Source organism: Amphiprion ocellaris, chromosome 21 (assembly GCF_022539595.1).
Source record: "Amphiprion ocellaris isolate individual 3 ecotype Okinawa chromosome 21, ASM2253959v1, whole genome shotgun sequence".
In the NCBI taxonomy this organism is placed as follows: Eukaryota; Metazoa; Chordata; class Actinopteri; family Pomacentridae; genus Amphiprion; species Amphiprion ocellaris.
The window spans coordinates 22,871,952-22,944,040 of record NC_072786.1 but is presented as its reverse complement, the minus strand read 5'-3'; the positions used below and the strand labels follow the sequence as shown (position 1 = coordinate 22,944,040).

The window sequence follows — 72,089 nt, the reverse complement described above, 5'->3', positions numbered from 1 at the left end:
ATTGATAAGTACATGAATATAATGACAAATAGAATAGATAATAGAAGATATGTAGAATAGTAACTGTATGTTGACAAAACACTGGTGAAAACACGTTCAACGTTTTTGTCTGTGATTATGCAATTTATCTCTTATTTAATAAACATCTTATGAAAAATTACAGAACCAGTGATGCTTTTTCTGTTAATGTCACTAAAGTCATATAATTTTACAAACCTATTTTAACAGCATGTAAAAGGGTTTTACATAACAAATGTCTGGTTATTCACAGTTACAGGTTTTTAATATTGTGTTATAGTTCATATTTTATTGTCTAGTTCAGTGGGGGTGTGATCTAAAATGGGGTTTCATTTTGTCAAAGACTAGTTGTGCCACAAAACAGGCAACAGGAAACAAAGATGCAAAATAAATCCTTACTGGAAGTTCAGTAATTATTACTTGTTTAGTCAGAATGATTCAGCTGTTGTCTGACTGACAGTTTCTTTTCCCAAAATCCCCTTAGCTGCCTTTTGCCTTTTGTCTTTTGTCTAGATATTTAAAAATTGTGGGGTTACGGTTAACCCTAAAACTGATAAACAAGCTAATTTAGTGTTTCGCTACAGTCATCAGGGAGGAATGTTAAAAACCCAGTCAGGCTGGTGATGGTGGTTTGATTAGAAATGACTGTGACCTGATTACACAACAGTTGTGAAACTGACTTTTTAACTTTCACATTGTCTTAACTGATACTAGTTCAGTAACCATGGTGTTATTTTAAGAGGATAACTGGATAAACTATCAGGTTATAATATTATATGGTGATTTAATGAGCTGTCTGCATGGTTTATGGTGTTTAAGTGTTAATTTATCGTATTTGATGATTGATAGGGTACTTAAGAGCACTTGGAAAATCTGTAAAATACTGCTTAACATAGTGTGGTGAATTCATTTATAGAGTAACTTACAATGTCCTGACTGATTTCTTCAGCTGAACAACAAATATCTTCAGAAAAAATTTGATTAAGCACTCAGAAATGAACGTCTCATATGAGTGTACTTACTGCTTATTTGAACACATTTTTTAGATTCAATTATGAAAATCCGAGGCTACAGCAGAACATGACATAAATCCAAAATGTGGCAATATAAGTAAAATTTTGCTCATAATCCAATTTAAACAATACTTAAAGATATTAGCATTATTATACCTTAATTCATCATCCTTTTCTTTGCAAATGTAGCTGCCAAAACACATAAAGACAGTAAGTCCACTTGAATGGCAACTATACAACAGGTGGTCACATTTGCTAAAATAATGTTGGTGGCAGCTGATTAGCAGGCTTTAGGGGATTTTTATAGTTTTATATTTACAGTATTGTGATATGGAAGGACTTCATTTGCTGGGAAAAGACATGCACAAGAATACAAGAATGTAGTTTTGCCACTTCCTGGAAAATAACAAGAACAGAGATTCAGCTACAGAGAGATCATTTTACCATATACACATATACATATACATACATATATATAATATATATACATATATTATATGTTGCCTTTAAAAAAAATTTTTTTTCCATTGATTTTAATATTTGTTTTCTTCCAGTATTCTTTATGCTGTTTGTTCCTCTTGGATTGTTTTATGTTAAATTGTTAAAAGACTGTTAAATGACGCAGTGCAAGGTGCAGCATTTCCTTTACTTTGACTGGAAATACTAGTGACGTGAACTGTTCTGTCAGCTGGTAATTCCCTGAGTCAAACCTGATCTGCAGGGCGTCCTCCTCTAAACGTTACTGATTTCATTTTATGACCACAGCCATGTGTAAGTACTGACTAAAATCTTTCTCTAATCTTGGTGTGCAGTGTGTAGAACTATTGTTATTTGAAGACACTTTGTCTGGAAAGTTAGATGAATATATGTGTTCTTTCACTTCTGCGTTAGATGTGAACCGTCTTTCACCATTTGGAAATAAGACTGCGGCGGTCATTGGTCTGATATGTAGAAGCAGTTGTGCTCTGAATTGATCTGTGCAGTTTTTGTGAGGTTTATAATGATTTTAGGTGTTGCTATTTGAAAAAAAAAGTCTTCAGTTTAGTTGTAATAGGTCCGGCTGTTTACAGTCTGTATTTTCTCGTTAAATGAATATTGTGCTCATGTCTTCCTAAGAGTGCACATTTTCTGTAGAAACTGTTGTCCAGAACTATTGGTGGTGTTTTAGTGACTGACAGAGCTGATACTAGAAACAGAATCCTTGAATTTTCTGTTGGAACACTGATTATTTAATAGTAGCTACTTATAGTAAGCTTATACTGACACTGAGGATAAAGACCCCCCGCAAAAAATTTAAAAAATGATACCACAGATAGACCGTATAGCTGTGGAGAAATCCATTATTGTAAGTGTATCAATATTTTTGGTGTGTTTCAAACATGCATTAAAAAAATATGGAAAATTACTGATTTTTTACAATGTACATGATGTTTGCTGAGTAAGTAAATATGTGTTTAAAAAAATGAGTTTAGAAAAAACAATGACTGACATTGTCGCATTAACACTGTGTGATTTTTGTGTCAGAAACACAGATCAAAATGTGAAAACATTAGATAATACATAGATGAGGAGACATTGCCATGAGTGACACTGCTTACAATTTCTATTTTCAGTCAACTAAGATTAAAGAATCTTTTATTTTGAATATTTTGTTGGTTTTTTTGCATTTTTTTCTTACATGTCTGAAATAAAAACATTCATTCATTCATTCATTCATTCATTCATTCATTCATTCATTCATTCATCATTCATTCATTCATTCATTCATTCATTCATCATCCATTCAGGGGGAGATTTAAAAAGAAGGATGATCAGCTCAAGAAAACGAGTCCTGGAGGAGGTGGAAACAGCAGACAAGAAGAAGCAAAGAGGTAGTAAATGTACCTACATATTTTGTAAAGATAATTATTACAGCTAATTTACCATAACAGATGACAAGCATGCAAACTGACTGGCTCTACACATATTTTATGCAACTGAATTACAGTTTATTCCACCTGCAGTTGCCAGCATAGAAAATAGTTAATAGCTGGACAGATACTGAGCAAAAATAGTGTTTATATAAGACATAAAATTATTATCCCATGCAAAGCTTGTCAGTTCTATTCATTATATATTTTTTGAAATATCTATAATATCGATGGCTGAAGTTGCTGGATTTTTAAAAATTAAATTATTTGAAAAAAAATGAATTGAGATCTTGTATTGACATTGTGATTTTCATTTTTTTTTTTAGTTACTGAGCAGCAGAGGCGTCATTATGGACTAATTAATCAGGGAGCCACATGTTATCTCAACAGTGTCCTGCAAGTTCTCTTCATGACCCCTGAGATCTATGGCAGGTATGGAATTCTATAGATGCTTTCATCTCACATCTGACATCAATATTAAGAGAAAGACAGTCATTTAAATGCAAATAACATGTAAAAACAGCAGTCTTTTAGCAGTCCGATTTCTAGCAATGAATTTGAACTTCATCTGACTGATGTTTTTGGACTTAAGAAAAGAGAGAAAAGGGGATTTAAAATAATAATAATAATAATAATAATTAATAATAATAATAATAATAATAATAATTAATTATTATTATTATTATTATTATTATTATTATTATTATTATTATTATTATTACATTTACATTTTATTTACAAAAATATTTTTTTATGTGGACATTATGTACAAATTTGGGCTGTTAATTTTAATACTTTTTTGGTAATTTTAATAAATATTATTTGTAATTTAACAAAACAATAGAAATCTTTAAAACAGGTAAAACATTATATACTGTTTTTCTGCCCTTAATATGCAGAATTTCTGGGTCTGGGAATTTTTTCAAATAACAAATATCTGAGTTGAATACAGTGAAAAGAGTGTAAGTTTTATTTTTTAAAAATATAGATTTTTGATGTATATGTTACTTTGGCCTGTTTTTTTTTTTTTTTTTTAACATGTTTTTATTTTTTTATTTTAAGATTAACGTGTGACTGTGTATTTTTTTCTGTGATTTTTCTAGTTGTTATTCGCAATTTAGTAAAACAGCAAAAATCTGATGAATCAAATAAGAAATTACAGTTAATCATTTTTTTAAAAAAATGTGATGATAACAATAATATAATACAATACTGATCGGCAGTCAATTTGCTCTTTTCCCTAAGGTTGGATCCAAAATCCCTGATCACTGATCAAGAGCTGAGAAAGATCTTTGAAAAACTGCAGGAAACAACATGTGGGACAGAAAACATCACAAAGAGTTTGGAGATTGAGGATGGTATGTTGGCCAGAAAGCACAAACATAAAAATGTTAAAGAGATCAGTGAAATAAAACTTCACATAGTAGCTCCAGATTCATTGAAATGCTGAATTTAAATGTGTGCATTGTTTTTAGTTTATGAACAAGAGGATGCTGCTAAATGCTTGGAGCTGATTTTAGATAAGGTCAGTCCACAGGTCTCTGAGGTGAGCATCTGTTCAGTCTGTGGTCACATCAAGAAATCAGACCAGCAGGAATCTGAATGTTGGGTTCTAAATGATATTTCTGTGTTCAGGTTTTCCAGGGACAGCTGGCATACACGACAAAATGCTTCAAAGGCCACAGCATCAATGAAGAGACTAATCCATTCTGGACTCTTCCACTGTCACTCAGAGATATGCACGATGGAAACTACAGTGTGGTAAGCAGCAGATAATATTATTGTTTTGTTGACCCGTCCATCAAGCCCGACCTCCATCAGAGTCAACATCCTAATTATTATGGTGTATTCAACATGAACATACAGCTTAAATATAAAGTTAAAATAGTATTACATAACAGTTTACCCAACAGTAAAATACTTTAAGTCAGCTACTTTAGTTTTTAGTATTAGGAACAGATTGACCTTAAGTTGCTTGTGTAGAGTCGATGTTGTGAGTTTAGAAAGTCACAGAAATTTGTGTCAGTATTTCCAGCAGCCATGTCTTTGGACTAATACATCCTTATATGTACAGATAATTATATATTTACTAAAACACCGACACACAAACAAGACTTGATTCAATTTTCAAAAATATAGTACATACTAAACAAGAAAAGCACTCAGAGAACATAGTACTCTGGTAAGGCTGTTCATTCCCCCATATGGCATTGTCAGAAATGCAGCATTTTTAAAATAATTATCGATAAGATAACATAGAATGTGGCAATATAACATAGATGTACCCACAATTAAAATGACCTTGTGCTGAGCACAGGCGTCTGTTATGCATGTGTACGTTATGTACAGATACCGAATCGTGTGATCTAAATATGTAGCGGGCGACAGGACTTGATGGGACTCAGAAACACCCCCACAATTGAATCAGTTGTTCCTTGTATCATTTCTGATGGATAAGTCCTGATAAGTCCTCAGCAGTGGATTTGTAGTAGGATCACAATCATGTGATGGTCAGCAGGCACCTGACGTAGTGTTCTCTTGTAGTCATGGTTACAATGACTCCGTGCTGCTATTTCGCAATGATACAGAAATGTTTAACAAATCCGTGGATCCAGACTATAAGCTGCATCACTGCCAAAATCTAATCATTTGGTCCTTGTGTCATTTCTGACCTTCCCTGAAAATTTCATCCGAATCTGTTTTTGAGTAATGTTGTGCACAGATAAACAGACAGACAGACAAGCGTATACCCATCATTACATAACTCCGCTGTGTTCTTTGGCGGAGTGATAACTGTCTTTTGAACATACCTCACTATTAATTTCCCAAATAGTCTAGCTGAGATGATTTTGACATGGTACAGTAAAGTACAGTTGTGTAATCAGCAACAATGCTGCTGTCAAATTCATAAATAGCCGTGTATTCTGGTGTGTAGACTTCTGAGTTGAAGTTCAAACTCCCAAGTATGTGATTCTGAACTTGATGTACTCTGGATTGTCTGTGAAATAAAAGTTTTTCATTTTTAATTTGTTGCAACGTCTGTGTTTCTACAGGAAAGAGGCTTTGAAAAGATTTTCCAGACAAAATTCTACAAGGAAGACAACATGTTGTTCTGCAAGCAATGCAAAAAGAAAACAGAGGCAGCCAGTGTGAGTTTTCAAACACCAGCTGTAGCCTGACCACGTTAAAATCACTGGAACATGTTATGTTTGTTCACTGCACTGTCGGTCGCTCAGATCTGTAGCAATTAATAATGTTTTTTATGGTATACAGGGATGTGAGATGGTGGAATCTCCTCACATTTTGATTCTGCTCCTCAAGAGATTTGTCTTCGATTACAACATCATGTCGGATGTGAAGTCAGACTGCAGTGTGGACGTACCGCAGGAAATAGAAACACAGGCAGGAAGTAGTAGCTTTTAAAGGTGTGCCATGGATGTCTGCGTTGAAAAACTTTTCATGTATCTGCCTCTGTATGTTGTTGTAGGGCAAAAAGTACAAACTATATGGGATTGTGAATCACATGGGCAGTCTGACAGGTGGACATTACACAGCCACAGTCCGGTCCAGAGAAGATAAAACCTGGTATGACTGCGAGGACACTCACGTCCAAAAGGTGAAAAAGATCCGTATTAGATTAATTAGTAAGGCTCATATTTAAAACATGCACCGTTTAAATATCAAGCAGACATTGCTGATAATGTTGATGTTGTTTTTTTTTTGAATGACAGGCCGAAGAACAACCATTTGCAAAAGCCAGGACCTACAAGTAAGTTTGATTTTCTCCTATTTTTCAAGTTGGAATTTACTACTAAGTACATTTAGCTGCAGTTCTGGAGCTTTATAAGTTACATTTTCTTTCTTTATGTTTTTTGGAGCATTTAAACCTTCAAAAAACTCATCTCTGTGCATATTTCTGATTGTTTTTTCAACCAAAGTAAACCACTCCTGACTTATTATGGCAGAGATGTGACTCTACACCTCTTCAAAGTGCAGATTTATGAATCTATGCACTTTTCCCACATTCTTTGCAGCTCAGCACACCAGCTCTCCTCTGCTCAAACACTGTAAAACGTATCTATGTTCCACAATGACTAGAGATGATTTTACACAAAGATCATGTGATCCAAAAGCTCCAGAACAGGGGTGTCAAAAATGTGGCCCGTGGGCCAAAAGGGCCCACCAATCGGTCCAATCCGGCCCATGGGACGACCTTGTAAAGCGTAAAAATTATAGAGAAGACATTAACTGCAAATTGTACATTTTTAAAACTATAAATTTAAGTTAATTTCAAAACCATGACAAGTTGTTTTGATCCCAAAGTAAAATACTAGATTGCTCTTTGTCCTTTTGTCACAATGTGTCTCATTTTTGTAATATTTTGTCTTGTTTTTTTGTCTTTTTTTGTCGTTTGTCTCATGCGTTTGTTGCTTTGTTTCTTGTTTTTGTCATTTTGTGTTTCCTTTTTGTCTCGCTTGCGGTTTTTGTCTTATTTTTCTCATTTTGTGTTTTGCTTTATTCGTTGTTTTGTGTCTCATTTTTGTAATATTTTGTCTTGTTTTTGTCTTTTTTTGTCTGACTTGTCGTTTGTCTCATGTTATTGTCGTTTTGTTTCTCATTTTTGTTGTTTTGTGGTTTTTTGTCTTGCTTGTGTTGTTAGTCTATTTTTTTGTCATTTTTTTCTCGCTTTTGTCATTTTTTCTCTTGTTAGTGTCATTTGTATAATTTTTTTGTCTCATTTTTGTTGTTTGTCTATTTTTTTGTTGCTTTGTAACTTTTTTTGCCTAATTTTTGTACGTTTTTTGTTTTTTTCATGTTGTTTGTCTCCCTTTTTGCCATTTTGTTTCTCACTTTTGTCAATTGCCTCATTTTTGTAATATTTGGTCTTGTTTTTGTTGTTTTTTGTCTTTTTCTGTCTGACTTTTTCCATTTTGATCATAAAGTAAAATACTATATCATTCAGATTTTTAACTTTGCAAGTGTTTACTGTGAGTTGTCAAATTTTAAGCAAATAATAATTAAAAAATCATTTTTGAACAGTTCCAGCACTGCATATCTGCTCATGTACAGAGGTAAGATCACAAAAATACACCAGAATAAATCTGTCTAGCAATGCATGTAACATCAATAAATAATCATGCAACTTTCCCTTCAAAGCCTCCGTGAGTAGAGACGAGGTGAAAGAAGAACAGGAAGAACCCTGCAAGAGTCAGCTAACATCAAGAAGAACCCTCTTCTGATTCTGCTCATCGTTTTAGGTTGTGCACTAATTATAATACTTGTTGTTGTGCTGGCAAGTCTGAACAGAAATTGAGAGAGAGAGGAAGGATGGTTACTGTGCACGGATTCAGAAACAATGGCCTGAATTCTAATCAGTAATTTTCTATTAGGACGACAAAGAAAAAGTTTACATGTGTGCATGGAACTGTGTTTTGTAGACGGCAGTGATTAATGTTATAAATCAACTTTATTTTTTTGTTTGTTTCGTGTTAAAAAATGGCAAAATTGTTTGAATAATCAAGGGATAAAATCAGTTGTACATTGGTGTGATCATGAAGTATTAAAGTTTGATTTAAAAGAGGTGTAATTTCAAATGCAAAAAGATTTACTGCACAAGTGTTTTGTATTCACCGAACAGATGTTTCCTCATAGTAAACAGAAGCCTTGAAAATCTGCTTTGAGCAATATAGTATTTTTCAAAGTTATAACAGCTTTAGTTATTGTGAGAGATTACTTGAATGATGTGTGTATTTCACTTTTTGTGTTCATCTTGGGTGAGGTTCTGTTAAAAATAATTTTTTAAAAAAAACAGCCAATGTCATGTGTTTCTCTGTACAAATCTGGAATTGGCAACATTATATACAGCATCTGATGCTATAGTTTTGTACATCAGATACATTACAGTAAATTACTGACACTTTCTGAAGTCTTTCTTTGTCTGAAGAAGCATATTTTTGCTACTTTTTTTAAATTTGAGAAATCCCAAATAGAAGAAGATTAATAACATCTTAACTAAAACATATTATGAGAAGGACGGGTGGTCTGTTTTATCACATACTGTAGCCTGTGGGTCATATGCTGAAGAGGGACATCAGAGAGGCCAAACACAAATACCAGCAGCCCATTGAGGGCCACTTTAAGACCAGCGACTCACACAGCATGTGGAGAGGCATCAAGGCCATAACTGACTATAAAAGCAGCGCACCACCAACCAGCAGCGACGCCACGCTCCCAGATGCCCTGAATGCATTTTTCGCACATTTCGACACCCCCTCCACCGGTGTACCAGCCTTGCCCATAGCACCAACCAACCAGATGCCCACCCGAGTCCTGCAACAACATCACGTTAGGTCAACACCAATGTTCCCTGTAATTTTTCCTGAGTCTGAGCAAACACACAAACTCCCTGAGCGTCCCTTGGACCACTGTGAGCAACATCAGACGTGTTCACTGTGGTCACACCAGCATCACATCCATTCAAGTTACATGGTTCATTAAAAGAATCTAATTACAGCATTTACATTTCTGTTAAAACACTTTGTCAACAGGAGCCAGTTGAAGGCTGCAGTGATTTTAGTGACACTACAATGTATAAGAGTGAAGTTATTGAATATTTGTCTCTCTTTACTGTTGCAGTGGTTTTGCAAATTGCAGACGGACCCTGTTCACTCCATAGACACCAATGTTATTCCTGTAGCTTGAAAGACAGCTACTTTTGATAAAACTGGGCTTGTAGCACATTGTCTGCCTTGCAACAATGGGAAAGAGGCACCGTTTATGTTTTGACAACCTATATCTAATGAGTTATTGATGCTGGAAGTCCCGAATCTGTGAATATCTTTCCAACTTTACTGAACTTGGGGCCACTACCACCTAAGGAGTGATATATTTAATTTTGAAAAAAGTATTTAGCCATACTTAAAGCTTTAAGTGCTTTATTAACACGGAACTAAAAATTTTGTATTGTTTTATTATCACAGGTTCTGTCTGAAAAGAGGTGGCATCATTTTAAACAGTGAAATCAAACTAATAAAATGTAATGACCAACCAGTGAGCAATACTGGATTCTGCAAAAACATAAACAACTTTTTTTAAAAATCTAAATCTTATCTTAACACAGTTAATGTATGAACTTATTTTTGTGTGTATGCATGTATTTATTGATTTATTTAGTACTGTTAACATATCACAGTTCTGAGTGAATTTTTCTTAAGATAGGCAAAGGCCATTTATTGATTACATATAGGCTCTTAAATGTTTATTAAAAACTAAAAAGCATTAAAAAAAAAACAACTTAGGCATTTATTGAGTCACTAAAATACTGTAGAGTACAGACCACATCAGCATGATTATAAGCATCCTCTGGTAAATGAACAACCAGATACTGATGTCTCTCACCATATGGACTTCAGGAGATGACTGGGGGATGATAAACTGTGACCTACTGGTTGGGTTCTCTCTGTTCTCATGTTTCTTACATGTTTGTCCCCTGACAGCCGGGTCCTAATGTTTTTTGAGCAACACACCATACTATGACGTTTTTACAATGATGGTTCTACTATGGAACCAGTTTGACATGTTCAGGTGTTCTTTGTGTGAAAACTCAGAGATTTCAGGTATCAGAAGGTGGTTTTCAACTTTCTTTGTTAACTTTCTGCTTCAACTTTAAACTAAATTTCCTTCACTAACCCAGCCCTCTGGACTTCCAGTAAGCTGTGTTTCTATTGGCTGTCCAGGTGGCTGTTTGGTTTTATCAGGAACACCTGAGCAGCTTGGTGTTATCAGGAACACCTGAGCAGCTCAGTGTCTTCCTGCTTTGTTTAGCTGCAGCCAAACATTTCCTCTGCTTCTCTTCACCACTGAACTGGGTTTGGCTCCATTGCTTCAGTTTGCTCTTTAGGCGTTAGCTTGCAGCTTCCAGCAGTAAAATAATCTTTAATGTGTTTCTTGGTGTGTTTTAGGGCTTTGTACTGGATAGTTGTCTTGGTAAAGGTGGTTCTTTAGCCACAGTTAGCACATGGTGCAAATGTGTGCAGTGATTAGTGGATTTGGTGCAGCTGTGTCTTTATCTTGGCTGTAGTGAGTCTTTAGAGGTTTTTGGTCAGACACATTCTGTATTCTTGTTTGTGAACCAACGTTGGTTGTCCAGAAGGTAAGAGTTCCTGTCCTGATTCTCTGTTCTCAGAGGTTCTCTGGTAGGCTGCAGGAGACTTTAGCGTTTGGGTTGTGCTAGTTTGGTTTTTGTACGGTTTCATTTGGACGACTATCTTGAGGCCCCTCCATGTGGTTTAGTGAGGTTTTCTGGAACAGTTCTACAAAGCAACCTGCAGCAGAAGAGACTTTGAGAGTTTTTAGGAAGTTCTGGAGACCAGACTTTAGAGCAGCAGAAACATTTGTCAGCAGTTTGAGCAGGAGAAGGTGAGCTTCAGAGTAGAAATGAGACAGAAACCTTCTTGACCCGTGTGGTGAGGTCCTGTACCAAGAGTTTGAGCAGGTTGTGAAGAGTCTGTAGTTCTTTAGTCTGAAAGCACAAGAAGAGTCGACTCATTAAAGGAGAAAACAGGAGATATTGTTGGTTCTTCTGTCGCTCTGCAGTTTCCTTAGACTGAATCAAGTTTATATTTTAAATAATTTCCCATGTGAGCCCAAGAAGACTTCAATAAACTCCCTCCATCCCCTGGACACAACATATTTTATTACCATGTTAAATGTTTTTTTTTTGTGAAATATGTTTTTGAGTTTTAATCATAGTTTTAGCATAGTTTTTTTCTCTTTGCTTGTTTAGTTTTGTAATCTGTGTGAAAGGTGCTAAACAAATAAAGTTTAATTGATAAACTGAATAACTGACTAACTCATGATTGTGACAACAGAAGTATTTTCATTGTGATTTAAGGGTTTGTTTCATTTTTAAAGTTGGGATTAAAATCTTGACAGAAAAAAGATTAAAGAAATAAACTACAGTAAAAAAGCAATTAAATCAAAGGAAAATAACATTTAATATAAAACTTTTAAAAAGAAAATTAAACATTAAATACAATTAAATTATATTAGACAAAATATTTAATTAGATAATTAAATGGAAGATACAAAGCATGTAATTATGAAATTAAACAAAAATATTAAACATTAAAGATGAAATATTTTAGATAATTAAACATTTAAAAAATACAATTAAACAAGAATATTACACATTTAGAACAATACAAAACTTTAATTAGACTATTAAACCTTTAAAAGTCAAAACATTTAATTAAAAAAATTAAATGTTTAATTAGAAAATTAAATCTTAAAGACAATAAAACTTTAAATAGGAATTAAACAGAAAATACAATGAAGCATTAAAAAAGAAAATTAAACATTAAAAGGTGGTAAAACATTTAAAAAGAAAAACCTTAACAAAGATTTAATCGAAAAATTAAACATTGGGAATGAAAAGGAATTTTTTCAAACAAGCCGATAAAACATTTGAAAAAACAACAATTAAACATTAAAAAGACAAAACGTTTCGAAATCAGATCAGACATTAGAACAGAATAAAAGGTGAGAAAAGAGCAAAACTAAACGTTTAAGAAGAATCAAACTAAAGACAAAACATTTGAAAAGACACCAGTTAAACTTTAGAAGATCAAATTAAACAGAAGAAACAATAAAATGATCAAAAGAGCAAAAACAGATAAAGGTCTTCAAGCGTTTTCTAGTCTGAAATGAAAACATCAAGTTGTTTCTTCAAACATTTCCTCTTTCTATGTTCTTGGTTTGATTGTGGACAGATTTACTAAGAACTCATTTCAGAAAACTGATTTCCAGATAAAGTCTACTAGTAGTTGAAGGCATTTATCAAACTAATGTTACCTTCTGATCTCCACAAACTTTACTGTTCAGTGAAGAGAATCAAAGTTTGTTCAGGATTTCTAAAAAACCCATAGGTGAAAGTCTGAGAAGAACTCAGATGGATGGTCTAAATGTGAAATCAAGACTCATGGTCACAAGTTTTAAGGCTTCTATTCACCAGAAAGTTCAAACAAACAGAGAAGTACTGAGAAACTTTTAAGATTTCAGTCCTCAGACTGTCTGAAGGTTCAAACGAACAGAGAACTACTCAGAAACTTAGAAGATATCAGTCCTTGGGCTGTCTGAAAGTTAAATCTAACAGAGAACTACTGTGGGACTTAGAGAATTTCAGCCCTCAGACTGTCTGAAGGTTCAAACTAACAGAGAACTACTCAGGAACTTAGAAGATATCAGTCCTTGGACTGTCTGAAAGTTCAATCTAACAGAGAACTACTGTGGGACTTAGAGAATTTCAGCCCTCAGACTGTGTGAAAGCTCAGGTCCTGAGGACTCAGGAGGTGTGGAGGCTTTGGAAAGTCTTGGAACTCAGGGTTCCACCCTCCAGCACAAAGGCTGAAGTCCAACCTCCTGAGAAAAATGGTCGTCGAGACTCGAGTTAAAAAAAAAAAATCGAAAACGACAAAAAATAGATGATAAATGCGCAAAAAAAAGAAGAATTAGTATCTGAGCGAGTAGCTCAGGAGGATAAGAAGAAGACTACCAACTGGTAGGTCGCAGGTTCGAGACCCGCCACCGGCCTTTTTCTTTCTTTGTCTTTGTCAGGATTTTGATAAAACTTAAGAAGGGTCTGGTCTTGAACCAGCGACCTGCAGCTCCATAGGCAAATCCTTAACTCACTGAGCTACAGATCAGATGAAAAGATATAAATTCGTCGTCCCTTTGACATCGTAGTTACTGAAGTCACCACATGGGTGGAGCTAAGGCGGAGTCTGGGTGGAGTCAGGGCGGAGAGTAGGCGGGGAGGTGGGTGGCGGCGTCCCCCCTCTACTCCCCCACCTCCCACCACCACCCACCACACCTTCCCCCGCCCGACGAGTTCTTCGAGTCTCCACGAGTTCTTCGAGTCTCCACAGGTTTTCCCGAGTTTCTGGAGTTTCCACGAAGTCCGAGGCAGAACAAGCTGTGATGAAGAGGTGTTGAAGTCGGCCAGGATGGACTGACTTTTTACAGCGACTAGAAGGACGACAACTAGAAGAGCCAGGTCTTTAACCACCATCCATAAAATCTATGGAGTCGCTCCAGAGAAATGAAAGAAGGTCAACTTTTATCAACCTCCATCCACATGTTCAACTTCATCTCTTTACTTGGACATTTTTGGCACCAAAAACCTTTAGTCTCACACTTTATTATCATTTATTAGGACTTTAATGGAATCCACCAGCAGATTTACTTTTTGTTGACAAACTTTATTCTTGTCATCGTGGGACTGCAGTATTTAAAACTGTTCCTTCTATTTGACCTCATGTTTATTAGTTTTAGTGGAGAAAGTTATTTTGTCGATTAATCTCTTAAAAACCAAATAATAAATTGGATTAGTCAAGAGGTTTAAATTTCTTACTTTGTCATATTTTAAATATGACAAAAAAATATAAAAATAAAGCGTCTTGAGACAATTTGACCTGTAACTGGCGTTATATAAATAAAATAGAATTTAAATTGTATGTATCTTGTAATGTTGGAGTAATTCAGCCATATATGTTCGAAAACACATTTTCTTTGTCCATTAATCTGTTGATTGTTATCTGCAGTAATTCATTTCTTGTTTTGGTTTATAAAATGTCAAACCCAAATATATTCAGTTTACTGTCATAAAAACCAAAAAGATTTACATTCATGATGCAGGAATCAGGCAGTTTTTCACTTTTTATCTTAGTTTAGTTAGAAAGATAGTTGATAATGTGTGAATTGTTGCAGCTTGTGAGCCGTAGAAGGTTTTAATCTTTGGGGCCGAGTGTCAAAAAACAGTTAGAAACCAACATCAACAAAACACTCAACAAAGATTTGAACATCATTAAAGGGAAATCCAACTTTTGCATGACAATGTCTAATTAAAGGACATTTATTTCCAACGTAAATGTGTGATATTCATCCTCTGGAGCTTTCTCTTCACATCGTCTTCCACCTGGACTGGTTTGGTCTGGAGCATGTGCAACAAACATTTGAAAAACTGCACTTTAATATCAATGAATGACACTGAAGTTTAATCTCTACATAAATGAGACTGAGTCTGGATGTGCTGCTCTGTCATTAACTTCTAAATTTAGGGAAAGTTCAAACAAAAGAGGACAGTTCAGATCAGACTTGAGAATGAGCTTATTTTGAACAAACATCTCAGACTTTCTGAGCTTCAGCACCTCTAGCAAGATAATTTAACAACAAGCAACTCGAGATCCAGAAGTTGGCGAGAGTTAGCTTTAGCTGAGCCAAAGAACATGTGGGACGCTAACCTAGCAAACATTTCAGACTTTGCTCTGTGAATTCTGAGAAATAATTTCCTATTTAATGACAGAGCTGCACATCTTAACTCAGTCTCAGTAAAACAGACTCTAATTCAGTGTCATCCATCCATATTAAAGTGCAGTTACCCAAAATGTTTGTTGCATGAGCTCCAACAAAACCTGTCCAGGTAGAAGGCCACTTTGACAAACAGGAAGTGGAAGATTCCAAGCAGATTTATAGAAGGGGGAACTGGACTGTACTAAGTGTGGTCGAGTATAGAGGGGTGTTTTGTGGGTTTTTAAGGCTGATAATGATTATTAGTGAGACATTTGGAGTAGATATTCGTTTGCAGTAAATTAAAGTATTTAAAACCTTGGAGTTAAACTTAGAAGAACACGAACTCTAACAGAAAACTTTGTTGATACGTTTTTGTTTTGTTTACAGATGTTAAGTTAAAGGAGTTTTATTCATGACGTATAACCAATCAAATCACTCCAGAAGACAGAGCGACCACAGGTAGATAGAGGTTCAGAGCCAAAGTAGCGCCATTTTTAAATGTATTTATTACCGTAAATCAGTAAAAAATAAAATACTGATAATCAGTAAATCAGTCAGCCCACAATTACTACAATTCTACAATGTATGTCTCTTTCCTTTGACTTGTTATTTGTACAATATACGATGTACATGATGTCATTTTTTCATACCAAAGGCTATACTATGATGTTTTCTAAGAAACATATGATGCTACTCTGCTTGTTCTGGCCCTGGGCAGCTGCACTCCTCCTCTGTTGTTTTATGGATTGTACTCAGCTGCATGCCTTCGTCCACCCGTCCTCCGTTGACTCGTCCTGCCTGCCGTCTCTGGAGCTGAAGCTGGATTGGAACAGACCAAAGTACAGTCCAATCACGATGCCAGCTGCCTCTCAAAAGGCTCCTTCATCTGGCAGGTGGTGGAACTTCTTCTGAGGGGAAGCTGAGCTGGACCAGCAGAACTTTGGAGATGTGTTCCAGTGGTTGGTGGATGTCTGGGGAGATAGAGAGGGACCTTTGAATTGTTCACAAAGGAAAACAGGGAACCCATTGGTAGTTTTAGTTTAGGGTGCTACTGTGGTGTGTTTTTGGGTTTTAAGAGGTGAACAGGAAGAGTTTTTTTTGGTATTGATTATCTTTTACTTTGTTGCTGGTTGGAATGCCCATCAATGTCAACATGAAGTTCACTTTTAGTTCTGTTTATTTATTTTTATTTTACTAACACCCATTTGCTTTTAACCCCCTCACATGTGTTGTTGTAAACTTACTCTTTCAAATAAATACTCGTCTAACCCTCTGGAAACCAGCGTTTGGACTGTTTTTGTGTTGCTCCTCACCTACTGACAGCTGTGGACTAAAGGCTATACTGTGACGTTTTTAGAGCCACATGCTATACTATGATGTTTGTTGGGCGACACGCTATACTATAGGCTTTTTTTAATTGATATATTACTGACGTTTTTTTTGTTTTGGTTTTTTTTTGGTTTTTTTTAGCAACATATAAGAATTCGAACAGTTTTAAAAGTTACTATACTTTTACTTGTGCAATGAAATTATTATTCTATGGCATTTTTTAGATGACATATTATATTCTGATGTTTTCTTGAATTACATACTATTTTGACAATATATTGCACTATGACATTTTTTGAACCACATATCATACATGACAATTTTAGACAGCATCCTATCATTTTGCGCTTTTTGAACCACATAATAATGTATGGGGTTTTTTTCTTGCCAACATGCTGTACTATGAACTACAGGCCATACTATGTTATTCTTGAAAAGTATACTATACTTTGACATTTTCTGAACTACATCCTGTACTATGGCATTATACACAGAGTGCTTTGGTTACATGTTGATTTATAATCTAGATTTTTTTCTGTTTTGTTTTTTGACGGGATTACCACAGACCTGACTGTGAACACTGTCGACACCCACCTCAGGGAGACGCTGCCTAAGATCTCAAGGCTGCTTGGTCGTGGTCTTTCTGGCACATACTCTTCCAAGATGAGCCGGGAAGTTTAACACTGATGGAATGACACCAGGTCTAAGCTGACAAACTTCCACTTCCTCCTCAACCCATAGTCTCTGGGAAACCTACATGGAGTAAGAAAAGTAGACAGAGAAGTAATTAAGTCTGTACACAACATATTAAAAAGAAATCATGCTAATAAATTAAGTACAAAGAACTGAATTCCCCAATATACTGGAGACCAGAGCTATTTAATTTGATAAGTATAACCTTGTTTAGTAACATTTCAATTATTTGAGAGCAGTCCTAAAGAATTGCCTGTAATCCCAATCATAAAATGGGTTTGGAGGAAGAACATAGATGGTAATCTGGATATACATGAGTTAGGCTTTATAACTACTATTGGTAGTATTGGTGGTAGTAATAGCAATGTGACTACTACTAGTAGTAGTTTTTAGTACACTAACTGCTACTACAACTTGTAATACTATTACAAATTCTGATACTACTTCTACGACTCCAACAGCTGTTTATACTACTACTGCTGCTTGTACTTTTAGTATTACTACTACTGCTTGTACAACTATACTACAGCTACTATTAATCGTCTGGTATTTGGTTGTCAAGCTGCTAGCTCGCCTTAGCGTTTTGCTGGTGGCTAACTAGTTAGCTCTCATAGACTGGAAGCTCCCAACAAGATTTAATAATGAAAAAAGAGCCAAAAACTATTCTTACCAATGAAAAGTCATTCCAAGTTTCCTTGTCTCAATCGTACGACGCAGTGTGTAATTGTATGCAGCACAGTGAGCCGGCATACTTGTTGTTTCCGTTTTCACGCCGTCTACATCAACAGAATGCACTGAAACTTTGCTCCCACTAGCTTAGCCTCGCTGTAGCACGCAGCTCAAAGGGGCGTGTCCTATCTACTCATTCATATCTATGAGAACAACGTAGCTGCACATAAGGACGCCTGACGTTGATTAGCTGCGTAAATACCATTATATACAGTCTATGGTAAATACGTATGTGAATCGCATCATTGGCTGCAGCAGCCAGTCACCGGTCACTCACTGACTCACACTGAAAAATAGCACAGAATGAATTGTTACGTGTTTATTTTATTTACAATTTAGGTTGGATTTTTTTTTGTGGCAGCGCAGATTTTCTGTGTGCGGAGACCGTGTCAGCAGTGCGCAATTGCGCACACGCGCAGCTTAGAGGGAACAGTGTCACCCAGACACCTCTGTAATTGTGTTACTGTTACTGCTTACATTTGGTGTAGATACCTGTGATATGCCCTGTTTTTTTTTTTTAATCCTTTGCATTGCTACACTACTGTTCAAAAGTTTGGGGTCACCCAGGCAATGTTCATGCTTTCCATGAAAACTCACACTTTTATTCATGTGCTAACATAATTGCACAAGCGTTTTCTAATCATCAATTAGCCTTTCAACACCATTAGCTAACACAATGTAGCATTAGAACACAGGAGTGATGGTTGCTGGAAATGTTCCTCTGTACTCCTATGGAGATATTCCATTAAAAATCAGCCGTTTCCAGCTAGAATAGTCATTTACCACATTAACAATGTCCACACTGGATTTCTCATTCATTTAATGTTATCTTCATTGAAAAAACTGTTTTTCTTTCAAAAATAAGAAAATTTCTAAGTGACCCCAAACTTTTGAACAGTAGTGTATACATAAAATCTGATTCTAATTCTACCTGATTTTCCCTGCCTGGTGTCTGTCTTCAGGTCCTAAATGCAGTAATTTGATCTAATGCTGACTGGGTGGCTCCGTCTATAGCTACGGCCCCACATAATGCAGATCTTTGTCTCTAAATTTAAATTGTTTCTGTACAGTCAGAGGTTTGCCAGGATCCATTTTTGCCTAAAGATGTTCTTAAGACTAAGACAGATTAACAATGAGATGGACTGTCTCCTAGTTCTGACCATGAAAGGAATTCTGTACGTTGTGCTTTGCATCCCACAGGGAAAGGCAGCTTCTTTTACAATAGCTGTTGTGAAAACAGAGCCCATAAATACTGTAACATTAAGCCAAAAGGGTCTGTGGACGCCAGTGCAGCTGAATCATTGCCTACATGTGTGTAGAAGCTTGGTAGATGGTCAGATCTGTGACCTGCTGCTGAACCTATAGATCTCTCACAGTTTCAAATGTCTACAGTTAAGTGTAAAAGCCTTTTAATGGGTTTTACTAGCAGTCTGGCACCAGAACCTGTTACATCTAGAAAACCGTATTTTTCATGCAAGTTTGTTGTCTGCTCAGGCTAGCTTCATCACTGAAACAATCCGTCATTGCTGCACGTATTGACAACAGGCCACCAAATGCATTTATTCAAATGATTTGATTATTTTAAAGTCACCAAGCGTCCATGATTGTCTGAGTTCTACGTGGTTTTTGCTCGTCGGATGACAGCTATGTTTTAGCCTCCAGTTATTGCTGTTTGCTTGGCTGTTGATGTTACGGTGGGGGCTGGAGAACCCAAGTGCAGACACAGAAACTGGCAGACAAGTAAATAAAGGAAAGAGTTTTATTAAACAAGATAACTAAACCAATACATAAATATAGAACGGAACCAGGGGGACAGAACTAAACCAAAACTACTAAAACTCTACAAGCAACTATGATTACAAAAACAGAAGTCTACAAAACTGAACTATTAACAAAACTAAGCTAAGGAGGAGTACTCACAAGATGGGGGAACTGAACAGAAGGGGTAGGGAAGCTGGCTCAGGAAATCTGGGGTGAACGGAGACGAGACTGGAGCTACTGGCTGGAGACAAAAACAGGGCTAACGAAAATCCAAAAGACGAGCTGAGTCCAAGTGAGGGAAATCCAGTGGAGGGGAAAACTGAGTCCAAAAACTGAGTGCAAAAGCAGAGTCCATGAAGGCATGTGGGTCGATGATCCGGCAGGGAGTGAATGAATGAGCAGGGTTTAAATAGTGGAGGTGAGGTGGAGAACAGGTGAATGGTGTGACCTGATTGCTGCAGCTGAAACTCATTGTAGCAATCAGCAAACCAGAGTGCAGGCAGGTGAAGCAGGTGAAGCAGGAGGGAGAGAGACAGGGAGAGAGAGAGAGAGACATGAGGGAGAGGTGACAGACAGAGGGAGCCAGAGAGAGAGAGACAGGTCAACACAGAAACAAATCAGGACTCAGGGGAGAAAGGAGGAAAAAGAGGAAAAAGGGAAAGAAGGGCAGGGGCTAGAGCAGGATCCTAACACTGAGATTAGCTCAGCTGGCTGTTTCCCTCAGAGCTGATTTTGAAGGAATCCTCCTTTGTTCTTTTGATTTTCCGTATGACGTCCTGACTGCAAACCCTAAAGTGGAACATGAAGAGGGTGAGAACCTCTTTATGTTCTTTGGGAGTGACTGCATCCAACAGGAAACAGCTCGGTCAAACCTTTCCATCCACTTGGATTTGTCCCAGGAAATACTGAACACAAAAGTACACAATACATTGGTTTATCTAAACAATTAGTTTATGTAGGTGAAGGCTAAACCCTCTGATTCATGATTTTATTCAATGTTTGCCTTTCTCCTCCAGATTTTACAGGCTTTAGATGGATGAGGTTTTGGTTTTCTTAAGCTGCGTCTCAAACAGAGCAGCTCAATTGTCCGACTACCAGAGGTTACATGACTACAACACATTTTCATTATTATTTGGTCTCTTTCATGCTGCACATGTAACACTAGCATCACACCTGCAGTCTGCACAGCAACACATTCATCAGAATCAACAATTCATAATATTTTTTAAAGAAAAAATATGTATTTTTTTTCACAGTTTTTATTTTCACTGTGGATTTTACTGCCTTGAAGCTGTTGTAGTAAGTTCCCTGAACAAAAGTATAGCAAAATGGAGAGAGAGGCTACAATAATTGCTTGGTGAAAATGGCAGACTTATAACTGAAATCTGTCAAACTGAAGTTATACAATAACCTGAGTTTATCAATAAATACACAAAGTTTGTGGCTCAAATATATGTTTTTATTTACATGTGTTAGATCGTCCACTCGATTAAGCATCGTCTGCAATTTGAGCATCACGTCTCTGATGACCAAAATCGACATACATTTGTTTGATGTTGTCTGTGTGTGTGCTTGTAACTTAGTACATTATCCATGATGTGGGAACGTAAATCAGTTCTGACAGCCACCTTGTGGGGATCTGCTTTCATTCTGAGGACAACACACAAGTCCCATAATGTAAATGATGACATTTAGGAGGATGTTCTGCAAGCAGCAGTCATGTCTGTGTAGCTTCTCAGTCGTTCAAGTCATGGTAATGCAGGAGCTTCAGTAGAAAGCAACGTCTTCAAGAGCCTAGAAGAGAAATCCAGTTGTTTCATTCCTGAAGCTCCTAGAAGTGCTAGTTGTTGTTATGGTTAGAGGTAGTCTTCGTGAAATAAATTAAGTTACTGTAATGTCCTTTGAGGTGTGTGTATAAACTACTAGCCTTCCTGGTCACATAAATTCTTGGATTTTATCTCCAGTCAGAATAAAAATACATCTTCTCTGTCTTTCTTTCTTCCCCCCCTCTCATTCCTTCTGTCTTTTCTTCATTTCTTCTTTCTTGCTCATGCATTCTCCTCTCCTGTCTCTGTTTGTCCTCACTGGAAGCATGACGGCATGTGGTTCCAGTTTTCTCATGTTTGTTTTGCCAACACAATAAAGAGTGTTTACTACAAAGAAAACAAAGGAAAGGAATCCTAATAAAGTTTATTGCACTTTGGGTTGAGTCCTAAGCTGAGCGGAGGAGGAGTAGCATGTTTTAATGAGGCTACATCTCAGCCAGGTAAAGCAACATGAGAATGAAAATAATACTGCAGGAGGGAAGTGTGTCTGAGTCACAGTCTCAGAGTCTATTTTCCCAGAATTCACCTGTCAGTCACACTTCTTCAGATTATCCATTTATTAAGTTTCTGTTGGTCCTTCTGGTTTCTTTCAGTGTTCAGTGGACACTCAATTGATTCTAAACATAGCTCATTTAAATTTGCTTTTCCTACAAAAACCACGAAGCAAATGGAATTTGAGTGACTCAATTTTAAACCTCCACTCTGTATGCATGTGTGTTTTGTTGTAGATATAAAGACTACAGGGAACCTCCCTGGTCTGCAGATGCGTATCACTTCTCCAAACAGTACTGGTGCGTCCTGGCTGCAAGACTGGCTTTCGTCATACTGTTCCAGGTAGGAGTTTATTGTTTTGTTTGTAAGATTAACTCTATGAACTCCTAAAAACACTGACAGGTTTAAAAGGCATGTTATCTTTTAACGAGTTGGCAAAATTACTCTATTTATAAAAGCAAGACATTGTAAAAATAAAGATTTCCAGCCTCGAATGTATCATTTCTGTGGTTTCATCAGGAGAAACAACAAAATCTATGCTTAAAATTGTAATATTTTATCTTAAATCACTTCATTCTATGTCTCATTTAAAAACAAAAAACAAAACAAAAAGCGTTTGCATGAGATACTGTAAAAAACTAAAAGTTGTGCGCTCCTCAGCATAACAGAGAAGCCATGATTCACTCAGTGGTGACAAAACAGTCACATGACAAATAATTCAGAGATGTTCTGGCTGGATGTGTTTGCAGAAAGCAGAGGGGAGACAAGTACAGAAACAAAATAAAGAGAATAAGATGAAAATAAAATATAATTGATGTATAAAATAAATGCAGCATGATGGTAAAATAGTATACAGAGGAACAAATTTTCAGTAAATTGTCTGAAGATACATTCAGCAAATAAATATCTTTCTAGATTTGATGTGCAGTAAAGTGTGAAAAACACAATTTTTAGAGGTTGTAATAATGTAAATAATTAAATATAAAGAACACAGAGTACTCTTTTTTTTTTCCAGTACCGGTAACACCTGAAAAAATGTTCAACATGTTAATTACAGATTTTTCCTTTTCTATAAATCATCGAAGAAATTCCACGTTTTCATCTTTTTTTTGTCTTTTTCTTGATTTATAGCATCATAGCTGTCCTACTGCACAAAAGACATTTTGAAGCTCTTTCTACTCCTAGCCATAGTTGTTCTGTTCCCATAAAGACATTATATTGCGGTGAAAAATGAGTCCATAGTGACTAACAACGTGACAGAAGCAAAACAAAAACCACACACAGAAACTGTTTGGCGTTCAGAGGGTTGAGGTAATTCACACATCTCGTGTTTTGGGGTTTTTGTTGTGTATCGTACATTTTGTATCTGTCTAGCAGTTGCGTGGAACTGATACGTGTAATAAAAAGGGAGGTAAAGTGTGCATGTGTGTGGCCGGTCATTCCAAACTTAATGAATCACGCCGTATTCTCATTATGATCAGGACGATTACCAGATGCTTCAGTCCACACTAACATATGTCCACCAAATGTCCTTCAACACCGAAGCTGCCGGAGAAGTTTCCTTCATTAGTGCTGATGAATCATGGACACACTCACTAAATATGCAGTTTGTCTCAAGTTTTCAGACCAGACCTTTTTCCATGAGGTAAAAGAGAAAGGCATATGCTGGTGTTGTAATAGATTAATGTAATTTTGCCCACTGATTTGATGAGACACAACCTGTGGAGGCAATTAGGGTACTTTAAAGCCCAACCATTGTATTTCTGTATACAGATCTGAATACACACACATAATACATCATTGTGACTTCTGCTTCATGAGAACACCACTATGATATCGATCATGAATAAATGTCCATAATTCTGCCTGAAAATCACAAAAATAGCATTCTTGATAACTTGTTTGAAAGTTTTTTTTGACTGTCACAATGATCTGGTGTCTGTCTGCACATTCATTTGTACTTTGCAGCTAATTGTTAACCCCTTAACGTCTATTGTCGCAAATTCGCATCATACCACTTTTATTCAGACTGCAGCCGAGATAATATATCCATTCCCCCAATGCTGGTTTATGTATATACGTACCTCAGAACCTTTTGCAAGCACTGGTTTCTCGTAGGACCAGTCAGAGTGGGACCTAATTATTATATATCTGTTATTATTATTATTATATGTCTATGTATCTATGTTCTATGTGTAATAGATAAATTAACAATCTCCAATTATTTTAGCATGAACTGGAAAGCAAAAAGACACAGCAAATGCTTTTTATTTAATTGTAAATAAATTCAGGTGTCAAGGGGTTAATGTGTCAATCTGCAGCAGATTCTTTGGGTCTTGGGGTTGCAGGGCGGGGCTTCTATGGATGCTTGGTCATTTTTGATTTGGGGAGTTTGGAGCCGAGGTAACGCCTTGAGCTCTTGGTCGTGTTCCTCAAGCAGTTCCTGGGCAGATTTTGTTCTGTGGCAGTTCACATTGTCCTGCTGGGGGAGGTCATGTGTTGGGGAGTGTCATGGCCATGGAGGGGTGTGCTTGGTCTGCCATAATGTTTAGATGAGTGGTTACGTCAAAGTCGCATCTAAATGAATACCAGCAGCTAAGGTTTCCCTGCAGAACACTGAATTGTAACAAGATGATCAATGTTAATCACGTCGTCTGTCAGCATTTTTATGTTTTAATGTTGTCGCTGATCAGTGTATGTTTTGACATCATAATGGCTCAAACTGTCCCACTGGCTTAGTTCAGATAGAGTACAACACCTGTCACTTTTCTGTTCCATCTCTTTTCATTTGTCTCCACATCCATCCATCTTTCTCTCTCACTCATCCCTTTCTCCTCTCCCTCCTTTAGAACCTGGTGATGTTCCTCAGCCTCGTGGTCGCCTGGGTGATCCCCGACATTCCCAAAACTATTGTGGAGCAGCTAAAACGGGAGAAGAAGCTTCTGGTCGACGTCTTTTTACAGGAAGAGAAGGACAAATTCCAGCTCATCCAGAGCCTCTTTGCTAAGGATGCCAACCTCCAACCAAGCAGCCACATGCTCCAGCCAGGCCAGAGCATCCCCATCCCAGGCCGCTACAGTACTCTACCCTCAGGCCCCACGGCTGGAGATGGAGGAGGAGGGACGAGGGCGAGGTGTAGGGCTGCCAGCTTCAGCCAGTTCAGCAGGAAGGCTCCTCCTTCACCCAGGAATGAAAACGAGAATTCCAGACACACGGCGGTGTGACGTGAAACATGCGTGGGAATGCCTCAGGACTGTCGCTCGGGTGACTCAGTCTGTGTATGTCTTTGCCTGTGTTTTTGTGTCCTGGTGTGTATGACACAATAGAGCCGTGGTTAAGCATCACGGCTCGCCTTTGAACGTATCATTTGAATTCACTGGTCTGAATGTGTGTGTTGTTCCTCCTCGCACTGACTGTTCACCTGATCAAGTGTTGTCATTTTTACTTTTTGGTAAAAAATTATTTAGTGAGGCGCACTAGCTTCATAGCGTAGAGAAGCAATAATTACTATATTAGGCTGAACAAGTGAATACTGCAGGAACGTGGAATAGACTGGAACTAATGGACAGGTTCATTAATAAGCACTTACCCACCTGAACAGATTGATGGACATTGTGACTCAGCTTCTGGGCTGCTTTTTGTGCTTCTGCTCTTCATGTATTTTTGTTTACAGAACTTGTAGCAGTTACTTCATTTCATATTTTCTGTAAACTTTTCTCTTTAGTATTCAGGAACCATTTTTTCAGACTTTACTAAAATTGTAACGTCACTGAAGATGCAGCTGCTGGTCATTGTTACTCTACACCTCCCCTACGCATTCATGGATGGAAATTTAGGAATTAGGTGATCTGTAAAGCAGGAAACAGTATAATTTTATCCATATGGACTGACATCTGTCAAGTGACTGTAGAATGACTTAATATCTACACTTGATATATGACTGTAAAGAGAAACCAACACTTTTGCAAACTGTGAATGGGAGTGAGCTGGGAATGGTCTCACAGTGTTTATCAGTGAAACAAAAACTTCATCAGCATTCCTTCATTCTGAAATACCAGACTGTATGTTCTGATGTTACTGCAGGTAAGTAATGAATCTGAGGGAAGACCTTTATCTCACATAAAGGTTGTGACTCTTCAGCTCTTAACACAGACCAACTTTATTTTGTACAACTGGACAATCTGTTTCTGACTGCAAACCGGTCTTCTTATCACCGACACATCTGCCTGATTTATTTGTTCAGATCATTTTCAGCTTGGTGGTTAGCTAGCATACTATCTAGTCTAACTATCGATGTATAGGTGTTAACGACTTACAACAACATACCAACTAAATTAGCTTTTGCATGTTAAAGTCAACTGAAATTTGGATTCTAGTCACCTTTTTTTGCAAAGAGATAGAAGTTCTAATGGTACTGTAGCTAATGTACATAAAGTAATGTCATTTTGTGAAGCACCGTCTAATCTTCTCAGTGGGTAGTTCTTTTGGCAGTGGTTGACTGACATTTGAGGGCCAGTGTACATTGCTGTGCTTATTAGAGCACTACATAGCTCAGTAGCTTACAAACATTAATACAAGAGATTTCCCTGCTCTAACAAGAAGCCCAAGTCCTGTTAGTGATTTGTTCATTTGCAGTATTTAGTATTTGAGAAGACCTATAATGCTGTGCATTATAAAGCTAATGCTACGCTCACGTCATATTTGAGTTATTATAAGTTTCCCACTTGTGCATAACTAAATAGACTCAAATTTAATAGTTACAGCAGTGCATTGGAAGTGTGAAATTTATAAGCCTCTTATGTGCAACTCAGTGTTATTACAGTCCTGTATAGTAGCCATTAATACTGTTTTCAGCAAATAGTTTGATTGTTAGGAAGAACTGCAGCGAACGCTTGCATTATTGATTTGTTTGCGGTTATTGTCCAGGACAGTGGAAATCTCCAGTAATGAGTGCAGCAGCATCAGAAATATGGCTGCTGACGTCTTCAGTTTTCTGCACAAAAAAATGCTTGTAAGTCCAGTGATAAACCTTGATTATACTTGCTGTGGATGGACAGATGGAAAGCTTTGGACACCATGGAGTTGTTACACTATTTTCTAGTCGCCTTAGAGTTCATATATAAGCAGAAGGTCATATCTATGTGTTCTGCACATGGTGACATGTGAAAAGCAGTTCTTGCACAGACACAAATTCTGGGCTGCATATGGAGATCCATGTAGACAGCTGTGGACTTGGACAGATGTCAACCTTTTTCTCACACAGCCCTTACACATTTGAAGATGTTGAAAGTATAAAAATTGGCCCAACACTGGCCTATTACTAATTCTGGCCAGTCTGCAATAGCCAGCCCATGTGATAACGATAGAAGAGCAGCAGCAGAATACATAGACACTACGTACTGTATGGAAGTCCTCCTACCATCGAAACCTCCCAGGGCAGACTAAAAAGTAGTATAATAACAACAAGTTACACATCCATGGCACCCACAGCTGTCCATGTGCACTTCTTCAAGGGAGTATAATCAAGATATAAGTCTTAATGTCCCATATTGTAAAAGATGACTAGTCCTATATTCATGAAGACAAAGTTAGCTTGTTAAATTTAGCCCTTCCCATTATTTCACCACCTATGGAGTCCTGTAGAGCTCCTTGGTGTGCTGCTTCATCCTGCATCATAGAAAGAAGGAGGCCTAGCTACCAGTAGCTGTCTCTTTTTTATGTGTCTAGATCAGGTTAACCAGACTGTCAGCAGTTACAACAGGGGGTGGTCAGTGTGATTCCATATGTTAGTCCCTGATTCACAGCTCAGCATGGAGTGACTAAAGGCTGCTTTCCACTGCAGCACCTTTGGGCCATTTTAGGACATTTTAGGGCTTTTTAAGGTTGAACCTTTGTGCATGTTTCGACTGCTAGAACCACCTGTGTAAAAGTTTTTCAGGGCTGCTTCAGGGACCTACTCAAAGGTAGGTGTTTCTGAGCAGCCCTGAAAAACTCCTGTGCTGGTGTCAGTGCTGATCGCTGAAATTTAGAGAAAATAAAGGCTGCTCACTTTTATTTGGAAAGGACAACTACTGTTTTTCTTCCCTATCAATGTCCTTGTTAAGCAGTAACTTTCTCTGTAATTTTGTTATCTTCAGTGTAAATTGCCTTATAAGCTACTCAACAAAAACTACATGGCTGTACTTCCTACATGCTCACAGAGCTAGAGTTATATCCAGTATCCACCATCTGTAGCAGCCATGGTCCACTTGGAGTTAATGTCACGATGGAAGCTGTCAAGTCCTAAACCAAAATGGAAACAGAAAGGATTAAAGGGCTGATTATGGAGGCATTTCTTTAAACACTGGCCCCTGAGTTTCTGCAGTGGAAAGCCGCCTTAACATGCAGTCACATAGTAACATGTGGAGAGCTCAACCTCACATGGAACTAAGCCATGGCTAACTGTCCAGCCACTAGCTTAACTGCCTGTGAGTCCTTTACAGTTAGTGATATTATGAACCATTTTCAGTGCCAGCAGAAAACTAAAAAAAACTTAAATTTCACCTGTTTGATAGTAAGAATTTAGACCAAGCACTTACTCACTAACACACAGAAAGGATATCTACTGTGTGCTTGTTTCTTAGCACAGATTAATTTTAATTTCAGCTCACCTTTAACCATGAATGTGTCCAGAGACCCGGTAATAGTGTGGAAGAGTCGGTCCTGCTGCCAGTGTGTCTTGATGACCAGCTTCGGCATGCAGACTGATGGTATATGCTGGGTGGGCAAACGTTCACTGAGTTCATGTCATGATGTTAACATGCCGACATGCTGTAAACCTTCAGTGCTGTTTCAGAGGCCTTGTAACTGCTCTTTATCTGCAAATCAACACAGTATCTGTCTGCTCAGCTAGTGGAAGACTGTTAACTTTAAATGTATCCACTTGAACTATAGGATGTTGTGATAAAGGTTTATTTGTTATACACGCTTTTGCTGTTCAAGAAGAGAAACGTTCAACCTTACTCAATCCTTACCTTAAGCTCGTGTACAAATTCCTAATTACAGAATTGTTGGATGGAATACAAAGTTATTTATTTCATATTGTGTGATCTGTTTGCTTTTATCCCACTGATCTGTTTTTTTTAATCATTATTATTTTGTTTTTTGGTTATTTTTAACCAAGTAGTATTAGTGAGATCACTTTTGCTCCAAAAGAAAAGTACTACTAGAACAACAAACATACGTCACTGCTACACAGTGGCATTGCAACCATTTTAACAGAAATATATTCAGAAATTTCTCACGTATGGACACTGAGTTGCTATTTTTTTTATTTGAATGAACATCATATTTGTCTTTATCTCAGGTACCTGCTTCCTCTTGTAGGCTTCACTACTTGTAGATGCCCATTATCTTTTGGTATCAGATGTGATGAGAGTAAAAGATAACTGTGTGTGGGCTTAGCTAGTCTTTCCTGCAGGTTTTTATTTATTTTTTGGTAATTAGTAGATCAGGTGCACAAACATGGCAACTGAATCCTGCCAAAATCTTCAGTTGTTCCTCTCTGCCTTTTTCCATTTCTGCTTTCCCACTGGATGTCCCAATACAATTAAAAGCACGAAAGCAATGCTAATCAGATTGAAGTTATTTTGGTGAAAATATTATCATGTTTATAAACACTGTAGTAAAATATAAAGTTCACCCAGATACAAGTAGACCCATCTATTTTTCTCATGAGGTGGTGGAGACCAAAACAGAAATAGCACTCAGAGCGCATTACTCCGCCAAGGCTGCTCAGTCATTGTAAAATTTTCGATGGATGAAATCTTTTAAAAATTTTGGTCTGCAGGGGTCAATTTGTAGTAGGATCACCATCATATGATCATCAGCAGGCAGCTGACGTAGTGTTCACTTGTTGTCATAGTTACAGTGATGCCGTGCCGCTATCTGGCAATGATACAGAAATCTTTAACAAATCCATGGATCCAGACTATAAGCTGCATCACTGCCAAAATCTAATCACTTGGTCCTTGTGTCATTTCTGACCTTCCCTGAAAATTTCCTCCAAATCTGTTGGTCCATTTTTGGTAATGTTGCTAACAGACAGACAGACAAACAAACCAACGCCAGTCGTCACATAACTAAAATACAAATGAAAGAAACTGAGTAAATACTTTCATTAAGTCTCCAGAAAACTCCACTGGGATGCTTATGTTACACAAGTTTGTAAGTTTTCTTAACACAACTTGAAATGACATTAGCCGTGTTTCTATAAGGTAATATTATTTGTATTTTGAAGTATCGAATCAGAAAAAATTGAAAGTGGTGGGAAACGAACAAATTTAAAAAATCTGATCCCAATTTCACCAAAAAGTTTGTCTCTTGTCGATACCAAAAATTTTGTTTATTCCCTCTTCGTTTTTCTTTTTCTTGTTGGTTTTATCTTCTTCTACGCTGGTATTACAACCATGCAGAATGTAGCCTGTACTGCCACCTTCGACAACACAGCTTAATTCAATTTCTCCAAAGCAGGTAATGAGGGGAAAAAAAAGCAAATTTGTATTATTGATTTATTTACATTTTTTATGAGTCTTTCTGCCATCTAGTGGTAACAATTTGCTTCATGCACCTAAAACTCTCACACCTTGATTTATCCTTGAAGAGTCTAAACCAGTTTATAACTAGTGGTTTATTAAGATACTCCGCAAAAGTCATTCCCATATATGCAACATTGCAACAAGTTTAAACCAATGACTAAACTTCAAATTGGTTAAGATAAGTGACAAATCTTCAACTACCTCTCAGCTGCACTGCAGCTACTGCAGTACTGATCATTGATTCTGTTCGATAATTGTAGAATTCTCCTTGCATCCAGTGATGATACATCCGGTACATAACGGGACATCAGCTTTACAACACTGTACCATACAAACATTCATATCACTATTGAAGGTTGTCATTTTTATGCACCTTGATCACAATAGCAGCCACTGACAAGACAGAACCGGTAGTTTTATCCTGATGGAGAATATGGATAGGAGTGAATGAGTAGGTGATTCATGCTGAATAAAACAGGAGCAGTGATAAGATAGCAGTGTAGGTAGAAGCTATAGCAAAAGCAATATGTAAAATACTGGACATGCTTTTGTGTCATATGATGTACTGTGAAAAACCTTGATCTTTGAAAGTAAATAAGTGTATGTCATGTTGCATACGGTACAGCTGCGTGTTTTCATTTCTTCTGAGATGTTGAGATCATAAATTACGTCTCCAATGCATGAAAAATACACACATAATTACCTTCAAATCCTGTGATAAATAACCACCTCACCCATTCAGAGATCCAGTGTTTAAGAGGTCACATAGAGCTCACTTGATTTTCTGTGTTTCAGCAAATGCAACACTGGCCTCACTTCCTGTCTGTAAAATCTAAATGCTGGAGGTTTTCTTTGGTTATTTTGGGGAAAGAAATGTTTGTAGGAGCATTTAAATGTGATCAAATTCTTAGTTTTTTTTTTGTCAACCTCAGCAGAGCCTTTTATTCAGGGAAGGACTCCTTCATTGTGTCCAGGTATGTGGTGAATATTTGCTAATAAGCAATGCTGAATGTTTGTACAGATTTGAGGTATTTTTTGGATTTACCCAGCGGATGATATGTTGGGCACAGAAATACCTACTGCATTTAAAATTGTCAGGAAAAAAAGATAAGTTCTTCCGCAAATCTGATAGTTTGGAGTTAAAAACTAGGCAGCAAACTGAGAAGCCTACATCTAATCCATATACATAGTATTCAAGTTTTAAAGAACTAAATGAGAAGCTGTGAAATGATGCATAGCTTGCAGGGTAACTGCAGTAACAAGAGCAAACAGTTTATATGTCCTCGGCACAACCTCTGTTGTTCCCCTTCAACACTATCCAATTGCAAATATGCTAATTTGAATTCATTTTAAATAGTAGTATTGTTTAACACTATCATTAAAAGTGAGTACATTTGCAATGTTTTTAAATTCACTTGAGATGTCAGTTTGGATAGTATGTTACATTTTGCATTGTACTATTAGTGGGTGTCATATCATAGGCTGTATACACTCACTGGCCATTTTATTAGGTACACCCTGGTAGTAAAAGGTTGGACCCCCTTTTTCTTTCAGAACTGTCTTAATTCTTCATGGCATGCTTTCAACAAGGTGTTGGAAACATTCCTCAGAGATTTTGATCCATGTTGACATGATAGCATCACACAGCTACACATCCATGATGCCAATCTCCCGTTCCACCACATCCCAAAGGCTCTACTGGATTTAGATCTGGTGACTGTGGAGGCCGTTGGAGTACAATGAACTCATTGTCATGTTCAAGAAACTAGTCTGAGATGATCTGAGCTTTGTGACATGAAGCATTATCATGTTGGAAGTAGCATCAGAAGATGGTCCACTGTGGTTATAAAGGGATGTCTTTGTGTCATTTTTGATCTTCCCTGAAAATTTCATCCAAATCCGTTTGTCCGTTTTTGAGTAATGTTGTGAACAGACAGACAGACAAACCAACGGTGATTGTCACATAACTCCACCGTGCTCCTTGGCAGAGTAACTAGAACTGTTGAGCTGAGTATAGTTTAAGAGCAACCCACAGTTTGGTTTTCTGCTCTCTGATGATGATGATGATGAAGATGATGATGATGATGTAAGAACCCCTGAACTGTTGGAATTTCCTGCGGATGTACAGCAGGTTTTAATGCTTTTATGTTCATCAGTCTGATTTGTCTGTCTGATCTTCTGAGTGTATGTGTGCTTTCAAAGGGGATTATACAGGCCAGAGGCTTGACAGTCGATGTATATTAAAGTCTGTGCTTGGGTCATTTGAAAAACCTGCTCTCAGGGACCAGAGGCACGTAAATATTTGGATTTCTAGAGGCTTAGCTTTAGCTAGAGATGCAATCAGAACATAAGCTGATAGCTGATCACGCTGCAATATTTGGAAAATAACACCAACCTGTTAGATTGTATGTCTCTGACGAAAGGAAAAAGGAATAAACAGGGTACGATAGGAGAAGTCAAAGCAGAGACACAGAGCTGATATAGTGGAATACTTTTGGGACAGTGCAACGCAAGAAAGTGAGGTGAGGTGTGGTTTGGGGCACTTTAACAATTTTATTTTATGTAACTGAGCTAATAAGTAAAGAGATAAAACTCCAGTGACAATGAGGTGTGAGTTGACATGGCATTAGCAAATGTTTTAGGTTGCTGGTGCAGTTTTGTAGAGGAAAGTCTGATCAGCAACAAAACAAGAGCTGTTGTAAACAGGAGGAATCAGTAAACCCTACGGAGAAGGAACGTCTCCTAACAGCTGAGTCATCAGACAGCAGAGTCTCAGATGATGTCAGATATCATGCCTCGGCCCTCGTTAGTCAGTGGATGTTTAATTTATGTGACAGGGCTCTGGGCTGAGATCATTGTGGATTTCCGTACATGTTTACACACACTCACAAGTCAGCTGATTCATACTTCTGATTTGCACTCCAAACATCTGACAGTCAGTTGCTCTTGTCACAGATACTGTGAATTTGTCAGTCCTTTCTATTCTTTTCAGAACATCAAGGACGTTGCCAGTGATCTCTGACAAAGACAGATAATGCCTTTTTATCGCTGCATTACTAGTATTACACTAATCTTAAGCCTACAATCCCCTGAGCAGCATGTCTTTCCTTGTGTGACTGTATAACAGCACACACACATTGTAATTTCATTGTTGTTAAAAAAAAAAGGTAATCTAACACGTACCTAAAAAACACAGGTACAGTAGGTCTTAATATATCATACATACTTTTTCTATTATTTACACTACCAGTCAAAAATTTGGACACACCTTCTCATTTAACGTTTTTTCTTTATTTAATTGTAGATTCTCACTGAAGGCATCAAAACTATGAATGAACACACATGGAATTATGTAGTTAACAAAAAAGTGAGAAATAAGTCAAAACATGTTTTATATTTTAGATTCTTCAAAGTAGCAACCCTTTGCTTTCATTACTGCTTTGTACACTCTTGGTATTCTCTGGATGAGCTTCATGAGGTAGAACCTGAAATGGTTTTCACTTCACAGGTGTGCCTTGTCAAGGTTCATTTGTGGAATTTCTTGTCTTCTTTATGGGGTTGGGATCATCAGTTGTGTTGTGCAGAAGTCAGGTTGGTCCACAGTTGACAGCCCTGTTTGACAACTGTTAGAATCCATATTATGGCAAGAACCAATCAGCTAAGTAAAGAGAAACGACAGTCCATCATTACTTTAAGAAGTGAAGGTCAGTCAGTCTGGAAAATTGTAAAACCTCTGAATGTATCCCCAAGTGCAGTCACAAAAACCATCAAGCTCTACGACCAAACTGGTTCACATGAGGACCTCCCCAGGAAAGGAAGACCAAGAGTCTCCTCTGCTGCTGAGGAGAAGTTCATCCAAGTCACCAGCCTCAGAAATGGCAAGTTAACAGCAGCTCAGATTAGAGCCCAGATAAATGCCACACAGAGTTCTAGTAGCAGACACATCTCTACATCAACTGTTCAGAGGAGACTGAACCAATCAGGCCTTTATGGTCAAACAGCTGCTAAGAAACCACTACTAAGGAAAAGCAACAAGCAGAGATTTGTTTGGGTCAAGAAACACAAGGAATGGACATTAGACCAGTTGAAATCTATGCTTTGGTCTGATGAGTCTAAATTTGAGACCCATTGGGGGTGTGCTTAGTTGGCTGCAGTGTTTAGGTTGTTTGTGTCTCAGCAGAGCTTTGCAGTACAACAGCATGCTAAATGTTACACACTTCACCTGTCAGCGGTTTTCATGTTGGGGCTGATGAGTGTGAATAGGAAGACAGAGAACCTTTTTAACATGCATGTTGATCATTGAAATATTTATCATTCATCATTTCCTCATACTTGCAGCCCTCTGTGGATTCCCACTGCTAAAGCACATATAGAATGAACAGTTTTACACTGCATTATGTGGTGTTTTTCAATTGTTTACATGTCTTTGTGTGCTTGTCTGTGTTTCCTGCCTCTGGCTAATTCCTGGCCTGCCCAGATTTGTCTCTACCCTCTTTTACCTTTCACGTGTCTTCTTACACTTTCAGGAACGTGCTCACACATTTTAGCAGTAAAGGTTTAAATACCCCATCCTCCAAGATTGCATATGTCAAAACATGGAACCTAATTTACACAATAACCTGCTTTACTTTTATAAAACATGCTCTTTCTGTCTGTATCTGCCTGTTTCAGCTGCCTTTCAGGACCAGCTGTCTCCATTTAAAGGGCAACATAAACAATATGACTCACACATTGTGTTCAAGCATTAATATTAACATTACAGTGACTCAAGACTAACAGTAAAGGCCCAGCACCAGCTCCTGAGACTGAATAGCTTCTGTTCATGTCACCAAAGTCTACAAATCTTTTTCACTGCAGACGTTTTCACTTATTCCAGCAGAAACACAGATCAAAGAAATGGAATCAACAGTGCTCCATCAGGTGCCTCAATACGCCGTGGCTGTGAGCCAGCACACACTAAAAGCTGGGAGCTAACTCACCCAAATGGAATTTAATTCATTTTGAACATTATCAGTTACACCTTTGCTTTACCTGCTATGGCACGCCGAAACATCTGCAGTGAAAAAAGTCTATGCACAAATGAGATAAAATGGAAGATCTCCTGTCTTAACAGGTGTGAGAAAAGAGCAGAATGAGGACTGTGCACACCCACCGTCTTAGGGGAGGTCTGATGAAGTGAAACCACCGGTGTGAGTGATCTGAGTGTCTGTTTAATGGATTGTGTCCACAGGATCTGTCAGTTTCTTTCCACGTCATGTTCTGGTTGCATTGCAGTGTGTTTCGAGCTATGTTGCAGCACGTCGCCCCTGAGATGTCTGCAACTCATTTGGATTAACGAGACCTGACTTCTACTTTGTGTACATGAGGTGCAGGGAGCGGAGGACCAACACATCGCAAAACTTGAGTAAAATGTCTAAACTAGCAGTTTAGACAGTTGAACTAAAACGAGGACAGATTCAGCAGCTTATTTCTCACCTCAAATGTTGTCAGAAATATTTTCGCTGAACTGTTTTCATCATAAAAGTGAAAGTTTGCAACCGAGCTGCCATGTTGGTCTCACACTTCTACGGACTGAAGGGCCGAAGGTCTGTCATGTGACCACTGAATGACCTGCTTTTGCACACCCACCAAGCTTTTGTGCATTTCCTTGTCTCTGTAAACAAACAGTTGGTGCAGAATAGGGCTGAAATGATTCCTCGAGTTATTCGAGTAATTTGATTACTAAAATTCTTTGATGCAAAATTCTGTGAATCAAGGCTTCTTTTAATCCACTACATATTAGACCCCAGGTCACTAACTGGTGGACCGCGGTCTGAGTCTGGACCGAGACATCATCCTATGTGGACCTGGACCTATAATCAATAAATTATAAGGGGATTTTAAATTTGATGGGATGCTTCTATTTTAACTGGTGCAGCTTTTCTAGTGTTTACAGCAGGGGTAGCCAACATGGTGCCCGCGGGCGCCTGGTTGCCCGCAGAGACCACGTGAGTTGCCCCACACATGCTCTAAAAATAACATTAGTCACCATGAAATTCCTTATAAAAGATATAGTTGCTGTTATTTTTAAATCGGAAATACTTACATTAATGCAGATTTTAAATTACAAAATTTATTATAATTTTTTTTATTTTTTATTTTTAAAAACAAAAAACAAAAATGTCTTCGGTGTAAAGGAACTTTGACTTTGTCCGAGTCAAAGTTCACTGCGCATGTCAAACCACCACGTCACTCTGAAGCGTCCGGACGCAGACACTTCGGGGAGCTAGATGTAGTTTTTACCCCCAAAACATGACAGAGAAGTGAAAGAGAAAACACTATTTTCACGATGACTGGGAGGAAGAGTTCTTTTTCACGACAGTGAAAGATAAATGTATGTATTTGCGGGGCGACTATTGCGTCGGCAAAGCGGCACAATGTGGAGAGACTTTACTTTAGCCGCTACAAAGCTTCCATGCTAACTAGCCACCTGGTAGCACACATAGACTGTATGCGCACTACGGACAGGAAAAGCCCCGGACTTAAAGGCAGCTTTGACGTCTGCTACGCGACGAAAAGTTTCTTCGTGGAGAAAAATGTACCATTAGAAAGGCTTGTTTTACTGACGACAGACGTGGTTCCCTCCATGACGGGTCGCCATGCAGGCTTCATTGTACGATGCAGAGGTGATCCAGACTTCCCAACATTCCTACATTACCACTGCATCATTCACCAGCAGGACATATGTATGTACAAAAGTGGCCGGATTTGATCATGTGATGACTCGTGTGGTGAAGATCATAAATGGCTCTAAAGCCAAACAACCAGGACATCGAAGGTGCTGCTAGAGGAGCTGTCAGCTGAACATGATGACCTGTTACTACACACAGAAACCCCATGGATCAGCAGGGGACCAGTTTTACAGCGTTTTTTGTCACTGTTGGCCGAAATCAAAGAGTTGATGCAGTCCAAAGGAGAGGACATCTTGCTGCTTGAGGACACTGAGTGGATTCTTGCCCTTGCATTTTTAACGGACGTCACTAAGAAACTGAACCATCTGAACTGTGAGCTGTAAGGTAAAGGTAAGACATGATAAGCTCTGCAATGCCAGGCTTCCCACTAACACACATTTACAGACAGAGAAAGAGGTAACATGTTGTCATTCAAAACACCATGCCATTACATAAAAACGTGAAAATAATTTGTTGAAAACATGTAATGATTTGTTGTTATGATTTGTTAAAAATGCTGCAATGCTGGTGAAAAATGCTGGTGATTAGTACTAATGTGATAAGATTCATTTCAAAATGTGAGAGTTGATTTTTTTTTCTTACATAACTGATAATTTGTACAAACATGGGACAGAGTTCATGAATTGTTCAAAAATGTTACAAAGGTAGTAGTTTGCACGAATGAAGCATGATTTGATGACAGTTAATGATTTCCTAAAAATGTTAGAAGTGACAATTTGCACAGAAATGTAACTGGTGTGATTTTGAACAAAATGCTGCAAATATACTGATTCATACAAAACTGCCAAGAAAGATATTTACAAAAGTTTCAGAGATGGGATACCTGACTTTTAAATATTGGAACAGATTTCCATATATGTGTGTGTGTTTCCTACTGTCATTGTTGTGGAAATCGTTGTTAATTATTGTAAGGAATAATTAACAAAAATGTGATCACAAAGTGTTTTTACATATTATTTTCATTATTTTTATTATTGTTTAAAGATGATGGTGCAAGTTTGCTATTGAGGAAGTTTGTATCAAACAAGGTGCCCTTCGTACTACTCAGTACCCTTGAAGTTGCTCTCAGGTTCAAAAAGCTTGGTGACTCCTGGTTTACAGCATTTATCAGTTCAGAGGCTGAACTATAAACTTTAACACAGTCAGACTTTCAGCTGAACAAAAAATAAACTCTCAGTAAGAGTTAACAGGTATTTATTTTTTATTATCCCTTATTAATCCCACGAGGGGAAATTCTGATCATTTGACTCGTTTTCTACACAAAATGAACCGATCATGTTCAGCTGCTTCAGTCAACAAGTTGTTTTAATGGAGAACAACGAGGAACATAAAAATTTATGATGGTAAAAAGCTGCAACTGGAAATGATGTAAGGAATGCTGGTAGAAAACTGTTAAATGTGCATTAATGTATTTATTTTACCGATCAATGCAGCTGATTATTGATAACAGACAGCTGCACAATAAAACTATCAGACTTCATAGATTTAAACATGTTGTATTGAAGTGTATGCAGGTCTGACACTGACTCATAATGAAGGAAATCACTTTAATTTGTGGCCAAGTCAAAGTGAAACTAAAGTTACTGATTGAATATTCTCTGCAATCAATACTAATAAACTGGTCAGTTTTCTTATTTGTGTTCTATCAGCTGTAGTAGCAGCAGTTTAAATGGACCAAACATAAAAACATATGTATGTGATTTCTGTATCACCAACTTAATACATGTGTTTAGTTGAATAACCCTGTACTATACTATATATGTACAATACACCACAGATGTCCGCCCGTGTTCTGCCAGGACGGTTACTTCTGTTGCACAGCGTGCTCACTTCTACTTTTGATGCTGCAACATGTGTGCCAAGAGCTGAATCCAATTAATCAATAGAACATTCGATGACTAAAACAATCGATCACTGCAGCCCAAACTCAGAACAATCCAACACTATTCGATCCAATCAACAATAGGGACCTTTATGCTCAGGAATAGACTATGTGCACAAGTCAGCTTGGGACAGAATAAATTCAGAGGTTTTTAGAAACACCACGCCCCCTTATTTTTTGCAGTGGATGATTTTTGTGCATCATCAGGACAGCAGGATTGCTCGTCTCCTTCCTGTTTCCAAAAGGAGTAGCCATGTGAGAAGCTGCTTTCAGCACCATCTGGCTCTGCTTCTTTGCTCATGGACACAGAGACACCCATCCTCCATGAGGATCCTCCTCTGTGCAGAAAACACAGCTGCGTGTTGCTACAGGTGCTGGCGACTCAAGAAGAAAGGTCTACTGAGGGTTCTGTGCTTTTCCTGTCTGGTAAAAACAAGACTCTCACTAGTTTTACTCAGTTGTGTTTTGGATGACATGTCTGTGTGCTTACATGTCATTTCTTAGATGTTCAACAGTTTATTGTACTGTTTTTTTTGCTTTAATTTTAAGTAAAAGATGTCTGCTTTCATGCCTATAAGATCAGCTGGCCCACTGGTTTGTGCTGTTACCATGGCAATGCGCCTCCATTAGTTTGGGAGGCAAAGCTTCTGAACTTTATAAAACTTTTTTTTTTTTATGAAAGGCTTCTTTCACCTTTAAATGATGAAATCAAAACTACTATCAGGAAAAAGTCAAACATTCAAATAAACCACGACTGAATAAATCGCATATAGACCTTATTTTATATTATTGACACAGTTTTAATAATGGAGGAATTGAATACCAGCAGTGAATGTAATGATGCCATCAGTCATGAAACACTTTGCATGAAACCCAGTTATGGCGGTTAAATAATCAACATCAATAATCATCATTTTGCTGGATTGCAGAGGCCTTCCCATGTGATATTAATTCTTTTCTCTCGTGTCACCTCACATTAACAGTTCATGCAGCAAATCCAAATACGACTGGCCCAATTAGAACACGATGTTCTAACGGATTCTTTAAAATGTTGTACGTCACTATCTGGAGTTCAAATCAGGGCAGCAGAGAGTTCATGCTTCATCATCAAACAGTTCGTGGAATATATTTACCATTGTACGGGAACAGAGTAAACATAAGTGCCAATTTTCAGTCCTGTAGCTTTGAAACAGTCAGCATCATTAACATACATGCTGGAGAAATCAGCTTACACCAGGTGGAATCTGTAAGCAGGAATAAGTAAAGAAGAAGTTTACAAGCACTGAGAAGGGTATTTAAGGCTTTCCTTTTTAGTTTTTACTAACAATTATTAGTTTTTTTTTTTTTAAGGAACAGAACAAAATGAGTTGTTTACTATTGTTAACCTGAAATGTATGGATTTTGCATAGCTCAGGACAGAAAGCACTATGGTGCAAAGATTCACTGATATGAACCGGAAATGGATTTTAGCTTTAAAGATATGAATACACCGATCAGTGGGCCTCTGGATCGATCTCTGTCTCTGTCTCTGTCTACTGTGGAGTGGTCGATGTCTGGTTGTAAAGTTGTGAATCAGTTGATTGGAGCTCTGCTACTAAATATTGAGTGCAATTTTAATTCTTTCAGATCTGAGTGCAGCTTTTCTCTATTTTATAAACACTGAAATGTTTTCAGCATTGAAAAGTTTTTGCAAAGTTTATGGATTGCAGTATACTGAAGGGATTAATGTTAATATTTTCTCATATTTAATACAGCAACAGTCTGTCTAGTCTGTGTGTATTCAAAGAACAAACACAATGACATTGTTTTGACCTGATACATTTCTCTTTAATTTTTTTCACCACACAGACAGATTTGAGCTGCATCGAATCGAATCACATGGAATTGCATTGTAACGTATTAAAATGTATTGTTACTGAATCATATAGTAATCCTTGTATCTAGATTCATGTCAGATCGCGTCTTAAGATAGAGATGCACACTCCTAGAAAGCACAATTTAAAAGACAAAGTGAAAAACACCTTTAATTTTTGTCGATACATTGTAACATGACGGATCATTTTCTCTGCACAAGGCCTTTTTTAAATACAGATTTTATGCATTTTAATCAGCCCTTTACATGAATATTGTTAAATTGATAAAGTGCACTTGTTGAAACTTTCCCACAGTTTCAGTTCACGGAACGACTCCCTCATAGATATAAATGGTGAGAAGGCTCCTGCTGTAGAAACAGTATTGAAGAGAGACAGAGGCAGGGAAGGAGGGAGGTCATGTTGCTGTATGTCTGTGTCCTCAGGCAATACTATGCTTTGCATTGTAAGTCATATGCTTTCTTTTTCTTTCTGTTTTTCTACATGACAGACTGGAAACTCCTGTTTCTTCTCATCTCATTCTCTCTCTCTCTCTCTCTCTCTCCCTCCATCTCTTTCAACATCTTTTGTCTATTTTCCCTCATAATATACTAGTGAAAGACTCCTATAGGATTCTGATGTGAATTCTTTCATGTGTCAGTCTGAAATATGCCCCAAGACACACCTTATATGCACAAACACACACATAATCACTGTGTATCAGAGCACAAAATAAAATATCTGCAAACACCTAATCTGCAAAACATTCTACAGTGCTGTGAAATAGTATTTGACCCTTCTCAATTTTTTTTTTTTTTGCATTATTCCCCCTTAAATGTTTATGACCATCAAACAAATTTAAATAAAGTAAACACAAAATGCAGTTTTTAAATGATGATTTAATGTTTTAAGGGAAAAAAGCTATCCAAACCTACCTGGCCCTGTGTGAAAAAGTAATTGCCCCCCTTGTTAAATCATGAGTTAACTGGTTAATCACATTTTTTATAAAGTGAGTTCAATTTCGACGACTTCTGAATGGCTTTAAAAAAAAATAGAGGTTTTTAGTGGCCTAGTCAAAGTCTGGACTTGAATCCAATTTAAATGCTGTAGCATGACCTTAAAAAGTCCGTTCATGCTGGAAAACCCTCCAGTGTTGCTGAATTAAAACAATTCTGCAAAGAACAGTGAGCCAAAACATCTCCACACAGATGTGAAAGACTCATTGGCAGTTATAGAAAACTCTTGATTTCAGTTGTTGCTGCTGAGCGTGGCCCAACCAGTTATTAGGGTTAGGGGGCAATTACTTTTTCACACAGGGCCAGACAGCTTTGAATAGTTTTTTCCCCTTAATAAATAAAATCACCATTTAAAAAATGCATTTTTGTTTACTTTGGTTATCTTTGTCTGATATTTACATGTGTTTGATGATCTTAAACATTAAAGTGGGGAAAATTTGAAAAAAATAAGAATTTGAGACGAGGGAAGATACTTTTTCACGGCACTGTACATGCATATCAGCACACACTAAAGTGTTAAGCGTTTTGCACACAAGGCAGGAATTTCAACTTACACATTCATTTACACACACTCATGTACTGTATATAGAGATCACAGCTGTGATGCACACTATTGTCTGTCCATCTGTGTAAATGCATTAACTTTGAAGTGTGAGTAGAGGGTGTGTGTGTTACTGTAAGGTCTGTCCAGAGTTTTACTTCATTCTCTCTCCCTGCTTTCCTTCTTCACAGCAAAAAGGATGATAAAAAAGACACATGGAGATGATAAATACTTACTGCAATCTTGTCTGCTTCAAATGATTTCAAAAAACTAATTTCTTTTTCCCAGCAAGGCTTTCACTTTTTGGTGAACTTACTCTCAAGCAACATGACCACACGAATATTGAATTTTAACTGCATTCAGATATTCATATAAGCTCTCTGTGCAGAGGGTTCACAGCTTATGTCTTCTTTACAATATCCCTTTCTTCATTTTGTGGCTTCATTCAGGGTTTTACTATGTTAAGGTCACTGAAGACTCGCCTTTAAAAGTGGGATTTTTGGCCACTTCAGCAGTGCAGCTGGAATCCAGCCTAAAACTATGACCTAAACCCAGCCATGACTTTATCTTATAGATAGGACCTGACTGAGCCCAGCTGGTGCTGCTAGTTTGAACCTGAATCGTGGTGCAAAGCTTTATTTTTCATTCTTCTATAAATAATGTTGAAGTGAGTATGAGAGAGACAAAGAGAAATTGCTTTATTGATTACATTTAACAGGTAATGTTTGCTTTATTCTAAAAAAAAAAAAAAGGGCAGAACACAGCACAACAACACTTGGTCTGTTTTCAGATAACTCCTCACTGGCAGGCCTCCCTAAATGCAGGGTCAAACCTCTGCAGATGATCCGGAATGCAGCAGCTCATCTGGTTTTCAATCAGCCAAAAACAGCTCATGTCACCCTGACGTTTCGATTGCTTCACTGGCTTGTAGTTGTTGCCCGTGTTGAATTCAAAACTCTGACACTTGCATTCAAAACTAGAATGAAAACAGCTCCCTGCTACCTGAACTCAAGTTTGACTGCAAATCAAACAATACAGATTGTCAGTATCTGTGTTTTAACTTAATATTGCATTGTAAGTGACTTCAAACATGAAATTACATTACTTTATGCACTTGGATAACAGTCACACTGGCCACTAGTGTGTTTTTATAGCTTGTAAGTAAATGTCAAGAAACTCCGTTTTTAAACCTCTTATCCAATATCGTTTTTAACAAAGCATCACTATTTATATTTTTAACATCCTGAACATCACATATATGAACTTACGGCATTGCCTCTATAATGAATTCTATCAGATGGCAGCAGAATAAATTCAGAGCATGCTTAACATGTCTGCCTTGCTTTCTGATGAATCAGGAAGAGAACCTGGAAGTGACCTAACAGGACGTGAAGTCATCAGATGACCAGTATCAAAAAATAAACCTCTTTTACAAACTGCTTTAACCTTTAGCAGTTATTAACACATTCTTTAACTGAAATAAGTAAAAGTGAATTATTTAAAAGACACAATCTGTAAAAAAAAAATGAAACAACGCCTTAGTTTCAGCACAAATACACACAGTGTAATAGTTACATACACTGCAGATGCAAGCCAAAATACAGGGCCACAGACATATGCACATTCACTTTAAAACTCATTATCAATGCACCGAAGCACATGCTCTCACATGCAGTAGATTTATGTACTGGTGAGATAAATCACTCAGAGCCTGAGGCCATACAGTATAACACATTATTAGCTCTCTGGGATTTAAACATTTAATGTAAACTTCCACCAGAAAACAGCCTGCAGGCCTCATGCTTCTCAAACAGAACATAAGAGATGACCAGATGAAGAGTCTTTATGGGATTATTTTCATTTTGACTCACGCTGACCTCTTTTTTTTTAGTATAAATTTAGATGTGAAAAATAGTTTTGATCTGTGCTGTATCATTTTTAGAGTCCTACATAAAAGTCCTACTTAAAAGGCGATCCACCTGGATAACATATGGTAACACCAAAGGTGCAACCGTGTCATTATATTTATTATATTTTATTATATTTAAATTGTTATTATAAACAATACACTGTTTTTGAAAAAAAAAAAAAAAAGATATTCACATATGTGGACGCCAATCTTAGGAGGGTATCTCTAAGACCTGGCGCCTTAGAGATACCAATAATAATCGCTATATAAATATAATAAAATGTAATAATCAGATATTATCAGATTATTTTATTTATTGGTTACTCCTTATCCCAAATAACTAGAAGAAATCTAAAATGCAAGCCCAACCAAAGCTTAGGTCTTTGGAGGTTAAGCTATTTTTATAGCCTGTTTTTATATTGATTAAGCTACATTTTGTGAATGATGCACTGACTGGATTGAATTTTTAATTTCAGTGGACTTGTTACAATGACAGTAAAGTTCTGTTCTAGTCTCAGACTAAAAGTTTGATTTCATTCTCTGCAAAAATGAAAGATTCTGTGCTCTAATTATTTTGTCATTCAGGTAAAGCAAGAATGCAAATTTCTTATTTAACATTTGTGTCAGGAAGCAGGTTTTGAACCCAAAGTGCAGGTACTCAGTAACAGGCAGGACAGTTCCAATAAACAAAGGTTTTTATTATAACACTAATCAAAGATACAAACAGAACTGACAGGCTAAGGGGAAAACTAAACAACCAAACTCCAGGTAAAACTAAAGGGATTTAACTAAGAGCTAAACAGAACTCTAAACTAACAACAGATAAGATAACAACTAAACAAACTCACAACACGGACTGAAATTCAAACTCAACAAAACTCACAAGAAGAAACTAATGGGAATTGAGGGGGACAGGCAGGCTCAGGGGACCGGCCGTCCAGAAGACACATGCCGGCGCTGCAGGACATGCGACGGAGAGCTGCGGTGGAGACCGGAGAGAAAGCCAGGGAGTTAGCCGGGTCATCTTCAGGAGGAGGGTCCAGGTCAACCAGCGAGGCGGCCGGGTCAGGTGGAATAAACGTGGTCCAGATCCTGTTCGGGGGTGGAGGTGGTATGTCAACTGGCCCAGATGTGGGCCGGGCGGAACATGGGGGTCCAAGTCCTCATCGGACTGCAGGGGAGGAGGGCTGCAGCGACGGCTCACGGAGTTGGGCATAACTGGATAGTGCAGTTGACAGAACTGAGGAGTGCAGACCTCAAACAGAACTGCAAAACGTGTCATACTACCTGACCGACTGACAGCTGATGCTACGATCTGGTGCCGAGTGGAGTCCAAAACCAGGCTTCATTGCTGTGTAGTAGTTGGTGGTGATGTTTTGCAGGTGTGCTGGTCCAGCAGCTGTTCCAGATGAGAACTGAGTACCAGCAGCCAGGAGTGGAACAAGAGGAGGAGGCACCGACAGGCAGAGGAGCAGAGACAGCATGAGAGAGGAGAGAAGGAGGGAGGGAGAGAGGAAAAGAAGGAGAGAAAGAGAGGAAGAGCACAGAGAGGGGAGGCCAGGCAGGGACCCTGACAGTTTGTTGGAGTTGGAGTCTACTGTAGCTGCTTGTACTGCTAGATAATAGCAATCCTTCAAAAATCCCTCGAAAATCAGATTCACTGAAAATGACTTTTTGAAACCAAGATAAAGTTATTTACTTAGATGTCCTGGAGCAAAAGTGTTGCAGTAAAAGTGTGGCAGCCTGAACTTTAACAATGCCAGAGATACTTTGGCTGTTATAGCTCTGGTTTATTCTTTGCACAGTTTGCATTAGAAAGAATGCCACATCAGCTTTTTTGATTCCTTTTGCAGAAGTGTTTTATTTTTAAAAGCAAGCAGCAGCCTACAGTGGCAAATCCTTGTTTTAGGTAAACACGGAAACACTACAATGTTACATAACGGTGAGTCAGTCGCTCATTATAGTCTCTGCTATATAATGTGATTTTAAAACACTCAAGTGAGAAAAACAAGACATGCAACAATCCCAAAAAGAAGCAAAACATTAAGCTACTGCCAGCTTCGAAAGATTGCAACCACTTTCATCAGTTAGCTCAGTATTAGTGTTGCTGCTAACATATTTCTGGCCACTCCTCTTTCCAAGTGTCATGTAGTGCCTCTACATCCTGGTGAGGAGTTTATTGACTGTAAGTCCGGCTGCCTCGCCCTCCATCCCAGAATCCTCTCCTAACACTTTTTTCTGGAACTCCTGCAGGAGGAAAGACGAGCAGTGGTGAGCACTGAACAGCTAACAGTTTGAATGATCTCTAGGATAACAGGGAGCATGGACAGAAAATGGCAAAAGCTTGATCAACATTAAAAAAAAATTGAAAACTTTGGTGCAAAAGCAATATATGATTGACAGTGCCAGGAAAACAGTAGGAAGGACAAAAAAATAAAAGACTTCCCCGTGATGACAGTTTTAACACATGGCTGAAGTTCAAAGCATCTTTTCATTTAAAGAGTTACTGACAGGCCTCTTTACCCAGCGCCTGATCAATGACCTTGAACTGCAACCACTCTGTAACTCGATGACGATGCCTATGAGCCCTCAGCGTCTGATAAATAGCTCATCTTTTTAAAAAGAGCTTTTCTGTGCTGCAGGAGCTTTGAAACACTAGAAGCCTTGTGGTGGCTGAAGCTGTCACACCGTGGTGTTGAATCTCATGCTGCTAACAGTGAGCGCTAGCTTGGCAGGCCTGTCAAACAGCAGCAGCTGCACAATTTGACATCAACAGTTGGTCTCCAGCTACTTTTCAGATTATGATATCAGTGTGTGTCTGTCTGTCAGCCTCACCCTGAATCTCCGGAGTCTTGCCAGTCTGTCCTGCAGAGTCTTCTCCTGGCTGGAGCTCACTTCTGCCACATGAGTCCGCCACTGCTGCTCTTTCTCCTGGAATACCGAAATACAGTTTTAAAGACACACAAATCGTTAACGGTCAATGATGGATCAAATAACTACGTGTAATGTGGAAGTTGTTCCTTGCAGTAATGAATCAACAAAGGCAATAAGGGTTTTCCACTGCAGGAGCTTAAACCTTCAGTGTGAACCTTTGTGCATGTTCTGACCACAAGAACTGCCCTTGTACAATGTAGAACCTCTCTGTAGGCCATTTTCAATGTAGGGAAAAGTACCTACTCCAGGGTATGAGAAACTACTGCGTAGGGCATTCCACTGATTGAACTTGATAACTTTGTTCCTGCTCTCTTGAGGTCCTTGTCAAGTAGCAGAATTTCTCAACATCACCAAATTTGTTAACAAAGCCACCCTCCATTGTCTGTTTCCAACATGCTCATTTCTAGGTTAATGGGGAGCATTTAAAGCAACATGGAAAAAACTTGACCAACATAAAAAAAATAAAACTTAAATATCGCAGCGATATTTGATTGACAGTGGCAGAAAAATAAAAGGATTTCTTGGCACCAGAATGACAGAAAATAAAGGAACTTGATGACAGTTTTATCCTGGAGATACACTACCGTTCAAAAGTTTGGGGTCACTTAGAAATGTCCTTATTTTTGAAACAAAAGCAGTGTTTTGTCAATGAAGATAGCGTTAAATGAATCAGAAATCCAGTGTAGACATTGTTAATGTGGTAAATGACTATTCTAGCTGGAAACAGCTGATTTTTAATGGAATATCTCCATAGGGATACAGAGGAGCATTTCCAGCAACCATCACTCCTGTGTTCTGATGCTACATTGTGTTAGCTAATGGTGTTGAAAGGTTCATTGATGATTAGAAAACCCTTGTGCAATTATGTTAGTACATGAATAAAAGTGTGAATTTTCATGGAAAGCATGAAACTGTCTGAGTGACCCCAAACTTTTGAACGGTAGTGTACATCTAGTACATGCAGTCGAAACTGTTGGATCTTTCACCGTATCGGACAGACCAATGACAAGGCTGTTCTTGAAAATGTTGATGCCCCTTCCTTTCTGCCCCCAGTTCCTACAACGATAAACCACCTACGAATATAACCTATATAATCCTCCATCTAAGCCAAAAAAATAAACAAATCTCAGGATGCATTTTACAGCTGCAGTTTTGGGCAGAAACAAAGTTGACACAGAAAACACCCACGATCCTTCACGCTATATCCTCAATAACATGTCAAAGCTCTGTAGGATAATTTTGAAGGTCACAGAGTTCCCCTGATGCAGTCATATAACAATACATACATTCTACTGGGGCTGCACCTCAGAGCCTCAACTAGGTGTATGTGTGTGCGTGTGTGTGTGTGTGTGTGTGTGTGTGTGTAATGAAAATGCACTGGGCCTGCTGGCGGTGTATCTCTGACCTCAAATTGGACTCTCTTGGATCCAGTTTCCTGCCGAGTGTTTGTATGTTTTGCAGTATAATTTTCACTTGTGCGAGAGAGAAAATGAGAAATTTTGTAGGGTTTGTGTATGAAAGACTTGACATAGGATACATGTGAGGTGGCCGAGGCCAGTTGCTCTCAATCAACTGCGTCTGTCATCAATTAGCATTTCTGTCATGCTGATTGTATGTGTGCGTGTGAGAGAGTGTGAGTGTGTAGCTGTGATGTGTGGAGGAAGTTGATGTGATCAAGGGAGGCATTTAGTTTAATGTCAGTCAGTTTAAAGAGAAATACTTGCTGACACATATGGAGTGAAGGTGAAAACAGTTAAACTGTTACTTCCTCACTAACGTACGGAGAACATGCACACACACACACACACACACACACACACACAGAGACATTTTCCAGGCGAACAACCAGGAAATTCTTTCAAAAAAGGGCCTTAAGTTGGAAAAGCATGTAAGGACATTTGAGTGATTATTCTTGTTCATCTTTGGGGTGTGTGTACAACAGATGAGGGGTCGCACACTTGGCACAAATTATCCTAAATTGGTGATCACTGACAAATTGATAGATTGGGTTAATGTTTTTTTTGTCTCTCTCACAACATCATGGGAGTAATTGCCATCTGGCCAGCTGTGGAGGTTATGCGGTGTCAATGTGCAGATTAGTCAGACTGCCTTCCGGTTGAAAACATAAACTGTCTGCAGAGTTGTAACTGCTTTTTACTACGCCTTTGGGTGCTCATGATGGTTACGTGTTGTGCACCTGTCTGGGGTGTTGATTGTGCACATCCACAGAAATTAACTTTACAGCTAGATGTACACATGCTCGGTAGGAGCAGTGTAGAGATGTGATAGGATCAGTTGGCGTAGAAACCTACAAAAATAAAAGGAAACAAGTCCAAGAGCATTATGGACAGTGAACATCAGAAAATGCTGGGAAAATGGAGTGTGTTTTGTCCTCTTTTTGTCACTTAAACTGTCACCTGAACTTTCCACACTATAATACACTGCCTGTTCAAAAAAAAGTCGCCACCTAGATTTAGCTAAGCAAATGTGTGAGATCCTTCCATTGGATCTTAACTGCAGTGATGAATACATTTCAGCTGCAACAACTTATTTAACCCTAGCTGATGCAAAGAAGCTCACAAAATGATCATTAAGCTTATTAATCATAGATAATTGTCAGTGTGTTGCAGGGTATTAGAATATTAAATCTGATGTCTCTCACAACATTCCCACTCAGCTGCACCAGTAGAGATACGTTTTGCATAAACCAGCAATGACTGGTTTGTCAGAGCTGAAAAGGGGAGCAATTGTTTTAACAGAGTAGACCACAGCAAGTAGTGAGGTGGAGCTTACAACACAAACACCTAGGAGCATGTGAGAAAAGTTTCTGAGGTTCCAGGTAAAAAGAAGGTCAGCGCACCCGTACATTTAAAACTCTGGCTGAGGCACAAGAGTTTGTGAAGAAATGTCCAAACGTGATGTTATATTACTGGGCTGCACAGCTGAGGTCTATCATGTTTTATTTTTCCACAAACGCATCTCCTCATTGGATTGAAATGGAAAATTATGGTCTGCAACTGCCTCTTCCCCTATATTTTCATTCAGATTCAGCAAAAAGACACATGATAAAGGTCTGGTATGATGTTAAAAAAAATTCAGAAAACTTACAATTGGAGATTTCAGAGAAAGACTGGAGTTTGGTCTGTGCTGAAGCACACACCAAATCTATAAACACACGCAATAAGTTAATTCATTACAAATGGTTAATGAGGACTTACATCACTCCAGTTGAATTAAATAAATATGACAAAAACATTCCAGACATCTGCACAAAATGCATAGATGCGAAGGGAACTTTTTTTCACTGTATCTGGCAATGTAGGAAAATATAAGCCCATTTTGGGAGGAGGTGAGGAAAACAAAAGAAAAAATTATTTCAAAACAAATTCCAACAAATCCAAAGTTTTTCCTCCTGGGACTGTATCCAAAAAATTCCAAATATAAAAAACATGAAAGAGCTTTTATAGACCTCAGCTTGCTTACTGCTAAGAAGTGTATTGCGTTACTTTGGAAATCAATGAGTAGACCAAGTATCAGCCAGTGGGTGAGACAGATGCTGTCAAATCTCCCAGTAGAAAAAATAACTTACATTTTGAAAGACAAGCAGCAGGTCTTTGAAAACATATGGGGACCCTTTGTGAAGTACGTCAAAGATCAAGATTTAGCAGACCCTCAGATTGATGAGTGTTTGATGGACCATGCAGCTTCTGCACCTGCATTTTTATTTTTGTGTATATTCTCATAGGAATGCATGTGCACTTATGTACTAATATAAGGGCACTGAAGTGCTGATTTTGTTGTGTTATCTTTGAAATAGACTGTAACTGGACTTGCACTAAAGTTTATAGAGGAGAGAAGCAGTTTGTTTATTTGTTTGCTGTTACTTTTTGTTTGTTTGTTTTTTGTGGTGTTGTTTTTTTTTTTAAAGCAGCAAAACAGTTTGTATTCAAGTTTCCATACAATGTAAAGATGTTTCCATTGCTGTGAAAAACAAAATAAAAATATTGTGGAAAAAAAAAAGCTCAGCAGTCAGTAGAAGGATTACTGTCGAAAAAAGACAGTGATGAATAGTGATGAATGGCGAGGCATGCATGATAAGGAAGCATTGACAGCAGTGACTTAAGTTCCACACTGCAAGTTTAAATAATTCTTCATGGTTCCATCTGCTTAAATCAAATCTCCAATTATTGTTTAATAACTTTAAGATTTCTGCTGTTTAAAATGAACATTGTGATGGTGTCATTTTAGACTTCAGGTAATAGTCACAGCACTTCTCACTGTTAAACTGTTTTTACAATGGATAAAATTATCTCCATTTGCAACATTGAAATGCTACTTATACATTAATCCATAATAATCATGAAACATACATATTGTAACAGTCAGAGGGACAGTTTCTTTGCTTTAAGCTCTTTTGGTTTTAACATTTTAATCCAGTACATTTTCTTCCCATAATTATACTTGCATACTTTTACTTAACTAGCTTTTTTTCAGTACATAGTCTACATCGTCCTTGTAATGAAGCATTTTTACAGTGTGGAATTTGAATACTTCTGCCAGTAAGCAGCAAAATATTTAATTAGCTGCTTTTCACAGCAGATAACGAACAATGACCGTTTTTAGTAAGCTTTGATAGTGCAGCAAACATGGGCCACTGTGTCCAGCACTGTTTGTCAGCCTATTTGTTACTCCGGCAAGGAATACGGCGGCGTTATGTGATGATCGCCGTTGGTTTGTCTGTCTGTCTGTTAGCGACATTATTAAAAAACAGACAAACGGATTTGGATGAAATTTTAAAGGAAATTTCAGAAATGACACAAGGACCATGTGATTAGATTTTGGCAGTGATGCGGCTTATAGTCTGGATCCACGGATTTGTAGAAGATTTCTGTATCACTGCAAGATAGCAGCACAGCATGACTGTAACTATGACAACAAATGAACACTGCGTCAGCTGCTTGCTGACGATCACATGATTGAGATCCTAAAACAAATAGACTGCTGCAGACTTATCAGGACGTATCTGTTGGAAATGATACAAGGAACAATTGATTAAATTGTGGGGGTGTTTCTGAGTCCCATCAATTTCTGCCACCCGCTACATATTTAGGTCACATGATTTGGTTTCCGTACATAACATACACATTCATAACACATGCCTGTGCTCAGCGCAAGGTCATTTTGTTTGTGGTACATCTCTATTAAATGGCCACATTCCATGTTGCCGTGATTTCTGATCATCAATAACTAATAAACTAATGCTGCATTTCTGACAATGCCATATGAGGGGATGAATAGTCTTGGTGGAGTACTGCTCTCTCTGAGTGCTTTTCTCATTTTCACCGTGTTTTATTCTTTTTTTTAAATACAATTGATGTGTTTGTTTTTGGATTTTGACTGCAGATGTCATATTTCCTGTTAGTAAGTGGAGACTGACTCACATTTTTTGGTTAAATAAAATAACTCCAATGCAAATGCATGCCTTCCTTCGCACATGAGCACTGTTGGATGTTACAAAGTCACAATTTTTGGCACCTGCAAGGAATTTATATTAACATTTTTATCAGCACCGAATGTGTGAAACATGTCAAAGTTATGATGTAAACTATGAAAGATTGAATATTTCTGGAAGAGGACCATATTTGGTTAACACTGGTGTGTTGTATTGTATTAGATTGGACTGGAATGGCTGTCAGATGTTACAAAAAATGAATTGAAGCAGGAGTTGAGAGGAACACAGAGGTAGAAGTGAGAAGAATCAGGTGCAGCAGCTGTTTGTGTAAATGTCTCTCCCAAAAGAATGTCTTTCAACACATAGTGCACATATGTTTCTCGTGTGTTACTGATAAATAAACTTTGGTGAGCTTTACACTACAGTAAATATGGACAAATGAACTGCTTCAGGCTATCATTAATCATTGTCCCCTTTAATGACCCTCTTTAGACCAAAACTTCTGAAGCACGGTGTAAGCTTTATGTTTAGACTGACGTTTTGGCACTTTGAGGTTTCCAAAGACAAACAAAGCATCCCATTTGCTAGAGTCAAGAGTTTACAGGAAATTCCTGTGGCTTCCAGTGCATCTAATTACCGTTACTAGGATTTTAAACACTCAAACTAAAGACAAAAGATGTCCCAAAGACTCCAGAGATTTGTTTCTGGAGTCTGGTGTAGATGCTCGGAAGGCTTTGAGCATTCTTTGGATTTCAGCTCACTGTCTTCCATCAGAATTAGAGTTATGATATGACAGCAGAACTGTTACCGCACTGCACTCCCTGAGGTTAGTTGCCAGGGCTGCAAAGGAAACAACTTGGCTGAGTGGAAAAAAATGCATATTTCTTTGTGCTCTAGGTTTGCAGCACATCATACCGAGGCTGTCTGGTGCTGAGAATCACTATATGTGATACTGTAACACTTTCAGCTGAATATGGGTTCAAGTACAAAAATGTTTCTCCAACTAATTCAGTCGAGATGAATAAGAAGGTGAGTGCAACAAAGAAAATGTAGTTGCAGGATGTACTCCCTCTGTAACCGCTTTCATGTCTCTAAGTTTTGGGGGGGGGAAGCCTGTAGTTGAGCTGAAGTTGATGCCAGATACTTCTACAGGACTTCAACCAAAGTCGTTACAAAGAAATGCTGTTCCTGCTTGCTATTTTGTAACCACTGTTCCAACAATGTTAATTAGCCAAAGTAGGTTGGTTTAGCTTCTAAAGCAAAAATGTTTTGAGAGACCAGTAAAGCATTTCTTTCCCTTTTTTTTCTACAGTGACTTAAATTGGAAGTGGCTTTAAAATGCCGTCTGGTCATACTTTTTTGGGTAGTTTGGTTTAATTTGTTATAATTTGGGAGGCTCACTACGACCTGAATGTTGAGTTAAAATCATTACAGCATGTTTCTGGTATTCCTCTGGCTTAGCTGTGGCGTTCCAATGATAAGTGAGATTGTATTCAGAGTAACTGTTGTCTAAAGGTGACTGGTTGTGCGTTTCCATTCAGGTTGCTTGTGTGCATCAACTGTACATACACTACCGTTCAAAAGTTTTCGGTCACTTAGAAATGCCCTTATTTCTAAAGAAAAGCATTTTTTCATTGAAGACATTAAATGAATGATAAATCCAGTGTAGACATTGTTAATGTGGTAAATGACTATTCTAGCTGGAAACGGCTGATTTTTAATGGAATATCTCCATAGGGGTACAGAGGAACATTTCCAGCAACCATCACTCCTGTGTTCTAATGCTACATTGTGTTAGCTAATGGTGTTGAAAGGCTCATTGATGATTAGAAAACCCTTGTGCAATTATGTTAGCACATGAATAAAAGTGAGTTTTCATGGAAAATATGAAATTGCCTGAGTGGCCCCAAAGTTTTGAATAGTGGTGTATGCAGTGCCTATAAAAAATAAAGTTTCCCCCGTTTATTTATTTTTGACAGTGAATAATTTTCAGCTTAATTTGGCCTTTTGGACAAGACAATATATTTTTTTTAAAAAGGTGTAAAAAAAGTCAAAAAAAATTCCTGCAAAGTAATGTCAGTTAAAAATATACACCATAAAATAAATGATTGCGTAAGTATTCACCCCATTTAAAACGATTCCCCTAATTTAACACAGACGCAGCCAACTAGTGAAATGCAGATCATTCAAGTGCAGTGAATGTGCTCCAGGTGACTGTAGTATAAAGACAGTTGTATCTGGAAGGTCTAGTCACTGGTGAATCAGTACTTCTGGATATAACTGCACCATGAAGAGAAAAGAATTTTCCAAGCAAATCCATGAAACATCTATTGAAAAGCACAAGTAAAAGGATGGATACAAGAAGACTTGAGCATCCCTTGGAGAACAGTAAAATACATCAATAACAAGAAAAATACTCAGAGAGCGCAGTACTCTTAGTTTTTTATAAATTCAGCATTTGTTTATTAGCTATTGATGATCAGAAATCATGGCAACATAGAATGTGGGCATTCAATATAGATGTATCCACAAACAAAATGACCTTGCACTGAGCACAGGTGTGTGTTATGCAAGTGTATGTTGTGTACGGATAATGAATCGCGTGACCTAAATATGTAGCGAGTGGTGGGAATTGATGGGACTCAGAAACACCCCCACGATTTAATCAATTGTTCCTTGTATGATTTACGATGCGCAAGTCCCTGTAAGTCCACAGTGGTGGATTTGTAGTAGAATCTCAATCATGTGATCGTCAGCAGGCAGCTGATACCATGTTTACTTGTTGTCATAGTTACAGTGACGTCGTGCTGCTATCTGGCAGTGACACAGAAATCTTTAACAAATCCGTGGATCCAGACTATAAGCTGCATCACTGCCAAAATCTAATCACTTGGTCCTTGTGTCATTTCTGACCTTCCTGAAAATTTCCAAATCGGTTTGTCTGTTTTAGAGTAATGTTGCACAGAGACGGAATAACAGACGGACAGACAAATGTATGCTGATCGTCACATAACTCCACCGCTTTCCTTGATGGAGTAACAAATGGAACAAATATGACACATACATAATCTTGACTGAGTGAAGAAAGAGACCAGTGAGGGAGGCCAAGACATCTATGACTCATCTGAAGGAGTTTTAAGCTTCACCTGCTGCAATATAGAAACTGTAAATACAACTTCTACCTGTTGTCCACCAGTCAAAGCTTTAAGGGAAGGTGACAAAGAGAAAGCCACTGTTGAAAAAAATTCTTTAGATTCACCAGGTGGCATGTTTGAGGCTGTGAAGCCAACTAGAAGAAGATATTTTTGAGCTTTCATCATAAACGTAGCATCCCCACCATGAAGTACGGTGGTGGCAGCATCATACAGGGGGTTGCTTCCCTGCAACCGGCCCTGGAAGGCTTGTAAAGGTGGACGGTAATATGAATGCAGTAGTATAGTATTAGGAAATCCTGGAAGACCAAATGATGCAGTCTGCATTAGAACCGCGAAAAACTGCGGTAGATTTAATTTCAAGCAACATAATGTCCTGAAGCACAGAGCCAGAGCTACACAGAAATGGTTTAAAGACACGTTGGGGCCCAGACCTCAATCCCACTGAGATCATGTGGCTGGACTTGAAAAGGGCTGTTCTCTCACGATCGCCATGCAACTTAATGGAGATTTAGTAGATTTTTTTTTATTAAAGAAAGGGGTAGAATTGCAGCGGATGGAAACTTATGCAATCACATATTTTATGTTTTTAATAATAGACATTACTTTGTTGTTTTCAATTTGACATAAAAGTGACATTTTTTGTAAATTGTGCTCAAAACAGCCAAAATAAATTGGTCACGATTTCAAGTTGAAAAGCATTTCAAGGGAAAAACCTCAAAGAGGGGTGAATACTTTTTATAGGCACTGAAGATGTGTGTTTTGGGGTTTGCTTCTGTGAGCACATGTCAGAGGTCATACTCATCAGTCATGGAGTCCATATGTGTTTGTGTTTACATGTGGGCTCAAGTTAGGGTTCACTGGGAAGTACATTCCCTACTGAGGTGAGAGTGACTATCCTCTATCAGACAGAGTAAATGTCATCAGCTTCCTGCCTTTTTTTTTTTTTTTTTTTTGGCAGGGAGCGGAAACATTGACAACAACAGCTCATATCCCTTGTTGACCTGACACCCTCTTGTCAGAAAGAGGGCGGCTGCTCAAAGCATCCACAGCTGCTTTGTGTGTGCATTCCATGTCCATGAAGATGTCCATCTGTTTGGGCAACTGTGAGTGTATGTTTGTTGTTTTTGAATGAATCCACAGAACTACTTTCTTTTTCAGAATGCCAAATGTGTGTTTCAGCTGCTGCTACATGTATACTGTGTTTAAGTGTGAGTGTGGGTTCGAGGGAGCTGATGAGCCCGGCAGTCTTCACAGAGAGCCAGAGTTGTGTTTCTCAGTATGCCATTACCGTGGAAGTGGATCTGATTTTGCCATGAGCAATGTCGTGAACCTCAAAGGCAAATTAACAATCATTGATCCAGTGTTACATTACTGCCTGTCTGCCTGATTGTTTCTGTTGTTTCCATTAGACTGATCATTTATAACAACCTGGTCTCATGAAATGTTGAGCGCAGCATCTTAAAATGTGAAAAACGAGCTGAATTTACAGAAAAGATTAACCGGAGGAAACGTTAATGGATTTTGGCATTTCCTAATTGGGAATATTGTAGCAAGACAAATCATTTTCATACAAAATCCTGAGAAATGGTGTGTAAAAAGTAGTCTCATTAAAAGCCGCCTTCTGATGAAAGAACATAAATCACCCAACTTTACTGAGGGTTAAAATCCAAGATCTCAAATGTTTTCTTCCCCCCAGCGCCTCGCTTCCAATAAGTAGCCCTGACAATCTGTCATTATACCAGTCAGTTTCAGTTACTACTGCTTGGCACAATTTGTGTGTGTGTTGGCAAGTATGTGGTCTCAGGAGAAACAAACGTGAGCAGTTTGAGGCTGAGTTGGTGTCATTCAGCATAAACCTTCATGCTGTGCCAAAGGTTGGAAGTGAAGAGGCTGATTTGTTTTACAGATGTAGAGACTTGTAGAGAGTGTGCGTGAGAACGGATTCAACTCTATTTGTGAGAATCGGTTTGAGTTTTAGAGCATTTGGAGTGAGGACATTTTGGCTGATCCTCACTTTCTCACACCCCTTCAAATGTATAAGGGCTAGGATTTGGTTTTAGGGTTGGAGGGAGAAGCATTTAGTCTGACTCACCAGATGTACACTTTGGGTATAATCCTGCCATTTTCTGCACATGGCTTTGCCCTCGTCTTCCAATATCTGCTTGCTACCATTGTCAAAATCCCATGTGCTGGGAAAAAACCAGCAACCTCCGAGCAGCTACATACATGCTGAAAATTTGACATTTTGCCACAGAATCAGATCGTGCTGTAAGGCAGGCCTGCTTGTTTTATAGGAGGGGAATCATTCATTTTAATGACAGATCTTGGCTCCTTGTGTGTAAATGTTTCATCAAAACAATTCCTCCTTCTCTGTTTTGTAGTGGCACCATCACTGCATCCTTGGATTAAGCACCATCCAGGATCTAAATGATGATGAGGTGGAGTCAGACCATTCTCCTGCGCTGAAAAAGTGCTGTGGAGATCTGTCTGGCTATTTGAGACTAGGCATTTAGTTGTGATAGTTAAGGTTAGGATAAGGTGAACGCATTATGTCCTCTCATAAACATCCATACAAACATGTGCATGAGTGTGTGTTTTCACCTTCTTCCTCTCCTCTATCTCTCTGAGTCTGTCTTTTTCCTGCTGCTCTCTCTCCAGTCGCCGACGGACCTGAAACACACATACATGCAAACGTACACAACATAAGCGGTGGAATGTTGGACTTAGCCTGACTTAGTGACTACTTACTGCTTACCCTCTCCTCCTTTCTGTCTCTCCAGTCGTCCTCCAAAGCTGCCGCTCCCTCTGTTGTTTCTTTTGTCGTGCTTTCTGACTTTCCCAGAAATGCATAGTCTTCCTCTTTACACAAACTCCGCATTGACTAGAACCAGAAAAGCAACTTATGTAAGTATCATTAAGAGATCAAGTCTTAAATAGTTATTTCCGCGCCAAGGCACGCAGCAGAGTTATGTGACGATTGGCGTTGGTCTGTCTGTCTGTCTGTCTGTCTGTCTGTCTGTCTGTCTGTCTGTCTGTCTGTCCGTCCGTTCGCAGCATTACTCAAAAACAGATGGATTTGGATGAAGTTTTCAGGGAAGGTCAGAAATCACACAAGGACCATGATGCAGCTTATAGTCTGGATCCACGGATTTGTTAAAGATTTCTGTATCATTATGAGATAGCGGCACGACGTCACTGTAACTATGACAACAAGTGAACACTACATCACCTTCCTGTTGACGATCACATGATTGTGATCCTACTACATATCAATCGCTGTGGACCTTTCAAGACTTATCTATTAGAAATGATACAAGGAACAATTGATTAAATTGTGGGGGTGTTTCTGAGTCCCATCAATTCCTGCCGCCCGCTACATATCTAGGTCACGTGATTTGGTATCCATACATAACGTACACATGCATAACACACGCCTGTGCTCAGCGCAAGGTCATTTTGTTTGTGGGTACATCTATATTAAATGGATACATGCAATATTTCCATGATTTCTGATCATTAATAACCAAAAAACAAATGCTGCATTTCTAAAAAAAAAAAAAAAAAAAAAATTCTGCATTTCTGATAATGCCATATGGGGGAATGAAAAACCAACTGCGCCCTCTGAGTGCTTCTCTAGTTTGAAATATGTCAGTGCTGAACAACAGAAGCAATGTCAGACGTGGTTTATAGACAAACAAGCAGCAAAACAATCTCTTGTCATCTTGTGTATGGATAATTGCACTATGAAGAAGGCAGTTTGCTGAAGAGCAGTAAATGTTACATTTATTGTATATGTGCCATTCAGTATCACATTTAACAACCTTTTTTTTTCCCCTTTTTAACCACACACTACACTTTGATAGACAGCTGTTGGCCCAGGCTACCTGCTGGAATGGAAAACATGACAGCTAGCAGCAATCATAACTCAAACCTAAAACTAATAAAATCTCTGCTGTGTCCCTGCCAAACAAGACAGTATTATGAATGTATGGGAGATGTATTGTATCAGTGGAATGTTCTGGATCATGGCAAAATCACTAATTTTAATATCTAAATATGCAAGCTAACAGCAAAGTTTATAGCTTGGGATACAGGACATTTCCCACTCAGTATTTTTGCAAGTTGTGCCAATAAGGACAGAAACTTTTCATGTTTGTCTCCTTCTAAGCTCATCCTTCTCTGCAAATACACTACCATTCAAAAGTTTGGGGTCACCCACACAATTTCATGTTTTCCATGAAAACTCACACTTTTATCCATGTGCTAACATAACTGCACAAGGGTTTTCTAATCATCAATGAGCCTTTCAACACCATTAGCTAACACAATGTAGCATTAGAACACAGGAGTGATGGTTGCTGGAAATGTTCCTCTGTACCTCTATGGAGATATTCCATTAAAAATCAACCGTTTCCAGCTACAATAGTCATTTACCACATTAACAATGTCTAGACTGGATTTCTGATTCATTTAATGTTATCTTCATTGAAAAAATGCTTTTCTTTCAAAAATAAGGGCATTTCTAAGCAACCCCAAACTTTTGAACGGTAGTGTATTTGGGTATAATTAAAGGAAAAACTCACCAGGGCTAGGGGGTCTGTGCTACCCTCCAAGGGCTGTCATAAGCCACTGAATGGTTTGTGTGGAAAAAACAGCATCAATCATGTGCTATGGTCGTGACAGTCACCAGATCTCATTCCATATAATACAGATTTAAAACGAATCCACTGTGGAACATGGTAGCTGTTTACTTCTGTTGATTCAGTGGCTTTTCTCAGAAAAGCGGTTTTGTTTCGCTGCATGATAATCAGCATGAATCATCCTCCGGGTTTATGTGTGATTGATAAATTAACCTGCAGAAGTGTTGCTTCAGTGGTTTTAGCTGCAGCCGTCTTGTCACCTTTACACTCCCTAACTCCAGCAGCATGTGACGTACCTTCGACATGGGAATTCCTTGAAAACGCTTCAGGTGAGTCATCTTAATCAAGAACAATTCTGCTCTGTTGCTCACAAAACACAGAAATACTAAAGTTATTAAGTGTCACTGGGGCATTTCCATCACAAATGCAGCAAATATTTGAGTAAGGAAAACTATACGGGATTTTGTAGCAAGTAAACATAAATGAGCACAAGTAAAAGCTAGTTAGTGACTCACCTGTTGATTTACACGAGCTGTGTCTTCTGCTTTTACACGCTCCTCAAAAGTTCACTGCTTTCTGATCGATACTTGTTACTTCACTGTAATTACTCTTAGTTTAACGTTTCATAATAACCACTGATGCGTCCTTCCCAGGCTAGAGTCCCAACAGAAAGACCTCGGTCAGAGTTATAGACGTTCTTGTATAGTGACAGCTCGCAGCTTACATGTTAGTCATTTCCACAGTACAGTGATAGAAGTGCCACTGTCGCACTAATAAAAAGTCAAGAAGCCAGAGGACTGTAATGGATAGATTTGATGCCGTTTAAAAAGTAGTGACACACCACTGTATCTTAATGGCACCACAAGGCCTGGCTTTTGTCTAGCCATAATAAAGTACTATCTACCTTCCTCCTTTAGATGTGGTTGTTGTTTAATCTGATCTGTTACAGTTTGACAGTTACTTATCTGCCAGATTGTTACTTGACTGGTCCGGTTTCATTTTTGGGGGTGGGGAAAACAAATCAACTATCACAATTTTATTTATTACCTTTGGAGCTGCTATTTTTTTCCCTACATTTTCTATTATTAGATTTTTTACTCAGGGTCGAGCTAAATGTTTTCTTCATTTCCAATCTGTGTGCAGATAAAAGTTAACAGGCGGCTGGCTGTAGCCTCATATTTCGCATGAAGATGTGAGTCAGTCTTTAAAAACAAGAGCAGGCAATGTTTTCAAAAAGCAGTTTTGGTAATGTTTGTTGAAAGTCTCTTTACAGCAATCAATAAATCAAGTGCTCTGATAATTCACTAAAACAATCTAATCTGTGGCCGTGGCAGGCATTTAAAAAGTCTGTCTAATCACTGCAGTCAGTCTGTATTAGATGACTGAACGATCTCCTGATAAACACCAGACTGTGTTCATTTCTGCTTTTTTTTTTTTCCCCATGTCAGTGCTCTTTGTGGTCTCCATCCTCCTCTAGTTTCATCAGTTTTCTGTGTACATGCGTCTGTGTGTATATTTGCCACCTGTCTGCCTTGTAGGAGGCTGTGAACAGGTGGTATTTATCTTCTCTTATATAGGTCTATATTGACTTTAAACGTGACATTTTTTGCAAACGTAGCCTGTTCATGTGTTTTTAAACATGAGTAAGTTGTAATGCACTATCCTGCATGTGATTCTCCTGGATTAGTCCTCCAGCTGTTCTCAGGTGTAGAACATCAACGTATTTTGGAGGAATGTTTCTTTTTTAAGTTGTGTGCTTTCAAAATCTCGATTCTTGTTGCTGGTTTTTATGATCCTGCATACTCTAGCTATAACGTTAAGAAAACATAGTCAAGAAGCGTACTTGCAAGTGTATGTCTTGTTAAAGTGAGCAATGATAAAGATTTATTGACTCTTTCTAAGATGTAGCACAAAGCAGTGATCTTTTCATACAGTAAACAACGACACTAGTCAAATGAAGATGTATTAATGAGGCTGATCTACTCGACTTTGTAACGATGCAGCTTCATTTTTATTTATAGCCAAGTTTCTGCTGCTGTTTCCCCCTCTGTGATTAATGAAGTTCATTATGTCGTCTTACCTCATTTAATAGTACTTTCAGCAGGCTGCTAATAAAGAGTCTGACAGCTACATCAGCTATTGGTGTGATGGATAAACAGTAGAGATGCTCTCACTGTCTCCACTGAACTCACTTTATCACTGTGTCGCTACATTGCTGCTGCATCAGATCAGATTAGATCAGCAGACCAGACCAAGAGAGTCACAACAGCATGAACCTTCAGACTGTGCTGACAGTTTCCTTTGTATTTATCACAGCATAGTCATTCTAACAAACAGACCTAATCAATTTGACTGGATTCTCATACGAAAAAAAATAGCAATAGAACAAAACACACTGAAAATGCACCACAGCAGCAGAAACTACAATACAAATATTCTGCCTAAAATGAATCCCAACAAAAAAAAAACTTAACACAACCTGTTTCCACGGTTTAAATAAATGTATGAAAAATTGTTAATTAAAATGAATATGAAGATATATGTAATTTAGGTGACTTGATATTCATATCTCATTAATTTGTGTGCAGTACAGTGGCATTATCTTCCTTACTGTATAGTGCTTATACAGCTTGCTCTCTTATGACACACAGTTATACACAATTAACATATTTAGTTTGATAAATCATAATTAAAGGATCAATCTTCCATGTTGTCATTCTACAAAACTTGTATCTATGACTACTTAAAAAAAAAAAATCAAATGTTAGTACAGACAAATGGCCATTTCTGCATGTTGACATTTTTATTCCGTAAAGGAACGCGGCAGAGTTGTATGATGATCGGTGTACATTTGTCCGTCTGTCTGTTAGCAACATTACTCAAAAATTGACTAAGGGATTTGGATGAAATTTTCAGGGAAGGTCAGAAATGACACAAGGACCAAGTGATTAGATTTTGGCAGTGATGCAGCTTATAGTCTGGATCCATGGATTTGTTAAAGATTTCTGTATCATTGTGAGATAGCGGCACAGCATCACTGTAACTATGACAACAAGTGAACACTATGTCAGATGCCTGCTGATGATCACATGATTGTGATCCTTCTACAAATCCACCACTGCAGACTTATTGGGACTTATCCGTCAGAAATGATACAACTACTAAGCAGTCTTACCAGGGTACTGCCTTCTCTGAGTGCTTTTCTTGTATAACTTTGTATAAGTTTGTGTCTTTCAGTTTCAGGTTTAAGGTTTGAAAAACAGTGCATACAACACACATTTTCTGTGGACCACGAGGAGGCTGTTTCTCATTTATTACGACATTAACAACTACCGGCAACCTACTGAGACAAAACCCAAAAATGTGTTAGTTCATGTGCCAGCATGTTCCTGAGAATCACCTCCAGAGCTGAGGCAGTACTGAGGTTAATCACCAGTGTTGTTGTTCTTGGGCTGAAGTGAGAGCAGATTGTAAAAAGCAATTTGCAGTTTTAAGTTTGAGCGTGTGTGTGGGAGGCCACTTTATTTACAGCAGTATTTATTTGTTTTTGAAGGAGGAACAGCTTCATTCTGTCACTTGACTCGACTTTTACACTTCCGGTGTAAAAGGGTTTGCGAATATCTGTTGCACAGCTGTGCCTGACATTTAGCAGGTCAGTGTGTGTCTTTAGGTGGCTCGCTCTGGTAGATACATTTCATTGGTTTCAACTTAATTAAGTCAGAGATAAGAATGCCTTATTTCACTCTTTTCAAACTAGTGTTTTGTCCCCACCTGTGGAGACTAGAAGTTTCTCGTTGTACAGCTGCCTAATAGCATTCAATGCATGTCTAGTGTTTAGGGAATAATGGTAAATTGTAGTGTCTGGAAATTTTTTGCAAGCATTCTATATTCCATCCATTATCTATACACTGCTTAATCCACAGGGTGCTGGAATCTATCCCAGCTGACTTAGGGTGAAGGCAGGGGACACTCTGGACAGGTCACCAGTCTATCACAGGACTACATATAGAGACAAACAATCACACTCACATTCACACCTATGGAAAATTTAGAGTCACCATTTAACCTAAGCTTGTTTTTGGACTGTGGGAGGAAGCTGGAGAACGTGGAGAAAACCCACACATGCACAGGGAGAACATGCAAATTTCATGCAGAAAGATCCTGGGAAGGCTGGGACACAAACCGGGGATCTTCTCGCTTCAAGGTGAAAGCACTAATGACCAAGCCACTGTGCAGCCCAGCATTCTAAATTTAAAAATTTAAAAATTTAAAAATGTAAAAAGTTCAAGAAACTCGTCTTTTGCCACATGACGTGTGTGGCCAAGACTGCAGCTTCCTCCCCGCAGCATTTTAACTCCAAGCAGTGGCAAAATGAAGCAGTGAGGAATCACAAATGACAGTGAAATTTACCACTTCTCATAATATAGACAAAGAAGAGCTACTTTCTTTTTACTAACTTTAAGTCTCAGATCATTCTAATAAAAAGAGCTTCAGTAAAAATCAACTGGACTTCTCTTTAAGGTTCTTCAAGACATTTCACCTTCATCCAAGAGGCTTCATGAGTTCTAACTGACTAATGAATATGTAGTCAGAACTGAAGACGCCTTTTGGATCTGAGGTGAAACATCTTCAAGAATCTTAAAGAGAAGTCCAGCTGATTTTTACTGATGCTCCTACAATCACCATGACCTGGACGACTGAGAATCTACATAGACATATTCTAATAAAAGGTAGAAAACATTTATCTGCATCTTTGTCCCTGATTACAATCATTTACATACTGTGTTCAGAATTACCAATGCGTAAGGGAAGAGACAATAGAAAGTAGTGCTTAAATTCTATTATTCAGTGCCACGAACTGGGATCAATTTTCCTGATCGTAGCTGCAAGATGTGATCAAAAAGTTACAAGACTGTTTCTGTGTGAGATGAATGGCGAATGGCTTTGAGGCGTGTGCAACAAGTGTGCAGTAATGCTCATGTGACGTTTGGCATTGTGCGGTCAACAGTGAGACCTGTGTTACGCACATTTTTGTGACTTGCAGAAGCAGAATGGATCAAACTCTGTAATTAACAGCACTGGTGATGAGGGTTGGGTCTGTGGCTACAACTCATAAACCAAACAGCAGTGACCAGAGAAGGCGCATCAGGTCAGGAGTGGACCAAAACCCTGCTTGTCATTTTCTGCCACAATCAGAGGACTGTGCACCAGGAATTCATCCCACAGAGTCAGACTGCCAATGTCGAGTTCTGCTGTAATGCCCTGAGTCATCTAAAGGAGAACACGTGGCATGAACAACATGAACTGTGGTGTGAAGCATGTATACTACTGTTCAAGTTTGGGACCACCCAGACAGTTTCATGTTTTCCATGAAAACTCACACTTTTATTCATGTGCTAACAAAATTGCACAAGCGTTTTCTAATCATCAATTAGCCTTTCACCACCATTAGCTAACACAATGTAGCATTAGAACACAGGAGTGATGGTTGCTGGAAATGTTCCTCTGTACCTCTATGGAGATATTCCATTAAAAATCAGCTGTTTCCAGCTAGAATAGTCATTTACCACATTAACAATGTCTAGACTGGATTTATCATTCATTTAATGTTACCTTCATTGAAAAAGAACAGTTTTTCTTTCAAAAATAAGGACATTTCTATGTGACCTCGAACTTCTGAACAATAGTTTAGATGCTTCATCATGACAATACATCTGCTCACACCACAATGAAAATATGTGTATTTTGGTAATCATCGCTCCTCATCTGCCCTGCTTGCTAGACTCGGCTCCCTGCACCTACATCCTCTTCTCTACCATGAAGTTCAGTGCATGTGCTTATGGTGCTTGATGCACTTGCAGATCAGGACTTTCATGGAGTGTTTCAAAAATGGCAGAAGCACTGGAAGTAGTTTGTTGCTGCACAATGCCACTAATTAAAAAGGAGCACAGCCAAATTTCAATCAGTCGCAGATCTTTTTGAGCAAACCTCATATAACTAGAGGTTTTTATAGGTTGTTAACCTCACAACAAAGTCGTTCTATAAAAAAAAAAATCACAGAACTCCGGTGTGCCGGGAAACCAGTAATCTCCCCTTTAGTATGTGTGCATGCATGCTGATGTGTGAGTCTTACAAACAGGCTGTCAAAATTACAGCCATGCAGTGACATTTAAAACATGGTGAAAACATTAAGGTAGTAAATCAGAAGTGTAATTATTCTGTATTAGTATGACATTCAAACATGCAATATGAAATATACAAAATGGATCATTAAGTAGAAATATGAAAACAGTTTCCAAAACCTTTCTATGCTCATTAAGTTTGATCCATCCAACAGCAGGGTGCAATAAAGAGGAATCAACACAATGAGGAAGTTTATGAATATTTCTTACAAAGATGTAAAACTAGCTTGAAGTTTAATACCACAAGGAGCAGTTATGGCTTCCACATGTGCAAAAACACAGACAGGAATTTACACACTCACACATGTTGGTCTGCTATCCCATAACACCACCTCCGTACATTCATCATCTTTAGAATGAGCAACAAGCTGTAACCTTTGGTCCCTGGCTGTCACTACTTCCCTGGTATCACTATTCTTTCTGACTTATAAGTACATAAATACAGCTTCAGCCTTCAAATACTTCCTCCAGTGAGGTAGAGTAAATGTGCCATATGTAGCAATCCTTCAGCAACCCATGAACATTTATCACACACACTATTTTAAATTTGAAGTGGTTCATTTGAGGTTGTGGAACTTGTTTGAAATGATTAATGAACGTTTTTTTTGTGTGTGTTCCATCTAATTCCAGACTCACCACTAATACTTCTCATTGCACAGAATCCGGTATTAAGCTCCATATATGGCCTCTCTATTTAGTAATTGTCATCACTACCCCCTCGGACTCATTCATGCCACTGTAATCCATTTTTAATAACACAACTGTTCACATGGTCTTATTTGGGCATGTGGGACAAAATGCACAGAACAGCAGTACTTCTGTTTTGGCCTCGTCACTAACTTGCTGCTGCACATCCGTTCCACAAAATCAATGAATTCATTTACTTACTTGCGATACACATTTGAGCACAACAGTGTGAGGAGATGAGAACCCTCATAAGATCGGTTGTGTATTTTAAAACGGAAGTTACTTTAGCTCCAACTTAGAAAGTCCCACTGGGCTTCTGCTTCTAGTTCCCATCCATCCTTATTTGACCATCAGTGTTTACAGTAGCAGCAGCAGGCTGATCAAGGTATCCAGATGTCCTTTACTCAGTCACATCTCACTGGGGGATCCTAAAACATTTGAGACTGCAATCCCAGGAAACATGACAGTCAACTGTTTCAGCAGACAAGTGTTTCCATTCAACTGATGAATCCCTCTAGGATAGTAATGATAAGTTGTGTCCGCTGGGTGGAAAGGAGGAACATTAGGCGACTTTTTAGGAGGTCAGGGTGCACAAATGGATTGACAAAATATCAAACTTGTGCAATTCCATTTTCAAAGCTGACAATAGCCATGTTTCCATTTAACTGTCAAGCAAATGTGAAGCAAACTTTTGAATGATCATGATTTTAAAAAAAAAATACAGAAAAAGCGAATGAGGCTTGTTTCCATTAACTGATTTAGAGACAAAAACAAGGCTGCACAGTGTCATCAAAAGGTGGGTTGTCGGCTACATTACACATGGCTGTAATAAATCAAGTAGAAGAAGAAACAAAAACTGTTTTAATCAACATTTTCTTGTTTTATACTTTAAAACGCTCATAAAAATGTTTTATGGAAACATGGCTAATGAGTGTTGCATAACCTTTACCAATGAATTCCAACTAAATCCTTAACCATTATATTGTCAGCATAAAATGTATTTATTTTGTTGTTGAGTGATTTGTAACATTTTTTTGGAATGCACAGATTCTGCTCCTGTGGGCTGTTTTTCCATGATCTCATATTCTTTCAGACATTACCCAAAGCTCATCACTGGAGCTGAGTGTTGGAGTTTAGATTGACAGGTAAACTGGGAGCTTAACCTTAAGGCTCAACTCCCTCCTCACCACAGCAGTCGAGTAAAACACCCACATTCCTCCAGACGGAGAATTAATCAATCTGTCCAACTCCTGAACACCCCCCCGAGATGTTTGAACTCCTTCACTTCAGGGAGCAATTCTAGGTTTAATCCATTAAATTCCAGTTTATACTTGACAATTTGGTTCACATGATAGGGGTATCATGTACTGATGCACTTGGAAAGAAGGGCAGTAAGAGGAAGGCGGCTTTGCTGAATGACTCAATATGAAGAAGAAGAGCAATCAGTGACTTGTAGGCACTAGAAGGTAGGGCTAAATAAAATGAACATTTTAGATACCATAAAATTTGCTTACTCTAAACCCAAATCCCACAAGTTCCCCAAACTTTCCAAGACTTACACAGAATTTAGAGTTCAGTCAGTTCCTCTGTGATGTCCAAGCACAGCTGCAGATAAACACTGACAGCAGTGCAGAGGTCAACTGAAGTGACCTGTGAGCAAAGTGCAGCACAGCTGTAGCATATTGCGTGTGCCATCATATTGTTTCTTTATTCCAAAGATCCTGTTCGTTGACTGAAATCAGATGTGAGAAGGTTGGTGACCTGCAGTGACTCTCATCAAAAGCTCTTGTCATGAAGGATCTTAACGTACCTTGTGTCTTAATGCCTGATCCCCGTGTCACTAAGTCGAGATCAGCAAGAGGCTTAACTTCCCCTCGGAGTCCATTGTCCGGCATGGCTCCAGGCATCAGGGGGCTCAGTTTCACCCATGAGATGCTCATTGTGGTGCGAGTGCATGTATGTGTCTGGGTGTGAAAGTCCACTGATGGGACTGGAGAGGTCTGGAACTTCCCTCTTTACCTTCTCACAGTATGTGCATCAATGTGTGCATACGTGTGTGTTTGTGGGTGGAGATCTTGTTATGTTATCCCATTCGGAGTAGTGTTGATGCAATGTTTGGACAATCCCCTGACCTCAATCTCTCTTCGGGCAGGATGTGCATGTGAGTGATTCTGTTTCTAGGCTGGATACACAAGGCTGTGCTGAACATCAGCCCAATCCCAGTAGAAATACTGTCTTTGCCCTGTACACGCATGTGTGCAGGCCTATTTTTCTGCTGAAGACATTCCATTACATTGGGAGACTAATATTTAGCCCTCAAGGGTTGCTTATCCCTGCACAGACTAAATGTTCAAATATTCACCTTCATCTTATTCTATGTCGTGAAACACAAGACCGAACACACCTGAACATGTCTAATTTGTTTGCCAGCTAACTAGTTTCTTCATGTTATGATGGGTATGGCATATCAGACAGTTTTAGGAAGAATACCTCTGGCCATGAAAAACCCACTACAGTTTAGGGAAATGCAATTTGGTTTGTAATGCTTGCAACATTAGGAACACACACAAAGTTGTATTTCAGCACAGTAGTGGTTTGGACTTAATACTAGCATCATTGCCATCTCATTGGCAATGCTAACATGCTGATGTTTGCCAGGTTAAAATCCTGACATGTTCATCATCTCAGTTGATTATCCTGGCATTCTAAAATTATCTAATTAGCTGGGGTAAATAGGAATGTCATTGGTTTTGCACACGTTTTCATAAACAAAAACAATAACGTCCTAAAGTCCTAATAGCAGACAACTTTTCAACTCTCCCTCTCCTAGAGCTTCCAAGTGTTTTTACTGTTGGTGCAACGGTTGTGAAAAGAAGTCAGATTGCATAGAAGAGAAAATGACCCTTCCTCTAAATCTGTTACCTCAGTAAACATTTTCCTTTTTTTGTCTTAATCACTGTAGTTCAGAATCTCCTTTAATACAGCATAATGTTCATTTTGTATATTCTGATCCAATTTAGAGGAAAACATATAATCAAGCAGGGCATTTTACAGGGCAGAACTTCCTCATGATTGACTGGCTGGTATAGTTAGATACATTCTTCACTCTTCAGGTCTGGTTTGAAAAGACCAAGATGGCAGTGGTCAAATTTCATGTTTAAGGTTTCAGCTCTTTGTTTCTATTGCAATGTAGATCCAACAGTTTCTACGATGTCCAAGCTCTGGAGTAGGTAGTTTATATACCTTATCAAAGCCCTGAAAGAGGTTCTACAGGGACAGCTCCTGCAGTCAAAACCTGCACAAAGGCTCCTCTCCAATGGCCTGCAAGTTCCTGGTGTGGAACACAACCTAATGTGTTTTATGAACAATCCAGAGTTACAGGCAATCTGAATTCATCATGTATTTCTAGTAGCAGCGATACTGTGATGACTTGCCAAGACTATCACAGGAGCAGTTCCCCACTGAAGAGTGGAAGGGTTTCCTAATCGTTGACTTTTGACAAACAGGCATCAGTGACAGAAACAGTTGTCTATTGATGTTCATCCGCCAATACTATCATCATTCCTGCTTCCCGAATGGATCTTCGCACAACCCTGTGCAGGTGGCAGGCGAGTGCTATGCCTTTCCAATGGGCAACCCGCGATTTGGTCCAGGACTGCTTTTTGCAGCTAAGTACTGTTATGGAAACCTGATACTATTAGAAGGACTAGCACTCCTTCCATTAAGGAAGGTGCTAGAAGAAGACACTAGTCTGGAAGGCAAAGAACTTTTGACTGCAATGCTGGACAGAGGAAGCAAGAGGAAGAACTTTATTAATGTCACCGATTCTGTCACATGCAACTGACTTGACTTGACTAGAGTTACAGGGACTAACATTTTGTTGCTGTGATGTAGCTTGATTGTTGAACATATATATATTTCCACTCTGTGCATGGAAGAGAATAAGTATACATTTAAGCCCAGTTTTTTGGTAGCCAGACACTGTGATTAATGACACCGTTACTGTGTGAACTACAGTAAAATTAATGATTTTTTGTGGTGATCCATCTCTTACTTAGGAAGATAAACATGAAGTTTTATGACCAAAACTGGGGCACTCAAGTTGTGTGAGAATCTGATGAGGTATTATTTAGAGTTCCTAGGATATGGCTGCTCTTGAACGGGGACTAAAATAACATTATGTCAGAGAGTTATGGGAATGTGAGTGCTGTTGAGAAGACCTCCATCTCTTCATCTTCGCCTGTCTTTTGTGAGGGTGTGATGTGACATGAGAAAAAGACCAGTCATGTAGAACTTGTAAAAACATCTCAAGATTTTTATGGTTTTGCAAATTTGAGTCTTGAGCTGCAAAGATTTTAAAATAACAAGCACACAAAGTGCTGGTACCACAGAGGCTAAAAAATATCATAACACCT

At 38.4% G+C, this 72,089-nt stretch overlaps 3 protein-coding genes across 6 annotated transcripts in view; 2 read left to right on the top strand and 1 right to left on the bottom strand.

The window, feature by feature from the left end:
• ano2b (anoctamin 2b) overlaps positions 1–29,405 on the top strand; it is a 107,078-nt gene extending 77,673 nt beyond the window's left edge. For all 3 annotated transcript variants that reach the window (XM_055006565.1, XM_055006564.1, XM_055006566.1), the window contains 2 exons: positions 22,356–22,461; positions 24,969–29,405. In XM_055006565.1, the coding sequence (XP_054862540.1) occupies positions 22,356–22,461; positions 24,969–25,343 (481 nt within the window). In that variant the 3' untranslated portion in view covers positions 25,344–29,405. The remainder of the gene's footprint in view (positions 1–22,355; positions 22,462–24,968) is intronic.
• LOC111587802 (ubiquitin carboxyl-terminal hydrolase 47-like) lies at positions 1,677–8,863 on the top strand. 2 transcript variants are annotated; one of them, XM_035942760.2, is made up of 12 exons: positions 1,677–1,802; positions 2,819–2,902; positions 3,268–3,373; positions 4,187–4,299; positions 4,417–4,466; positions 4,577–4,702; positions 5,995–6,090; positions 6,215–6,343; positions 6,429–6,557; positions 6,673–6,710; positions 7,982–8,013; positions 8,099–8,863. In XM_035942760.2, the coding sequence occupies exons 1-12, from the start codon at positions 1,787–1,789 to the stop codon at positions 8,179–8,181; spliced, it is 1,002 nt and encodes a 333-aa protein (XP_035798653.2). In that variant the 5' UTR covers positions 1,677–1,786; the 3' UTR covers positions 8,182–8,863. The 2 variants fall into 2 exon arrangements, with proteins under 2 accessions (XP_035798653.2, XP_035798652.2); XM_035942759.2 differs by having other exon boundaries at positions 1,679–1,802; positions 4,417–4,487.
• Positions 29,406–45,301: 15,896 nt separating the features above from the next.
• On the bottom strand, positions 45,302–61,494 carry LOC118471372 (uncharacterized). Its single transcript, XM_035955627.2, has 6 exons — positions 61,321–61,494; positions 61,102–61,165; positions 58,921–59,046; positions 58,767–58,835; positions 47,460–47,555; positions 45,302–46,871 (listed from the first exon to the last, which is right to left on the bottom strand). The coding sequence occupies exons 2-6, from the start codon at positions 61,141–61,143 to the stop codon at positions 46,782–46,784; spliced, it is 423 nt and encodes a 140-aa protein (XP_035811520.2). The 5' UTR covers positions 61,144–61,165; positions 61,321–61,494; the 3' UTR covers positions 45,302–46,781.
• Between the last annotated feature and the right edge of the window lie 10,595 nt (positions 61,495–72,089).

Bases quoted from the DNA above. Each gene is read 5' to 3' on its own strand.
- LOC118471372 (XM_035955627.2), bottom strand. From the start codon at position 61,143: ATGACTCACCTGAAGCGTTTTCAAGGAATTCCCATGTCGAAG. The intron at 59,047-61,101 runs GTACGTCACATG...TTCTGGTTCTAG, and splicing joins AAGGAATTCCCATGTCGAAG to TCAATGCGGAGTTTGTGTAA. The intron at 46,872-47,459 runs GTGAGGCTGACA...TTCCTCCTGCAG, and splicing joins CAAGACTCCGGAGATTCAGG to GAGTTCCAGAAAAAAGTGTT.
- LOC111587802 (XM_035942759.2), top strand. The intron at 4,300-4,416 runs GTATGTTGGCCA...CATTGTTTTTAG, and splicing joins GAGTTTGGAGATTGAGGATG to TTTATGAACAAGAGGATGCT. The intron at 6,558-6,672 runs GTGAAAAAGATC...TTTGAATGACAG, and splicing joins AGGACACTCACGTCCAAAAG to GCCGAAGAACAACCATTTGC.